The 72089-nt window shown below is 36.0% G+C and overlaps 1 pseudogene; it reads right to left on the bottom strand.

The window, feature by feature from the left end:
* Positions 1 to 12498: 12498 nt before the first annotated feature.
* Positions 12499 to 39562, bottom strand: LOC122144797 (annotated as a pseudogene).
* Positions 39563 to 72089: the final 32527 nt, after the last annotated feature.

The raw sequence follows: 72089 nt of genomic DNA on the forward strand, positions 1-72089 counted from the left end.
CCACACAATAAATGTACGATCGCCTTAAGTGCTGCTCTGAGGAATTTTGTGGACGAAATCCAGCCATCTTCATCTGCATGTTTGGGAATTTCATGCGTGAGTTAAAAAGTTCTCCATGCAGATTTCACTCATGTCCAGTTGGTCATGCAAATTCGCCTCACTGACCAAAAAAAACTGCTTGGTGTGAAAGTGACTTGTGTGATCTGTGCATCATACATCGCTAAATGAAAATTCGCTGAAATATGACTGATGTATGGAAGCTTGTTTTCCCCTCAGAACTGACAGTTTATATCTTTACATTTCACAATTTTGACTTATTTCCCCACGAGTTTGTTTTGCAATTCTCGTGGAATTGTAAGGGGAAAAGAGTCAGAATTGTGAGATAATAAGTAGCAATTACCTTTTTTCATTTATTTGGAAACAAGCGTTCATACTAATGTTAAGACAGCAATTGTAAAATGTTGATCTCAAAAAATGTCAAAAAGCAAGTGGTTCACACACAGCCTATAGTACTATAATATTTCTGGTTTTCTGAAAGCTAATGATTGTTTTGTGTGAAGAACAGATCAAATTTATGTCGTTGTCATACGTCATTCACGTATGATGACATTTCACTCTCAAAAAGGCCTATCAAGTGTTTTGTTTTCAATAAAAAAAATGCCGCTATCATTCATGTTTTGTTTTCAATTTTAAAAATGCTGCTTTTAAATGTGCTCTACAAAGGTGAATTTCAAACGCATTTCTACAGGAAGGGATGCTACAAAGTGTTGTAAGCAAGCATAAACCTTTAGAAACAATCCTTCTACACAGCCAATAGCGATTTTACCTGTATGTGCCATGGTCACTGAGGGTGAACATGATTTCACCAAGTAGGCCTACAACATGTTCCTGGATCAACATCCTTGTCGATCCTGGAACAACATTCCAGTCAACCAATCAGAATTGAGGCATACGTTTAAAAAAAGAAAAAAAAAAGTCAGTTTTAGGCTTACAATCACGATTAGATGCTTCTACACCCTTGTTATTCACCTATCATTTCCTCTGATTTAAAATTATGGATAGGGTTAGGTTTAGGGGTAGGGATTGGGTTAGGTCTATATTTTTGGACAATAATGTTGATCCAGGATCAACAAAAGATATTGATCCAGGAGCATGTCTTACTTTGCAAAATCACTGCGACTGATCACTGAGAAGGTGTACGTCAGGGATCCTCAAATCTGGCCCACGAGATCCACTTTCCTGCAGAGTTTAGCTGTAACCCTAATCAAACACACCTGAGCATGCTAATCAGTGTCTTCAGGATCATTAGAAAATCATGGGTAGGTGAGTTTGATCAGGGTTGGAGCTAAACACTGCAGTGCATTGGCCCTCCAGGGTAAGATTTGAGGATCCCTGGTGAACGTCATAATCACATGATCCTGAGTGGCACATCCTTGAGATTCTTTGAGAACACTGAGGTAGTTTGCAAGTTAGCTAAACCCAACGTACAATATTTTATTTACACATTTTTATTTTAACTAAATGCCAAGTATCATTGTAATAAAATGTAATTAAAGGGGTCATATGATGCGATTTCAATTTTTCCTTTCTCTTTGAAGTGTTACAAGCTCTTGGTGGATAAAGAAGATCTGTAAAGTTGCAAAGACTAAAGTCTCAAATCCAAAGAGATATTCTTTATAAAAGTTAAGAGTCAATCACTCCTACCTAAAACGGCTTGTTCTAACACGCTCCCACATGTCTACGTCACGATGTGGGAAGATTTGCATAACGCCACCCAGATGTTCACGCAAAGAAAGAAGGCGTAACTTTTATTCTCGCTGTTGCAGCTGTCATCATGTTGTGGAGACGTTGTGTTTCATTGTGAAATGAAACTACATTGTTTGGCCTTCCAAAAGAAGACACAACTACAAATCAGTGGTTAAATTGTATTTACAACACTGTTCCGGAACAGTTCAACCCAAATATTCAGATGTGTGCAGTGCATTTTACGGAGGACGAAGACTGTTTCCTGGAAGAGTAGCCTACAATGCCGGTGTCTGTTTCTATAAAGTTGGGCAGTTTCAACTGCAAGGACAGTCTGGCCCTTCTGACTCACAGTCTGTAAGTACTTTTCATATTTAAATAATTTGCCACTGATGATTTAAACACAAGTTTTGAGCAGTGTAGAGTAGCGCTTGTTGTTTGTCATTTCTCCAATCACAAATGCAGACATGGTTTTATATTTAAGCAGCACGATACACAATGCAACATGTAAAAAGACAGTATAAGTCATTATAATCAGTAATTATGTCCCCACTGGATGCAACAAATGCATCGTTTAAAATGTGTTTTATTGTTTTTGTCTTGTTGAGCCGGGACGCACGGCATCATAGTATGGTTAGGGGTGTAACATTTCCGTCACACACTTGAGGCATTTCGGCCAATCACAACACACCTGATAGCTGGCCAATCAGCTTACACCTCGCTTTTTACACGTTTCAGAAAGGCGGGGAATAGAGGAGAAACAATAATGTACATTATGTGGAAAATAATGTGTTTTTTAACCTTAAACTGCATAAACATTGCATTACACCAAATACACAAAATAATGTTCTTTTTAGCAACATCATATGACCCAATTAAACACACAAATAGGCTATATTTAACACAAAACTTTTATTAAATACACCTTTCTGCTTTCAACCTTCTATCTTTAATAATCTTAACAGTTACAATTTCTTAAAAGTATTAATTTTACAAGTTTTTTTCAAAAAGCATTTAGCTTCTTCTCTTGGTATTATAGCTGACACTTAGTTTAAAAAGGTAATTAAAAAAAAAACCTGACCATTTTTGTGATTAACTCACAACCATGTTTTTTAAATCTTTTCTCAAGGCATGCACTTGCAGAACATATCCAGCAGATGTAGGTATTACAGCTACACGTCATTCTAATCACATTTTGACCAATGTGTCTGTGGCACAGCCATCTTAAATTGTACACAACTGTGTCCAAACAAAGTTTGGACTGTGAACCAGATGAACAAAGTATTAAATTACCACAATCAGTGACAGTTGAGAATAAATCAATGTTTGAATGAATGTCTGTTAGTGTCTGAGTGACTTGACCATATGAACAACAGTCAGTTCTAAAGCTTGCGACAGTAAAAAATGGATATCGTCAGATTTATTGAGTATACAAAACCATATATTATTGCTGAACTTCTAAGACTCTGGCGAGTCACCCTATTTAGCCTCATTTTGGTTGTATGTTTGCAGTTCCTCTCCGGATTTCAGTAATATTTAGTTTTTAGGATCACATGAAAGTTTACTGTTGATTTGTGGTCTAGTAGAATGAACTGGTCTCCAGAACTCTGACACAAATGCATTATATCATTTTTATTAGGACAAAGTGGAAGAAACATAAATCCAGGTTTTTCTTGGAGAAACAAAATATCAGGTTTTTCCTCACAATCGTAATGAAGTTGCCATGTGACTGACATGCAGTGGGATTTGATGGAGATTGTTGATCTGACAGGCACACGCCTGTGGCTTCGGTAGAAAGCTGACGACCTAACCAGAGGGATTTCTGGCTCTGCAGAGCTCCAGTCTGGCAGACGAACTGGACATCAAAGCGGAGCAGTAGGGTTTAGTACGAGCCCTGTCATACGGATCTGCTCCAGATCCACAAACACAGAGAAATCGGATACTTTTGGGGTTATTCTACAAATTGGGTGACATTTGTATTTCTTATATTCACTGAATGGCTAATCCCAGCTTCTACCATGTCTTTTTTTTTTTTTTTTTTGTAAAAACAAAAACGATTATATGTTACATTTTATGTATTTCATTTGTATTATTTGTTAAAGTAAAAGTATAGGCTATGTAAAAACAATCAATGAATAGCTACTTTTTGACCCCCCCCCCCACACACACGCACACGCACACACACACACAATCTCATAAAAAAACACACACACACACACACACACACACATACACGTATATATACACACATACATACATACATAGATACACAAAGAGATGTGTTCAGACATTTGAAGCTTTATTATTCAACTTTTAAAATATTTGACATTTTTATAAATATTGATATTTTAAATTTTGATGTCAAATTAAATAATACAACTGTTATAATTGCTACATTTCTAAAGCCATAATTATATCCTACAATGCATTTTATAAACAAACTGTAAAAATGGTAACCTGCAATCATTAAAGAGTTATTTTTCCAGATTTAACCCATAAAAATTTGTTTTGTTTGCATAAATGGCTGTATTTAGTTTGATTCAGTGAGACTAAATAACATTTTTGATTTCAATAATATCAGTTACCTTTCCTTTTTTTACTGTACCTAAACATTATTCATATTGTATGATTTCTTTCCAACTGCTTACATTTTCAGAAATGTACACACAAATCCAAGAATTGCACAGATAAAATGCAAAATGCCTCACATCTCTTGCAAAATGAAGCCCTGCATTCAAAAATTACAAATATCTCAAAAGCAAACATTTGCAAGCACCTTTGCCATAATATTAATTCCTGTTAGATTTGGGTTACATATAGAGAGCATGTGTTGTGTTTTCCTGTGGCTCAGTGGTAGAGCATTGCATTTGCATTGCAAAAGGTCATGGGTTCAATTCCCAAGGAACACACATACTGTACTGGTAAAAAATGTATAGCCCGAATGCACTGTAAGTTGCTTTGGATAAAAGCGTCTGCTGAATGTTAAATGCGTTTTGCAAAAACTGAGTAAAAGGCCAAGAATTAGCATATTGCTTTGAAGATTTGGTGTGTGGTTCTGCTGTTTGAGTGTCACGTAGCAGAAATTGTTGGTAAAGATTTTGTGTGTAAGCAGTTGAAAAAAAAACTTTACTTTACTTTAAAAGCTTTAAAAACTTTAAAAATTCTACAGAATCTTACTTTATTTACTTTATCTTATCTTACTTAATATTATAAACTGAAAGAAGCACCTTTATTCAATGAATGACCTTATGTCGGTGCAGAGAATGCACAGATTTGTTTTTCTTGTGTGGGACATTTATTACTTAGCTATATTTCATTTTGAATAATGGAGCCCGCTGTATTATTATTTTCCTCAAAAGTGATTGATCAAAGCCAGAGCTGTAGAAGAGATTTTCTTCATTAGCTTTTAACATGGAATCATATGGTGAGCAGAAAGGGTGATTACAGCCTCAGTAAAAACAGATTGTCATTTCAGTTTTTCATTCAAGTATGGAAATGTTGCTTTTCCTGTAGTGGCAGGATGTGGCTGCATGCGGAGACAGTTGCGCCTGAGAGGACCCTAATTCATTTAGGACATGACTTGGTGCCTGCGTACGAAACCGGGACAGCTGAGTTTCCTTCTCGGTGCTCCATCATACAATATATCTCTCCACATAAGAGCACAATCTGCTGTTCCTGAGCCCGGCTTTACCCACAGAAGCTCTCGCAAGTCCTCGGCTGTCAAGAAAATTCGTTTTATCATTCAGCCATATAAATCATCGCAAGCTCCACAGGAAATCGAGAAAGTTTGACTTTCCAGTCATAAACCATAAAATCTGTCATTAATATAATAACATGCATTGGGATATTTGGAGACAGGGCTAAATGAGTACCAGACCTGGGCATCGATAAAATGGTTTGGCTTGCAACATTGGGCAGGATTGCGCCTCGTTTTCCAAACTACAGTATCAGATATAATAGGTATAATGTCACCGGGACTATATGTCACTCATCGTGGGGGCTCTCTGGAAACATGATTTGACCGGTTTGCATTACCAGTTCATTAGTTCTCAATTAACACTCAGTCACCTCAAAAGGTTTATAGGGCCGTTTCTTTGACGAGAAACATGTCTTTGCTCCTCTGCGACTGGCTGAGGCTCAAGGTGGAGTTTCTTTCCAAATATTTCACATTTTAGTGTTTGGCTCAATCCTATGGAAAAAGGCTGTTTTGCATGAATATTTGGCATGCTGCTGAACTCTGTCCATCATGTGCAAGTCGATCTTCACTGAGACGCTCACTTGTATTGAGCGGCCTTTGACAGGTTAGATGGAAGATAACTCGAGTCTCCTGGCACAAACCTATAGATTTAACAATGAGATCTATTGTTCATCTGGTAGCTGTCCATGGTACTGATATCAGAGCAGTTCAGTCAACAACAACCTTGATTACCATCTGGTGGATTTGAATGTAATTTGACCAAAACTGCTCTGAAGTTTCTTAACTTACAGTATTGGCAAAAAAAAAAAATTCATACACTGCTCAATTTTGGCCTTTTTAGCATTTCATAATGTATTGTTTCAGACTAGTGGAAAGAAAACATCCAAATAGACTTGCAAATGTGTATATTTTATTGCACTTTATCTTGCATCTGTATTTCAAATATATCACGTATATCAAATATATCAAAATTAGTTTTTTTCTCATGTACTGAGCCAGAAATTGCATCTTCCATATAGCACTTACTAAACTTTTCAGTTATATTCCTATCTATATTCTTAAGGTTTTTACAAAGGAGTTTGTTTATATATAATTTATGATGAAATTGTTTCTTCTTCTTCTTTTTCTGGCTGTTGACATTTTCTGATATATATTGAGTGATGAAAAATATATCTAAAATCTCCAAACCTTCAATTCTAATATGTCAAAGAATTTGGGCTTATCCAATGTTTAGATTTCTATTCTGGAAATTTATGCAAATTGTAGTGCATATTTATTTGAATTTTTAAACATTTCAGAGAACTTCTTACACAATTTTTTATACTCTGTTTATATGATTATATGAATAGGTATTTGTAAGAACCGCTCAGAACTCATGTTGAGTAATGGGTCAATCTCTCCAAAAGACAAAATTGAAACACAGTAATGATATTAAAGCACTAGATGGCGCAGCTGAGCTAATGTGACTGCATCTGGAACTCCTCATGGTGTTAAATCCAATTAAAAAATAATACTGAGATGACTTTGTTTACCAGTTGCTTTATAGATGGGTAGAATTTGTTTCATAGTTGATGAACTTAGTAATATTGACACTATCACTTGAAATTAAAGTAATTGTATGTTGTTGTTTTTTTTTTTTTTAATCAACTATGTTGAGTAAATGATAATCATATTTTAATTTTGGGGCGGACTGTTCATTTGAATTAATATCTTCATTAGATTTTTTTATTTTGTTTTAAGCATAAACCTCACTAAATTGAGCTATTTTTGTTCTTAAACTATTAATACTATTTGTTAATGGCATGTAGGAAAAACAAAAACAGGTATGTATTTTGTTTTAAACATGTTAACATTTTGCATGGATTCATTTATTTTTTGCAGTACTGGTGGCCACATTGGTAGTATGGCTCGTCTTTGGTGCCCTACCCTTACGAAAAAAAAACTTATTCAAGTGTGCTATTAGTATAATTCATTTAAACTAAAAAAATAGGAATAGGAAAGAATAGAAAAGTATGCTTTTAGTTTACTTTTTATGTACTTCTTAAAAATGGGCTTTATGTACTCCTCAGAAATATACTTGACTTATACTCACAAAAAGTCGAAATATATTTGAGCTATACTTGTGCTCCTAGAATCCGTGTTTTCATTGTTATACGGTAGAGGGCACTAGTACACATCTTCTGCACAGAATTTCCAAAAAAACACAAGTGAAGAAGAAAAAGAAACAACCAATACTAACACATGTAACATGATCATCTGACATAAAACAGCATCAAAACTGTAACATTATGGAATACAATGTCGACCAATGAAGAGGTAATAATTACAGTCAAGCTTGGGGTGTTGATCGACTCCATCTACATTTTGATTATCATTCTAAATCCAATTCATAGTCTTTTTTTCAGCTTTTTGTTCAATATGTTATTTCTTTATTTTTAATGAAACTTACCCGCATTAAAGTGTTTAAAAAAAGAATGCATGATACTAACATAAAATGTTTTTTATTTACAAGCAGATACCCTGTTCTTTCTCTTTGGATGTTTTGTATGTTTCAGATATTCATATAACAAAATATATACAAATTAAAACCTAAATAGGGACATAGTAGTATACTTAAAGTATGATGTAAAGTTTACTTAAAGAAAACTTATGAGTATACTTGCAGTATAAAACTACTAAACTAGTAGTTTACTTAGACTATACTTCAAAGTGTACATAGTATTTAATTAGTAAACTATCAGTATACCTATAAGTTCACTTTTAGTATAACTGCAGTACAAACTACAAACATAGAGGTAAACTAGTTTTGTACTCAAAGCTTGCTACAGGTTATATTTAAAGTGTACTTAAAAGTATACTTTTATATACTAGAAAGTGGGCCAATTTAGTCCAAAGGAGTATTGAAGTATACTACTTGAACACTGATATTTGTATACTTGCTACATAAAGTATACTTAAAAATATACTTGAACTTCACTTAAGTATACTTAATAAAATAAACTTGAGGTATACTACTTTTTGGTAAGGGTAACACAGACTGTCTGCAGAGTTAAGTTTGTCTTGGGTTGTTTGACAAAGAGGTGCTGACTGGTTTGTGGGTGGACTGTCTCTGTTCTTGTTTTTCACTTGGTAAGACAGTAATTGAAAGATTGATGTTAAAGGGAAAATCTGGGGGAGTTTTTCTTGACCAAGAACAATACAGTATCAGGTACAGCACTCCCTCAAACACTCAACATTACTTCAGATTTCACTCCACTGTATTTAATAATACACAGTGGGGTCTAAAAGTCTGAGAGCACACTGAAAACCTTGGATTTAAAATCTAATTTAAACTTGGACATACACAGAACAGATTTTTGATGTATTTAAAACAAAGAAACATTCTGAACAATGTCTTTGTTATGCATCCAGATTAAAGGAATACTTCACTCAAAAATAAAAATGTGCCAAGAATTTACTAACCCTGAGGCCATTCAAGATGTACATGAGTTTGCTTCTTTATCAAAACAACATCATTTGCTCACCAATGGATCCTCTGCAGTGAATGGGTGCCGTCAGAATGAGAGTCCAAACAGCTGATAAAAATGTCACAATACTCCACAAGTAATCCGCATGACAGTCCATCAATTCTCTCCTGATTCAGACAGGAACACTTTTTCACTGGGGGGAAAAAAATGGATAGAGGACCCGTATTTTTGCCGAAATGTTTTTAAGTGAAAAACATCTTAACTAACATAATGTATCAATGTATTTATTTATTACAAACATTCAGCTTTTTGCTTCACAATGCAATAACTGATGGACTGGTGTGGATTATAGTGATGATTTTATCAGCTGTTTAGACTCTCATTCTGACGGCACCCATTTCACTGCCAGATCATCCATTGTGAGCAAGTGATGTAATGCTACATTTTTCTTCCAATCCATTATGATGAAGAAACAAACTCATCTACATCTTGGATGGCATGAGGGTGAACACATTTTAAGCAAATTTTCAGTTTTGGGTGAATTATTCCTTTAAGAACCTTGTCGTCGCTGGCTCATTAATTGCTGGATGCAGATCGGAACATCTAAAGTGTGAACCTAAAACTTGCTTTTCCCACTCAGTTCATATTCATTGAAATCCCAGAAAGGCTCCTGGTTTAAATGGAGATGGATCACACTCTGATTATGCCTGTTATGTCTTCAAGTAGTGTGTAACAGTCCCAATTTAACAGACATCAGTACCAGAGACACAAACGCAGCACTGAGGCCAGCCATGCACTTCCAGGACCATCCAAAGCAAATGTTGATCCAGACTTCAGTCCAAGTCAGTGCGTTCTACAGTAGTGCACAATCCTTGAGCTGCTTCCTAGCTTTCATCTCTGGCCAGGTATCTCCAAGGTTCATTGATAAGGCAATGAAACTGTATGTAAATGGAACAACCCGGCGCATGGACATTTTTGGCCATTAGTCTTCCCTAAAGTCCCAATGTGACTTTTAATCAACGTCAAACAGGGGAAAAGAGACAGAGGAGAAAGTTTAATGATGGAGATGATATATTTAAAGAGGAACAAAGTAATGCCGGGAAACTATGATAGAATACGATTTTCGAGACAGACGAGATCATTGCAAAAAAATTCTTTTTATTACTCTTACAAAGAAAAAACTATTGTAACAACATACAACAATCAAAAAAGCCAATTCTTTCACTGTTGTCATGATAATTTCCCTTAAACCCTTTTCTATATCCGTGGATAAAAGAGAACAGGCTTCACAGGGAAGAAAAGCGAGATAATTTAAACACAGATGTGCAAAGGAAATAAAGCATGCAAGAACCAGAGACAAAATTTGCTACAAGTTAACCTTTCAGATAAATACTAATTTACAAAAGAAGAAATGAGATAATAATTCAACAAAACTAGGGTGGTGTGTATTTACCTCCTGTAATATACAACATGGTCTCTGAACGTTGTAAACATTTCGTACACACTCACAGCTATTTCAATCTATAGGTAGACGCCCTGATTTGAAGCCGTTTGCCGTCAGGATGGGATAACCGGGAATGCTGACCTGGATCCTGTGATTAATTCAAGCCACGGCCCTGATTAGAAGCAGCCCAAAGGAACCATGACTAGTCCTGCCAGAAATGCAATACTGGACCAATGTTAAGGTAAAGAAGGTCAGAAACACATCCAACTCAAGCTAAGAGCTTTGGTTTATTTTAATTTAATTGCTTAAATTATGGCTTTACAAGCCGTATAAAAAGCACTGCTTCAAGGAAAGCTTTCGGTTGTTTGGTGAGGTCTGTATAGTTCCAACTGTAAGGCACTCAATAAATATAACTCTGTTAGATGATTGTAATTGGGTAAATCAATCTGTCAGTTACTGGAAGATTTTCATTAGCATAACTCACAATGTACCACCACATCAATGGAATAAAATGTAGCTACACAACTGGTCAAAAGTTTGGACTCAGTAAGATTTTTTTAATGTTTTTGGATTTTTTTTTATGCTGCATTTATTTGATCAAAATAGAGTAAAATAGTAATGTTGTGAAATATCACTATAATTGATTTTTTTTTCTATCTGAATAAATTTTAAAATTGCTATTTATTTATGTGATGCAAAGCTGTATTTGCAGCATCATTACTTCAGTCTTCAGTGTCACATCATGATCCTTCAGAAATCATTCTAATATGTTGATTTTTCTTGCTCAAAAACATGTATTATTATTACTATTAATGTTTCTAACATTTATAATAATTGAAAACAGTTTGACATTTTGAAAAACATTTTCCTATGTTTTGTGGACAGTGATACATTTCTCTTTCAAGGATTCTTTGAAGAATAAAAAAACGACAGCATTTATTTAAAATAGATTTTTTTTTTGTATCCATGTAAATGTCTCTACTGTCATTTTTGATCAATTTAATGCATCTTTGCAGAATATTAATTTCCTAAAAAAATATTACTGACCCCAAACTTTGAATGTTTAAATACTATTAAATACAACTCAAAAAAAAAAAAAAAAAAAAGAAAAAAAAAAAGGAATTTACTCCAGCTGCATTGTTGCAATGGGTAATATAGTGCCATAAACTGAGTGTATTACCCCTCTTTTTTTAAGGATCATGAATTGCTCCAGTTATCAGGAAAAGAATATCCGTGTACGATACATCCAGAACAAACTTCAATGTCCCCCACTGGAAACCTTTCCCAAGCCACATTTAATTAAGCAACATAAAAGCTAAATAAATTATCCCAGCACATGCACGCTCCTCAAAGAAAGCTTGATCTAGTACATTGGCAAACACTTTTGGGCATCCGTGGCCGTTTCTTTGGTTTAAAGCTTTAAAACAGTGAAAAAGGCACTTAGCATCAAGCAATATTAACTGCTTTACAAAATGTAGTGTACTTAGGACAACAGAGACCTATTTCGTTTCTAAAAATGCACATTCGATTCGACTTAAAACATACAGCTCTGTGTGTCATTTAAGGCACAGATTTTAAATTACCCTAATGTAGTTGCATTAACTTGAACCTAGATGCTTTGACAAAATATTTCCCTCTATGACTCAAAGTTCCAAGATACATTAATTAATCTATGGCTTTATAAAGTTACTTTTTATCAAATACGTCCATAATACTAAATGCTTAAGTTAAAAAAGCCACAAAAAGAGATATTTGATCACAAACTGTCACATGGAGATGTATTTTTTCAGTGCTTTACAATGATATATTAAAAACATGCCAAGGACATAGTATAAATAATAACATAATGCTAATGGAAATACTCGATCCATCTCTATTCCTTCAATTTCAAATAATCCCACCTATGACAATGAATAGCCAGAGGTCAGAAAAGTGTCTCTAGTCACAGATTGAAATGTATTACAACAAAACAAAGTCCAATGTAAAAAAATACCTTCCCTTTCAACAGGCTCATAAATACTCCATGTTCAGCGAGGGAAAGTAGTCTCAGTCGAGACAGAGGATGAACATCACCTAGTAATGGTTTTGTGCTTTAAAAACCGATGCTGTTGTTGTTGTGAAGGTTCCAGCTTTATGTAATTGTCTGTTCAATATGGCCGCCACACACCTTCGGTCCATTCTACCAGAATGGATTGAGAAGAGTGGGGGAGTTGCTATGACTTGCCATCCCCTCCCACCCCCCCCACCTCCATCGGCCTGGAACGTGGAGGTGGGGTTGACCAGGCTGGTTCCCGTGGATGCGCTAGCTACAAGGCTTGGCATCATCCGGGGTGGGCGATCGGTCTCCTCTGGAACCATAGAGAATGGTAGGAGCCCGAAGGAGGCGACGTAGTAGAGATAAGGTGTGCTGCTGATGCTCTGATAAGGGTCTCGCTTTGGCTATTGGGTGGAGCCGGGGTACGAGCGGGGGAAGGGTAGGTGGTAGTGAGCGCTGGCCAAGATGACGATGCTCGGTGGTGACGGGGCCAGTGGTCGTGGTACGTGAAGTGGGCTATGGTAGTGTACATTCTGGGACTGGAAAATCGGCTCTCGGTGAGTGGGAGGAGACAGCAGGAAAGAACTGTACGGCTCAAACTGTGGCCAGGAAAAGGACTCAGATTCTGTCGAACCTACAGAAACAAGGGTGGAGGTTACTTTTTATAGAAGTATGGAAGACTATAAATAAAAAAACAGAAATTTCCATCAATTAACACATCATGACAACAACCCACTTCATTTAACTACATCCCTGTTTAACTAAGTGCACAAAATATTCCCACTATGTTGTTAAAACTAATGATTAAGAGCTGATCTGACCAACTACGAAGTCATGGGGTAAACTTTTTGGAATGCAAAATTAAGACCAATCTACCGTTGATAACTGAAATTTAAAGAGTTATGATTCAGTCTTGAAGAAAAAAAAATATAATACATGAATAACTTTTTAAGAATGGACCTAACACAGTTTATTGCACCAGCCCCAGGAGTTAAAGGAGTTTAACAGAAGTATAAATGAGTTTTTTTGTCTTATCATAGTGACAAATTTTTTTATTAGATAAAAACCCAATAAAAACTGATATATTTTATTACATTTTAAATAACTGTTTTCTATTTGAATATAATTTAAAATGTAATTTTATTCCTGTGAATGTAATGCCAGATAATTTTCATTCATCATTTACTCCAAGTCTTTAGTGTCACATGATCCTTCAGAAATCCTTTTAGTGCTGATTTTCTTGATGAGTTTTTTTTTTTTATATTACCTCACATCGAAAATAAAACAGTCTGCTTCTCCATAATTTTTGTGGGAACACATGCTAGCATTATGTTTTTCAGGACACACTCATAAGTGAAATTTCAAAATAAACAGCATTTATTGCACATATAAATTTTTTTATAACATTATAAAATGTTATATACTAGCTTTTTTGATCAATTTAGCTATCCCGTTCCCTGAACCAAGGTATTAAGTTCCTATAAACATATGTATAAAATATAAAATGTGTTTTACAAACATCCAGCTGCATTTTAAAACTACAGGAAAAAAAAAAAGACAAAAAAAAAAAAAACACAAAGAAAAAGAAGCAATTTAAATGACAAGAATGTAACTCTTAAAAAAAACACCAGTAACTTTAAATTAGAGACATGCAGAGGAGGACAGTTTATCGATGTAGTTGGCTTCCCCTTCATTGTGGTTTTTCCTCTTTGTCACAGACAAGTCCATGTGTATGTGTATTCATGTGGTGCGGTTTTTATGTCCTCAGTTTCATTTGTGTCTCCGGGGTATTTATATGCCTTTCTGTATGCTGGTGCATGTTTAACTGTTTCCTGTTGCCATACAAAAGTGTGTGTGTGCATCTGTGTATTGGTTGCCGCACATAAAAACACCAACTAGGATGCATAATCGGTCACACATTTGGAAACGTTTAGAGGGCGCAAAGCAGCATTTGTAGACGAGAGAGACAGACGTCTGCACTTGTGTGGGCTCCGGTATTCTTTCAGCATTAAACACAGGCAAAAACTGTCCATCTGCCCTTCTGTTCCTTAACATATTCTTTATTTCCCTCCAAAAAAAGCAGAAACCGCTAATGGTCTTGTACGCTAGCGCTAGTGCCAGGGTAGAGGAAACAAAAAAACAAAAATGAAAAACAGCCTCGGCCTCCCTGGCGCGGAGGCAGGTTTTCATAAATCACACGGCGTTCTTTCTTGTCACCATGTCTGCGTCCTGTGGGCATTCCGCCTGGGTGGCATGCGTTAAATGTGGGTGATTTGTTGGAGGCACGGCTAGTCGCTAACGCTAGTCGTGTCTCCTTTTCCCCTCTACACCCACCCCCCTTTCTTTTGATATTCAAAATCTTTGGTTTGAGAGCAGCTGACGATAATGGTTCTCCTTGCCCCCGGGCTATACAGAGCTGCCTGTGCTCTGAATAAGAGACTGAATGATAAAAAGCAAAAAAGTATTTACATACATTCTCTCCTAGTCACCAAACAGCCTTAGACGAGATGGCGCTGGTCTTGAGAACAGGATGCTCTAGTCTGTAAAACTAATGATGTTTTTGACAAGAATGATTCGTTTACAGTGAAACCAAACATATTATGGTATTATTAACACGTTTAAGTCATGTCTGACATGAGGAATGCTGATAGTCACCATACAACACAATGCAGTCAGTATTTTACTCTTCTTTGCTACAATGCTAAACGCCTAAACCTAATAACTTTCTAAATTTGACAGGCAAATACATAAACACATATGCTTCAAGCTCCGATTTCACTTTTCTCGTGTGTTTTTTTTCGTGAAATGAAATCAGACCTATAATTAATATTGCAACCAGTATTGCTAAAGCTAATACTATTTTTAAAAATAGTAACTACAAACAATAATAAAATAATAAAAATTTAGAAATAAAAAAATTACATATATTTAGAATTATTTAGATTTTTACAATTACCTATTTAATTACTTATTTATTAGAACTATTATTAGAAACTATTATTAGAAACTTTTATTAGATTAGACACTATTATTATTATTATTAGAACTATTTAGAATATTTTCCAAACAAACAAATTAAATAAAATGACGCCCAGCAAATTATACAACACAAACAAACAAAAAATCAGTAAAAGTCAATATAAAGTATAAAATATATAATGTGGAAATGATAAAAATACAACAAATTAATTCAAAATATAAATTTTAAACAACCTATGACAATACATAAGACTAAAATAACACTGTAAAGCAAAACGTTTTTGTTTGGTGTCAAGTGCTGCCTAAAGTACACTTCAGCATAATCTGTTGTCATTTACCAGATAGTTTTTTTTCTCCTTTCAGGTATGAGACTGTTATGGCAGAGGCAGAAGTTTGAAGAAAATAAAAAAAAAGCTTGGTAAAGGTGAAGTGTTATATTTTTTTTCAGTGCTAAAATATACAAGACATTGTAGAATGATTTCTAATATCAAATAACTTAAATTCTACAGATTCCTGAAAAAAAAAAACTGCTGGTTGATCTAACAGCAGTTTTTTTCAGAAAATCTGTGAATTAAGTATTTGCAATTTGCTTGCTCACAAAAAAAATACAAACTTTACCTTTAAAGCTGACATGATTGAATAACAATACACCCAAAAGTTTTTTAATAGCACAAACATTGAGGTAAATCCATCGCCCCCTTGAGTACGGAAGGATATTACAAATATACAACAATGCTGCAAAGACTAAATCGGATTGACTTTGGTATTGCAATAGACAACAACAATGCATATTGCTTGACTTTACAGTAAGTTGCAGGAGGGAGACAGTCAAAGAGCAGTTGTCCTTATCCTCACACCTCTTATAACAAAAGCTCATGGCTTTAGCATCAAATGAACTCGATGATATACCTAAAACTAATTAAACCGGACAGGCAGGTGGAAGGCGTCCATAAGCTGGCAGCAAGCGCTCAGGTGAGGGAGCTTCTTGTGTAATCACTTTAAGCCTCTCCGGGTGTCTCAGGAAATGGATGAGAGTGTAGGTATGGCAGTAAATGAGAGAGAATGAGAACACTTCACCTGGCACCAGATCAAACGGGTGTTTGGAAATGAAAAATAGTTTGTCCTAACAGTACATTTTATTCTTAAAAGGGGACACTTTCTGGGTGTTGCAGGGCACATAAGGACAAATAGGCTTATGGGGTGCAAGTCGGGCACCGAGTGGCCTTCCATTCCTTAAGGCTCTCTGGGAAGCGTAATGACGCTATAAAGCGGCTTTATTTGCCCGCCACTGGCCTGTTATTATGTCTTGGTCTGTTATTAACAATATACTACGCAGGATCAAAGCCATGGAAAGAGGAGCAAAGGAAACCTTTTTTCTCTCCCCCCCGAGTTTTAAAAATACTCTCATGGTGCAGTCAATTTTACAGTCCGTCTCCGTTTACAGCTATACACAGCACTAGTAGCTAATAAAGGCCGAGAGCGAATTGGCGTGTGGTTTCTAATGGAATTATGGCCTGTGAAATTTAATGCTATGGTTTGTTAGAAATATGACTGACAAACCATTACAGAAAAAATGAGCAGTTCAAGAAAAATAGCCCTCCCAAACAATCTTTCATTGTCGTTTTTCATGAATTCTGATTGAAAGTCATTCCACCACATTAAGGGAGTAAATTCCCCAAAAGATTTGCAGCACTTTTTGTGCACATGTTAGTGCAAAAAAAACTGCATGTATTTCACCTAACCATCCATACTACAGTTAACAACAAGTTCCTAGAGTTTAAATGAAAGTAAAATTATGTATAAATATAGAAAAAATACATAAATGCACACTACAAAAAAAAAAAAATAAATCAAAAAAATTATTAAAGACTAGTTAAAAAAAATAATCAAAACCCTAAAAAAGCATATAAATAATACAAAAAATATTACTGTATGCAACAAGTTTTTTTTTTTTTGCTTTATATGCAATGTGTCAAGAGCTCCTATAGAATAACTTAGCATAATCTATTTATCATTTATGGCAGCATTTAAATGAAAAAAACAGTTGGTTAAAGGTAAAGTGTGCATTTTTTTTAATGCTGTTAAATTAAATAGCAGTTTTTCAGAAACCTGCTTGGGAATTTTGTTATTATTTTTGCAATTCTGCTTGGTTGTTTGTTGAAAAAATTTGTTGAGAAATGGTGCTGCACCATGTGATTCTTTTGCGCACCAAATCTACTTTTTTTTCTGCAAATGAGGTTCAAATTCAGCTCAATCACCAAATTTAGTGCCATTTAAATGATAAAATGTGTTAGAAATTGTCATTTCAGGGAGACGTTTTAAAAATGAGATTTGCACATTTTAAATTTAAAAAAACTGTAAATATCTTTTAAAATGTTTAGGATTTGTAAGAGTAAATTCACTTTAATTTCAAATATCTTTTCAAAAGGGTTGTAATAAATGAAGCGAGCTGCATATTCACACAAATCCCCATCTTTCTAAATGTTGCCACAAACCACCATAAAACATGTGACCTCCCCGCTGCCCACTGCAGTGTTTGACGCGAGGGGTAGGGGGCGCACCTGCCTGTAGGGCTGAGGCTGGAGGTTACCTGGGAGGCGTCTGGGCACATCGCTGATGGAGGCAGCCCCGGGGCCCGCTGGACGAGAGCGGGTGGTGGAGTGCACAGTGGGAGGCCATGGGCCCTCGGGAAACGACGGTACTCTGTCATATGACCAGGGTGGGGAAGACGAGCCTGGCGTGGATTAAAAGTAAAAAAAAAAAAAATTAAAGAAAGCAATGTAGTTAAAGGCATAGTCCACCCAAATGAAAACTCTGTCACCATTTACTTGCAGGGTTGATTCAAAATTTTATGATTAACTTTCTTTCTTTGGAACACACAAATTAAACATTTTCGGTTCCCTTTGACTTCTATTGTTTGGACAAAAAATACAATGGAATCAAGGGAAATGAAGTTGTTTGTTGTCAGCTTCTTCAGAAATCTTCTATTGTGTGTTGCAAGGAAAGAAATGCATAGGTTTGAAAAGACTGAGGTACTGTAAATATACAGTACGCATAAATCTGGGGTTTTCCTCCACCAAAATTTTTTATATGTGACCCTGGACCACAAAACCAGTTTTAAAGTCGCTGGAATATATTTGTAGCAATGCCAAAAATACTTGTATGGGTTAAAATTATATATTTTTCTTTTATGCAAAAATCATTAGGATATTATGTAAAGATTTTATTCCATGAAAATATTTTGTAATTTCCTACTGTAAATATTAAATTTAAAATTTTTTTGATAAGTCATATGCATTGCTAAGAACTTAATCTGGACAACTTTAAAGGCGATTTTCTCAATATTTAGATTTTTTTGCATCTTTAGATTCCAGATTTCAAATTTTTGTATTGTATTTTGGTATATTATACCAAATATTTTCCTATCCTAACAACCATACATCATTAAAAAACTTATTCATTCGGGCTTTCAGATGATGTATAAATCTCATTTTGAAAAAAACTGACCCTTATGACGGGTTTTTGTGGTCCGGGGTCACACATGTTAATTAATCAGTATAACCTGTCTTTAACAAAATTAAAACTGACAATTCAACTGTTATATTTATATTTGTATGTCTCATATAGAGCTTTGTGTGGTAAGCAAATACAATGAAACCCCCTTGGGCAAAGCTTTAAATGAAGGCATTCTCAAATGTTTTCTGAGATGACATTTTTTCACGCCTCATAATTCAAGCTTTCTGTCATGCCAAGTATCAATTTTAAAGCGGGAAAATAATCGCTAAAGTCAACAAATACGATGCATTCCTTCTCAGTTTCAGTCACTTGGCTTGCCCACGGTACAGTAACAGACCCGAGTAGAGGACATGTGCTCTCAGAGCAGTAATTAATGACAGGTGATATCCTGTTCTGTCACAGTGACACAACGCACTGCCCTAGGCTGTCCACACCGGTTTCCACTTGTCCATCATGTTGCAGTGTGCGATTTCAGCTCAGATAAACCACCTTTTGCTGAACGAATAGACTTTACTGTAACAGTGACAGACACCAGATATGCTGAAATGTTTGGGGAGGATGAGTAAACATATCGCTGTTCCTAAAAAAAACAAAAATTCGACTGACGGGTTTTAGCGGCGACTTAAAGGATCTTTATTTCATTCATGTGGTTTTGTGTGCAAATGATATCAGTAAAACAAGAACATAAGAAATGGGGCACATTAGTAAATTAACATTGCCTGGAAAACTGATTAATTACAACAACATCAAGAAGTTAAAATATTGTGTATATAGAGAGTGTGAGGAGTTGTGGCTGCAAAGAGATCCATCAATTCTTAAATCCACTTGTTTTTTTTTCTATCTATCTTTGTCTTTGAAAATACTTATAAGCAAGGTTATCAATCTACAGAAATCTATGAAATCTCATACCTGTAATTTGAGTCTGCCCCTGAGGTGTGAAGGAGTTGGGGCTGCAAAGCGAAGGCCGTGGCGTTGCTTTTGGCACGTAACCCGCATGGTGGTCTGCCGATACGCTCCAGTTCACTCAGAGGGTCAGAGACGTCCAGCCTTCGGCGATCATCCAACTTTGGCCTGTGCCCTGCAATCAACATACTGCCTTTAATAAAAAATTCTCAAAAAAATCCAACCAAACATATTTCTAACATGACGGATATAAAAGCAATGTTACTCTCACGTCTGCTTCTCAAGGGCTCCATGTAAAACAAGCAACAGTATGTGATTCATTAAAACAAATGATTCTTATGAACCAGTTCTTTTGAATATTCAAAAAGACTCATAACTACGGGTTTTAGGTAAATGTGTGCCAAATACATAAACCCTAAATAGTTAATATGATATACATCTATCCATTCCCCAAAACCCCCTCTGTCCCTTTCTAGGGTTGTTTGGATTCTGAAGCTTCCCAGTGTAATTTAAAATATGATATATTTTTTATATCATACCGCATTTTGCACACTAAATGTATTCTGGACAACAGTAATTTTAAATATATTATGTAAGTGTTAAATGTAAAAAATTTTAAATACAAACTTATATTATTAGAAAGTATATCTATCGGACAACATTATATTAATTTTTATACAGTACATAACCCCCCCCCCCCCACCACACACATTACCACACAAAATTTACTGTAAAAAGTTTTTTAGTGGGTCTTAAAATTGATTATATCTCCTAGCATGAAAATGTAAGCCATCTATGATGTGTATGTATGGCATAGGTTTGACTATGAACGGGGTTTTTCCATTTCCCCTCTTTACAAGAGCTTTCATTATGCCCCATGGCATTTGAGTTTTTCCCAAGCCACAATCTACTGTGACTTTGCATAGGGAATCAAACCGAATCTAATTTCCATTTCCATAAAAAAAGTTTTAAATATACATATTCCATATCCCTTAAAATATCTATTAATCTGTCCCATCAGGGCAGGGATTTGGCCTTGACAATGAAGTGCTATGCTTGGCATATAATAACATTTGTTGGGACACATTGAACACTCCCTTCCCAGACAAGACAAACCCATATAATACAGGGCCGATATGCCACCTCTTTGGAAAGCAATGAGACACTGGGCCAGCACCTTTCGGAACGCTAACAGAGCGTTAAGACCATGCCCAAGTCTATCTCGGCAAATTAGAGGAGGATAAGCCAGTGCGGCCCAAAACACAAATAGCCCCTTTTTCCACATTAAAAGGGCCAGTCTCCCTAGACTGCAGCACTTTTTTCTGGAAGGCTGGGAAAGTAATAAACAGGAAAAGAGAAACTCCTGCGGATTGGCAGCGCTCCAGTGGCACGAGAACAAAGTTAACTCTATATCTTGACCCAACCGCCTTTCGCCAGAGAACAAAGAAGCAGCAAAACTCAAAAAATTTTTTAATCAAAATCGTTAAAGCACTTAGATGCTAGAATATGAACACTGATGAATCCGTATTAAGGTTCATTTTTTAGTATCTAATATGTAAGACAGCTATAAGTAAACTAGTGCTGCTAACTCCCTTAGAGAAGGGCCCCTTCTCGCCCCCCCAAAAATCTGGCTTAACTTCAGCCCTTTACAAATCTGGATTTGTGATTTTTTAAAAGTTCAGTGTCTGCGTGAGTTTCTGAGGTTATTTCCACTCTCAATTCTTCACAAAAAGGAAAAAAAAAGAAAAAAAAAGTACTTTGTATTTTTAGTTTTGGTTTCCATTACATTTTTTTTTTTTTTTTTTTAAATCAAGGCATTTACTTAAAGCGATAGCTCACCCAAAATTTGACATTGACTTTTGTCATCATTTACTCCCCCTTAGTTTTTCCACACCTTTTGAATTTCTTCTTTTTGGGAAAAAAAAAAGGTAAATTTTAAAAACATGGTTTCTGAACAGTTTATATCTTGAATTCTATGGTTGGAAAAATCTTAATAATTTTTTTTTTTTCAAATTTTCTTTTGTTTTAACAGAATTTAAGATTGAACATTTTATTGTTGTAATTGAAAATTTAATTTTTTTGGTACTAATGTCTGAAAAAAATTAAATTGTTACTTAATTCTAAAAAGTTTCATCAAAAAAACACGAAAAAATTGTCAGTTGTAAAAAAAAATTTATTTTGGGTTTTCCCCTTTTTGAATTAATCTTTGTATCATACGAATTGGTTGTTGCTGTTGTTTAAAAAAAACTCATTTACTTTGAAGAATTTTCGAAAAACATTTATCTTCATAGACGTTAATTTGAATGACTGGAGTCTGGGTTATTTGTGGATTTTCTGAGGTTTTATCAGCTGTTTGGACACTGAAAGGCACCCATTCACTAAAAGAGGATCCACTGTGAGCGAGTGGTTGTAATGCTACATTTCTGCAAATTGTTCCATGAAAAACAAACTCTCTAAATCACAGTGGACTAAAAGTGAGTACCCTTTTTACAGACAATCCTTTAATATTCCCTTTAATCACCTTCGCTTCTCAAATAAATGCGTTTTAATTTAAAAATGTTAGATATTGTACTGAAAAACAAGACAAAAATGTAAGCAAGAACTCACATTTTCCGCATACTGTATTTTCTGAAATTTAACCGTGGGAGAAGGTGTTAAGAAACCGTTTAACAACATTCATTATTTTTCCCTTTGGGCCCAAATCTTTCAGAAATGACACACTTCCTCTTTACATCATGCATGTCTTCTGTAGATCATGAGAAAGTACACAGACAAATAATTAGTATTCATCACAATGAAAAACTTTACAGCTAATTGAAAAATCATTAGCTTGCCCTCAGAGTGTAATTTTCGGACATTGTTGCAGTGCACTCTAAAACCTTTGAACTGCGTGAGCAATGTGACATATATAAAAGCTAAAAGCAGCCATAACTCAACCTCTTAGGAAGTGCAAGCACTTGAGCAAACCATACCTTTTCACACAAGGCCAATTTATCTACGCTATAAAAAGGCGAAACTATTACTTTTTGTGACAATCTGAATCCAGACAGAGTGATACTAACGCCATCATTAGCAGGGGAAATAAGAATGGACAAAGATGTGGCTTTGATAGGACGTAATTTTATGGTGATTTCATAATAAAACATAATGTTCTGTGTAACTCAGTGGAGACCGCGGACTCTGATCTGAAAATGGGGTTAGAGTCTTCCATGTAGCATATGTAACTGATCCAGCCTCCCTAGACAGATTTGCGAGGGTGATATTTACATTTTTCTGGGAGTGTTGAGAATCACTGGAGCAGAAATTTTTACAATAATACCACATACAGGTAATATGAACACCAGAGATGAATTGCGCCACTCAATGGGAATTTTGCAGCAAGAGTTCGGGAATGTATAAGTTGGCTTGGTTTGTGTTGCCTGTCTGTGAGGAAATATGTAGCCACCTCAGTTTGTATAATGTGTCCGGTTACATTTGCTCGCCCAAGAAGTATCTCTTGGGGGGGATGGCAGCCAAGTGGTTAACAATCTGGGCTGCCTAACACAAAGGTTTTAGGTTCAATCCAAATGGTGTGGATAAAAATCCAACCAGTAGATTCGGTGCTAGAAAGATCACAAGCACCTTTTGTACTGTTGAGCTCGACAGGTTTGGCCCAGGGACAGCTGTCACGGGACCTTGGTCTGTGAATGAAGAACCTCTGACTCAAATACAGTTAACGACCTAAATGATGGTCTCTCCCACACTGTGACAATTATGTAATGTATACAATAGTCTTTTCTGTATGCTTTTGGGAAACAAAAAAATCAAATGTTGGCTGGAGCTGGTGGCCTAGTGGTTTTGTGTACTGATTTGGCAATATTTTCTTGCATTTGATTTGTCCACATCTATATATAGCTTCTATATATATATATAAAACGAGGGATAAAACACAAAAAGACAAAGTCGACATATAAACAAAAGAAACCACTTCAGTTTGAGACATTAACAGTTTATGGTATGATGGAAAAGTAGTGACATTATGATACGTAATAAATTTCATACATGTTTGGGAACAACTTGAGATGGAAAGCTAAATGTGACAATTTGAATTTTCGTGGGAACTATCCTATTAAAAATTATTTTTTTCTGCCAGGGTGGCTTCAGCATTTAACCTTACAGAATCATTAACTTACGATATATTGTAATGATATTGTGTATTTAGGAAGTTTTAGTGCCCCGCTTAAATAACTTTTTTTATTTTTTTTTGCAATTCCGTCAAAATTGATTACTTACTAGAACCCTGCTGACATGCAGGCTTCATGACTTTAAGGGTTTAAAATATCCTAGTGACAGAGAGTAAAGGAATGAGCACACGGACTCACACTTTAGGCGGAGAGGTATTTAATAGAGTGCCAGAAACCAGATGATTAACTGCTGGAGGTGAAAGGCCCAAAATTCCTGTTCTCCTCCCCAGCCCAGTGGAGTGGGATGTTCGTTAGCATAGCACTTCCCATGTCCCTAAAAAAAACCACTCACAGAGCGGAAGCGCTACACATTCATGCCCGATGTTTAAGATGGCCATGTGGGATGTGGACCACCTCCATCTGACACAGATCTTTATCTACTCGGTTTGAGAATCAACAGAGCTAAGAGAATTTTCATGGAAGGTAATTCCTGTTTTTCAGGCTTCCTTGAATGATGGGGTTAGTGAGTCAGGTCTGGCCACACCACCCAACTGATCCCAAACAAATCAAATAATAAAAAAAAAATTAACCAGATGTGGACATATACTGACTGAGCTTTCTTGCTGAATATTAGACGTACAGCATGAGAAGCTGTTTGGGCAAGGGAACTCAAAAAACAAAACACGTACACGACCAAGAATGAATTAACCTGATAGGCGATGAGAAATACACACAGAAATCTGATGATTTTAAGAGCCACAGTCAGTGTCTGTGCCAACTGTGGTGTCCGAGTGTCACATGCGTTCTTTGAGGCAATCACTTTGAAATATGTTTAATGGTTAATGTTGATGAGATTGTAATAATCTTTCAACAGTATTACGGGCTTTTGGTCAAATAAATGCAGCTTTTGTTGAACACTAAGACCTCTTTCAAAACACATAAAAAAAATCTTAAAGGGCTTAGTGTTCAACACCAAAATGAAAATGCGGTCCTTTTATTACCTCATCCTCATTAGGGTTGGGCCGATAGACGATGTCATCGTCCCATCTCCGATCGGTGATTAGAGATCATGATTGTGTGCCGGCATCGTGATACCCCCCCACCCCCCGCCCCCTTTTGAATGCATGCCGGTCGCTTTTTTAGTTTCACTATCACTTTCGAGATTCAATGATTCGCACGTACTCTTTTTATACTCATGGAGCGGCAGTACTTACCAACAGATTTTACAAGACTTATATGTTTGTCAGTGGTACTGAGGATCTGCAAACTATTCGCCATCGTCCTCATGAATCTCTATGATATAATCAGTGGTTCTATAGTATTTTGTCACACCGCATCAAGTTTTTGAGACAAATTTCATGATTCGATTCTATTCTTATTCACAAGCTTTCGATTCGATTCACCAATTTGATTCCATTCAATTCAATTATCGATTATTTTTGGATATACTGTATATCTCAGGTACAGTCACATGGCAAATTTTCTAAGGAAAAAAATTCTCTCAACTAATGCTGTAAAATATACATGACAGTCAGTTGGTACTACAATTACTATAAATATTAAAGGTTAAATTTGACTGATTTGTTAAATTACACCCTAATGAAGTTTTTAAAAATAATAAAGTTACACATTACATATAATTTCTACTTCAATTCATTTTTTTTAAATATAAACATAATGGTGGCTGTCATAAAAACTTGATGGATTTCTTCAGACGTAAGTTAAACATTGAAGAACAGTAAAATTTATAATTTAATATTTTATATGGTGCATAGATTTAGCAAAATGCCCCTCTCTCTATCTCAGTTATTTTTCTAGCTGAATAATGGAGTTTTAGGGTCCCGATATTTTTTTTTTTCTGAGAGTAAAATGTGACGTTACATGACATTTGTTTACAAGCCGTTATATGGACGGTCTTTGTGCGACTGAAACACTGCTTGAGCAATTACATTAGACAGGATATGGATTGTAAAGTTCTACTCTTTCTCTAACTTACCTTCGGATGTTTAGGTCATGTTTATTTTGTGCTGAAGCTGGTATTAATGTGGGAGGAGATGATTAGTTCATGTGCACCACACGCTGCTGCGCTCTGTTGATCTGGAGGCACCCGCGCTACAGCAGCAAGTGATCTGTCATTCCACATTAAACAGCCTAAAACGGCATTTATTGTTTGAATACTACCCCCCCGCAATACAATGGACAGAATTTGAAATCTGAGACTTTGTTAAAAGTACCAAAGCACATTTTGCACAATGCTTATTGCGATATATTGGATGGGAGGTGCCCTTAATGTTCCATCCATTAACTGAAAACAGGCTAGGACTATTCGATTCTTAGGATTTAAGAATCGAATCCGGTTCACAACAAACCTGCCCACCTACTACTAAAACTAGCCCGAATCATGTTTAGAGGGGGGCCCCCCGATAAAAATTTTGTGTTCCGGAGATAAAATACACATCTTTTTGTGGGTTGCCCTGGTAAAAATTTGCCCCACTTCAGGGGGCTAAATAATTATGTTATTGGGGTCCGTTATCAACCCGACATGAAAAACAGTTCCCCACGCAAGTGAGCCCAATGTCCATGGACTTGGCAACATTGGTAATCAATATCGTTTCCGTAAAAATGATATTGATTATTTTTTACCCAGCCCCTAATAAACACAATATGCTGTTCTGTTTCAGCAGCACAGTATGGGGATACACTCGTTATGTTGGTTACATTTTTGATCTGAATTTAAAAAGCATATTCACATTCATAACGTTTGCATATACTTCTGTTTGCGTATGTGATACTCTTCAAAATGGCGCTACAGGGTGACACGGAGGAGGACGAATTGTTGAATAAATGTCATTATTTTTGGTTTTCTTTTGCGCAGCAAAAAAAATTCTCGTAGCTAGCTTCGTAAAATTACGTGTTGCCTACCCACTGATGTCACATGGATTATTTTAAAACGATGTCGTGAGTTGTACTACGTTTCTGAGCCTCGATCCTGTTAGGATCCTTGCTGTCTATGGAAGATCTGAAGCTCTCAGATTGCATCAAATGAGTTATATTAAAAATTTGTCTTTGAGTCTTTCCAAGCTGTTTTAAAAAATCCCAATCAGGCGGGTGTTTGCATGCATCAGTCCTCCAAAAGAAATTAAATAAAAAGTGCCCATCCATTAGAGATAAGAGTAAAAAAGTGTCTCACCACAGCTCCGGAGTCGAACAAAGGCCTCGCGCTGTAGCAAATCAATGCCTTTTTGTTAGTAAAATATCCATATTCATAACGCATCAATAATCAATTTAATCTAGCTTTATTGGCTCCTGTTGTAAACGGAAACTTATGGAGGTCGGCTTGCACAGGTGTGCCATTCAGAAGTGACAATGTGGAAACGTGGGGGAGAGATTCAAACAAAACAACGATCTTGGGGAATTAGAAGTATAAACTAGGATTTGTAAAGAAGAATGTCCAGAGGACTTTCGATATAAGCCAAGAGGACAACTGGTCTTTTCCCTTGATAAAGAAATGGCAACTTTGCTTCCTTTGGTCCAGTTAACAAACTTTGGTTTTCAAAAGACTCCCAGCGCATGCACAGCGCTAACCTCATAAGTCATCACCCGAGGGGGCTGCAACTGTTGAACGCACGCTACATTAAAGAGATTATTAGGCTTTGAATATGGATATGTTTTCTTACAAAAAAACGCATCGATTTGCTACAGAAGGCCTTTGTTCACAGCCCCTGGACTGTGTGAGACACTTTTTTTAGGGATGGGATTTTTTTTATTTCACTTCTTTTTGACTGAAGGACTGCAACACCCGCTGACTGCCATGAAACAGCTTGAAGATCAAAGACAATTTTTAATATAACTCCAACTGGATTCGTCTGAAAGAAGAAAGTCATATACACCTATGATGCCTTGAGGGTAAGTAATTTATGGGCTAATTTTTATTTTTGGGTGAACTAACCCTTTAACAAGTGCTTTCCATGTCAACTCCAATATTTTAATAGAAAACGCATTTTAGAGAAAGCTAATATAACCCAAAATATCTTCACTATCTGTCTCCATCAATGATGGTGTTTCAACTCAAACAAACATTGGTATAAGACATAACTACCTGTGGGTGAGCCTACTGTAAATGTCACAAAACAGCTCTGCTGAATGTCAATTCTAACATGCTGACAGGGAATATTTTAGAGACATCTTGCAGATCTTTCACATCGAATAGACGTCCGGGGCGACGCACATACGGCAGCCCGGAAATTATGGAAATTCATCACCGGCCATCATCAACAAGGGTTTTTGAGAAAGTCAGCCGGAAGAACGGAATAAACTGGAAAAGAAAATCAGAGAAAAAGAGAGAGGGGGGAAGGAGAAAAAGGAAAGTGGGAGGAAAAAGCCAGGCTGTTGTGGAGTACTGCCAGGTGTCTGTGTGGTCTTTACATTTCAGCATTTAGGAGGCAAGCCAAGCGGAGAAGGGGTACAGAGACACACACACACCAATGCAAAAGGCCCTCGGCCCTTTTCATACCGCAGGCACACTTCTTCATCACCTCCACACGGATATGAATGCAGTGCGACTCGAAACCGGGCGCCATTGGTATTTCTCAACTTCTAATGATGCAGCACCAATGTATGCAGCAACTATCCAAACCAGACGCAAACACACAGCCTGAGCCCGCGACCTCGGCGGTTGGCACCTTCACACGCAGCCTGAACGGATCGAGCCTGCGGTTCTGTTTTTCTCTCCTTCTCCTCTCTTGTTTTGGTTGGTTTTATGTGAGCAGGTTCCCATTGTAAACTTAACTCTCCCCAAAGTGACGCCTCTGCTAAGCGAACCCACTTCTTTTTACTTCATTCATTGTAAGCTTCAATCAAATGCCTATCAGTCTTGTGTGGTCTGTTTGAAAGGAGCGCCCCACGACGCGCCAAAGCTGCTTGTTTTTTACTGTAATATCAGCCACTGTTATTGCTAAGGCTAAATTATCATCCCCTTTCAACTTGTTGATGTGTGAGATTGTCAAAACAATGAGACTCATGTGTCAGATTTGGGATTTTAGCTTCAAGCAAATCTGCTTGAAAGGGGATTTCGAGCAGATTTACAGTACTTGCGGTCTCTGCAACTTCTAACAGTCGTGCCGTTCGACTGCTGTGATTGAGCTGCGAAGAGACAAAGATGCATAGAGCGTTTCCTAAAGGTGTTACGCAGAGTGACAGTCTACCACTGAATTCATAATTACACAGGGCCCCCGGTGCAGGTATGTTAGTTTTAAACCAACCCCACCCCGACTATTAGATCAAATGACGCTTAATGAGCGCTATTAAGACACAGACACACACACATAGACACACACAGTCTTCATGGAAAGCAGCAGCAAACCACAAGCAGGCATCTATTGTTTACATTGGACAGGCATACAAAAAAAAAGCAACATACAAGTCATATTATTAAATGATTACAAATCATTTAATTCACTTTCTTACCACTGACACTAAACTGTTGGAATTAATAATGCACAGATTAAAGTAACCAACAAAATGCTTGTTTTAAGTCACATGACGTGAGCACTTTTTTGTCATCTGTATGAGGAAGACACATGCTGAAGTGCTCCTGATATTGTGCTATTTCTGTACATTTTTGTAATAAGAAATGTTATTCAAAGACCATAAAAAAGCATCAAAGTATAAAACTGGCATCAAGAATATTATTGCATTTTATTTTTTTAAATTTAAATGTTTCATCTGTTTATGAGATGGAACACATGTTCTAACCTTTTAGCATGACATTAAAAGGTAAATTTTTGATATTTATGTAATTAAATTGAATCCACAGTTTCCAATGTATAATAACAATATCAGTTGATGAAACAGAAATTACTTTAATCAAATTAAATAAAGTAAAGACAAAAGGTGTCCAGTAAATTAATAAATGCAGGAACATTCATATTGCATCTTAAAAACAGTACAGTTCATTGTGATTATAAGTCTCAAAAATATAAATACAGCATTGTTAACTTCATTCAGATGTTTGTCAGCTTACGGAAAGGCAGCCGTTCAGCAACAAGTAGCTACAACATATCCATGACTTTCCTCTTGCAATAACCTTTACACTAACAAAAAACTCTCTCCATAATTCAATTCAAATGTTAAGACAGCAGTCCTGCACTGTTATGATACAACTTCAATAAAAAACAGGTGTGTGCACTTGCTGAGCACTTCTGGCTACCAGAACGAGCCATGTGTGAGCCATCAAGAAGAAACTCACTGAGAGACGTCTGTCACATTCAAAGACTAGCGCTTTCCTGGCCCTATTGTTCACAGTTCATATGGCACCCATCAAGATCTATTAAATACACAAACACATTATACACTTCCTGCACTGGATATCAACCTCAGAATGAGGCCTGTGTGGTGGATGAGGAAAAAACACCACCCAAATGAACAGTACAGCCACCCGTACTGGACATAATGAGGATATTTTGACTGAAATACTCAGAATTTTATGTACAAAAACACGTTAACACTCATTTCTATGATTCTCCAAATATATAAATGCATAGAGATGTTCCATCAGGTGTTTGGCTGACAGCACACTATAAGCATTGTCTGAACGTGCAAGACGGGCCTCTTCCCTAATTACTTTCTCATTAACACCAATTTGAGGTCTAATGAGGCAGAATTGTAAATGAAGCGTTCTTCGATAAAATCAGGGTGAAAAAATGTGAAATTATTAAGAGGGCACCTGTGATTACTCCCCATAACGATCAGTGTCAGCGAACGCATGGACATCTGTACATGCTCAGAGCGCAGGTGATGTTTGACCAGGTTCATTTATTTTTGGATTTATTTATTTCTCCCCTGCCTTTGCTTAATTGATGCCATGCTTTGTGACTTGTTTTAACTGCCATGGGTGTTCAGAATGAATGTTCCTCTAGTTGCTTCAAGACTGTAATATAACCTATTACTGTATATTTGAGAAAAGAAAGTACAAAATTTCATTTCACAGCTAGATTGTTCTCATGTGATGTCACTATGCTGGTCACATGACCCCATCATGTTGCACGTTCAATTCAGGAAAGGGATGCCAGTTAGCAGTTATGTTAACAATAGTGGTTTGGAAAGGGAAGGTCTAGATCAGTGGATTGCATTATGGGACACAATATTTCACACAATATTTCCTTTTCTGGTAAATGTAGTAGGTATTCATAAAGTTATCCTATGGTTCATTAAAATAAACATTAAGTGAAATAAAATGAAATACAAAAACCTCAAACTTATTTACACTAGCTGCCAAGGCATCAATTCTCATTTTATTTAAATTAAACTCTAAGCATTACAATAACTATAGGAAATATATAGATATTCTTAAAAAAAAAAAAAACTATTACTGCAATTTAATACAATTTATAATGAAAATGCAAAATAAAAATTTTACCAACTAGTAACAGTGTAGTTATATTGCAGCAATAGTAATAGTAGGTTGTATGTTAGTATGCAATTTCAGTCTGCAGCCATAACGCACTGCACTGAATACTGAATCCCACAATGCAATGCCCTTAAACTTTCCAGTGTGATGACTTTGAACTTTTAAACCACAGTCTTTAACATGCCAAGACATTTTTACACAAAGCTGGATTAAAAATAAGTTTTTTTTTTTATAAACAAATCAAATCAACTTGAATTCAAAATAAATTTGTTTTGTGCATATTAATGGTCTAGTTGTGCACAATTAATTGCGCAATATTAATAATAATAAATAATAATTATTTCAATATGACTTAATGCTTAAATAATAAATGAAACATTATTAATAATATAAAATGTTTAAACATTTTCAAAGAAAATAATACAAACTGCCTGTTTAATATAGTGCATATTAAAATATTGATAACTGGAGATCACATACTGAATTTACGTTCAATAAAATAAGGTCATGTGATGGTGATACAGTACAGTGTTTGAAACATTGTAATTGCAAACTGAATACATTTTCTTCTTTTAAAAAATAGTAAAGCATTACTACGCCAATACACAGCCAACATTACCCAATATATGCAGTAATCATTTAGTGTATCACAGGCTACTGTACGTTTACATGCACACTTTTTGGTTCAATCGGACTGAATTCATTACGACTGATGAATCTGATTGTAGTGTTTACATGAACGCTTAATAAAGTGATCGGGTTGATGTGCGCGTTTATATGTCACAAGCTTCAAATCGGAATAGATTTTTTTTGACATACGCACACTGCTCAAATAGTGAAAGTGAAAGTGAAACGTGAATATCGAGTTTCTCAATGTTTGCACATAATAACCACTCTCCCACACGATTTCTTTATTTGTTTTTAACAGCAGAATTAATATGTACCCGTTTATGGATAAATATACATATAAACCGCTTCACAGTTGCCGAGTAAAAGGAGAGTTTTATAATGACAAGACACGCATTTATTCAACACTTCATTCAAAAGGAAGAGCCGCTCTTCGTGCGTCGTACGTCATTATGTTATTTCTGCGTCATTGCATGTGCGCAGTTCTTTCAGTTTCGTGGTTCAATCCGATCGAGTGTTTACATGCACGCTCAATCATATTAGAAGAGGAATAAACCACCCCCTTCAATCTGATCGAAATTTCATTCCGACCGAGCTCAATCGGATCCATTAAGGTGTTTATATCTTTCAATCCGATTGAGCCGTCAATCCGATTACAAACAGATTATTTGGGTGCATGTAAACGTAGCCACAGATACAGATGGCATTCTTAATCGCAATCTGACAGCTTATTAAAAGCAGAAGAAAGTTTAAGACACAGCTGAGACAGGAGCTTTACAATATCAAATCAGCAGTTCAAAAAAGCCCTCCATAAAAGACCTCTGGTACGTTGACCCTTTCATCTGTTCCTACGCACAATAACACGACCTGCAAGCCTTTCAAAACTTCACTTATAGATAAGCAGGAATAGAGGAAGTCTTCAACATCAAAGACGAGGCCTGTAGTTGCTAGAGGCCATTGTAATACAATCAAGAATCAAGACCATACACAGCCGTTGTGTCTAAGTGCCTCTAAATACTAGTACCATATGTGTTCATTGAGAATAGTCTAAAAGTCAGAGAGAATAAGAGAGGCAGAAATGTTGTTAGGGATGTGATAGGCTTGATTTCTACGCCAAGACGAAAGTATATATTTTTTCATAATAAAGTAAAACAGCTGCTCGCCAGACCAGTTGGCACTGAGAGATGTAGTCGATTTTTTTTTTTCGCTCTTTTACAAGTGCCATTAAAACAAGCTGATGCAAGCACAATGTTACCTTATGTAGAACCTCTGTGTAGACACTAAGCTAACGCCCAGACAGACAGCTTGTAAAGATAACACTGACAGACCGGCCGGCTACCATGAAACATCCTGGAAAAGTGTCAGTTCTCTATAGTTAAATTGAAGTCATAATGAACTCTATTTATTTTGTCAGTGCACATTCATGGTGTTGTGCACAATTCAAAGCAGGATTTTGTTTTTGCAGTGGGCCACTCCTAAATTATGAAATCTTATGTTTAAAAAATATAATTATGTGCATAATATAAAAATTAAAAAGCTACAATTGAATAAAATACTGTACAGAAAATATTTTTAAAAAATGTAATTTTTTTTATTATAATAATGCTTACTAATATTATTAATTAATATTATTATTATACTACTACAATTATTTATTCTACTACTATTACTTACTGACATATTACTTAAATATTAATAAGAATCTAAAATGTGTAAATAATATAAAATATTGTCTATTGAATCTTTAATACTGTATTTAGAGAACTATCGGAATGACACACACTGATGAATCATTCATAATATAAAATATTAATACCTCTAAAATATGGTCAATTTTGATTCATGTTGACTTTAAAACTTTGTTTATCAAGACAAAACTGTTGTGTATATGTATCTTTAACTAAAGGGCACAAGTCACATGAACACAGTCAGAACAGATTGATTACCGTTTCCCAAACCTTACAAATTTGTAATTTGTAATGTTGCCTTCTAAGTCACATCACAGTAATGGCTCTTGACTCATTTTACACAGGACACGATAACCTGCAGGTCAGTGAGCGAGTCAGATGAACGATTCAGTGAGGAAGTGAGTCGTCTGATTGATTCAGTATTATGACTCCAGCATTTGATTAAGAATCATTCAGCAAATGGTTCAACTGATTCATTAAAAAGAAAAGAAACCAGTGATTCGTTCATGAATTGGAGAGCACATGCTAAATGAAGTTTTTCCCCTCTCGTCACATACAAGATCACAACTTTCCAAAAATATTCAATGATTCCACTGAATATCCCATTTCACTCAAAAATTATAGTATATATATCCAATCAATTCCGCATTAGTCATGGAAGGGATTGTGGAACTTTTATCTGTATTTTTAAACATAAAACTGAAAAATTATTGCTATACTTATATTTCTATACGGTAACAGCAATCCCGAAACCTCCAATCTGTTCAAAGTCATCAATCTGCCAACCCAGAGAGAATTACTTCTGGCAATGATTTCATGACATCAGATTGAGGCAGAAATCAAAAAATAAATAAATCAATCACTAGCACATGCACCGAATGACCGCAAGCCTTTGATGAGGTGCGATTGCGGCCCAACAGAGAGGTGAACGTGATGACAGGCCTCATGGATGTGGTTAGTCACAGCAGTATGTAATATAAGGTGTACTCACTCCTGGGCTCCCGCGGTCCGTCCACCGTGACCTTAATGGCTCTGTGGTAAGTGGCCACTTGCGGTGGGTTTGTGAATACTGTAATCGTCAGGGTGAAGCTCTTCCCTGTGCAAACACAAAAACATTAAAGGGCTTTACTCACTGTCAAAGCAAGACTGAGCACTTTGAGCTTATAATTCAGGGGACATTTAAAGATTGCAGTATTAGCCATAATGATTTCAGCATACTTTTTGTACTAGTATTTTGTTTAATTTTAATCTTCTCAGAATGAAGATCAGTGCGCTGCTGGGAAATTTGGCATCAGCAATCTAGACAGCTCACTTCCCCAAACACCGTTTCCAGACAATTTGTGCTCTCTGGTGGTTTAACACAGGGGAACAAGGGATTAACATGACGCTCCAATGGTTCCTACTCATGAATGCCCCTGGTTTGCTGGAGACAGGAAGTAGTGGGTGGAAACAGCTGGCAAGACGGGTGGAATCTCAGCACATCTGCTGACACTGATTTTATAAAGACTTGGGATCATAAAATATAATTAAATACGACCAAATGGCTCTCATAATGTAAAATAATTTGCACATATAGGAAATTCAATATATAGCATGTCATTGTGACCTGGAATCTTCTGAAAATCAAAGAAACCTCAAGTGTCAAAACTCATAAAGCTTTACGAATCAAAGAACCAAAAGATTCCCGTTGCTATTTCACCTTTGTATGGAGTGTACAAGCTTTAAACAACATTTTTTAACTAAATGTAAAGGTGAAGTTTGTAAACCTTTATATGTTAAAATATTTTCCCCCATAAAGAGACAACAATATGCATCTGGCTGCATCCAATATTACATACTCTGTGAGTAGGTACTTCTTTCGAATAAGTAATTCATTAAAGTAATTCAAATATATATGTGTGTGTGTGTGTGTGTGTGTGTGTGTGTGTGTGTGTGTGTTTGAAAATTGTTTGAAAGTAATATTTTTACATCAGATGCGCACTTATTTTTTTTTATCAAACCATTATAATTTACAGAACAAAAGCAGCAGATGTGATGAATGAAAATGCAAATTCACTCTCTGACAGTAGGTGGCTCTTTTGGACAAGCAGAAATACAGCAGTTACCATATTACCCCAGTGCTATGCAAATAAACACAATTTTATTAAGCATTTTATGGCTATAACATGAAAAAACATCAGCGAAACATTTCTGAAGAAAGTCAGTTCCCCTTCATTCACAACGTTTCCCCCTTTAAAATGGTAAAATCACTCCCACACCTTGTTCTTCTTCTTCCTAGCGGATATTTCTCTGAGCCTATTTTCAGATACTGTTTTTTTGCCTACAAAATAATAAGGTAGCATCAGATTTCGAATGCAGCCTGTGACTCTCAATTTGGCTCAACCAATGGTGGGAGTGTGGAGGTGTGGCCATCTGTTTGATTGGCCAATTGCAGACAGGTAAAGTGTTCAGGAAGCATCATTACTTTTACAATTTTGTGCAGTGATTCTAAAGGCACAAAATGTAACACTTCAAAATTAAAAAAAATAATAATACGCAAACTTATATAACACACTGTAAAGACTGTTACGCAGACAGCTTTCCGTCAATGGTTTGAGAAACCTTAGTACAGAACACACAGAGACCTGTAATTTAATGAGTGCATTCTTACCGGCAATGTGGTGATGTGGTTTCACAACGTGTTTGGCTCGTAACTGATAGCTCAGTATACAGACTGACTATAATTATTCTAAGAATGTCATGTGTCCCTGTGTGACCGCGTGCCTCTGCTACCAAATCTCCCTGGAGGATTTCTCCACATGACATTGTGCAAGTGTAGATAAACACAAAATGATTAAGCCTAATAGAAAAACGCATGGTGTGATAATACAGTCTATAATAGGGTAAGCCTGTGTAAACACACATAAACTGGCATGAAGTGTATTGTTAGTGGCACTAGCAGTCAAAAAGTTTGGGCATGCTTGAATGAATTTTTTTTACAGGATTAAAAAAATAATAATAACTATAATGTAAATGATAAAGTATTTTAAAATCATTTTGTAGGTAAATATTAATTATTTCTACATATCATTCGTGTATTGTATTCAATTAAATTGGGACACATTTAGCCATTGAGATGACTGGGAAAAAATGGCCCAATTATTTGGAATTCTACCTAATTAAGCATTTTAATTTAAAAAATAATTAAATAAATTTGTAAAGGCTGAGACTAGATAGTGATTGAAAAGCATCATATAGAGTCCAGCATCCATGTGAACTCCTTCAATACTGTTTAAAAGCATCCCAGGATAATATGTTTAACATGCATGATACCCATATTTCCATTTTTGGGTTATTTCATTGTTTGGTAGCTGCTAATTTTCTAAAATGAAATCAGTAATAATAAAAAAGGTGTGGCCAAATGTTTGATTGGATTTCACGACCAAGCGTAAACAAGCAATGAACATGCAATAACCTGCATGTTAAGGGATTTAAAACTGAAACTGAAAACTGACAAAATATGGACTCACCCTCTTCCGCTTCGGCCCACAAAGCGCAGGTCATTGAAGCGGGCCACCTGGTTCTTCATAACACCTGAGGCATTTCTGAGCTCAGCTGAATAATTCTCATCATTCCCAGCCATTACTGTGACCACTGTCCCATCAGAAACCTCTCCCCAGGGCCACCACCTGCGGAGAGAACAATGATGCAATGTTTTACACTGTGCATGTGCACATATGCAAGACGCTCTTTTCAGCAGCTTCCTCAGACAGTTCTTGTGAGTTCAACTTATTATTAGTAAGATTTATGCAAATAACTGCATAAACGTGCATATTTATGCAGATTTAATGTGGAAAGAAATATATGAATGAATTATAATCATTAATAATATTATATGTTACTACTATTAAAATATTATTATCATTTCTTAAACTATGTATTAAACTTTAAAAGGCAAAATTGATTGAAGCAGTCTAAAAAGGTGCTGGTGTGAGTGCCTAGAAAAATAATGAAAAATTATTAATTTATTAAATAAATCTAGATTTAGATTTTTATTGCATGTTTACTCTGTGTGCATGTATATCTATCATTATCCTTATTAAACATTAATAAGGTTTAAAAAATGTAGGTTACATCAGATTTATTACTACATTCGGTACATCAGTCACATGCATATTGCACCTAAGGCGATGTGTTTGCATATGCAATTTTATTTCATCATTACTAATCTAGCTACTAATCTGGCAAATTACCTAACAGCTAACCACACCTGCAGAGGCCTGACCATAAACACAAGATTGTCTGCCACAGGCCAGAATTACACATCAAAAAGTGAATAATGCCAGAGCAATTTCATTATTTCTTTTTAAATGAAACTCTGTTCCAGTAAAGTCTAGTGTTATTAAGAAAAAAAAAAATTCTGTTCACACACTCTTCTAAGAGTATAAATAGTACAAAGGCTCAATTCAGTCACACATTCAACAAAACTGACTAAAATTCATGAAATTACATGAGGTACTTTTTTGCATCATTTAAAACTGATGGGTCGCTATGGATAGATATTTTACTTTAAATAATCATAATGGCAATAAAAATATTCAATCTAAATCCCCTGAACATATTACACTTAAAATGTAAGCAACACTTTGCATATTTTGCTAAATGATATATTATCATTAATGATGTTTAAATGTGTTTAGAATATTATAGTGTAGGCTACTTCAGTATTTGTCAGTGCTGTCAGCAGTGTGTTAAAACGGCCTGACCTGACCTGCACAAGCTTCATATTTTTCACTGGATAAAGTTATGCTGATATAAAAACTAACACACAACAATCGTTTAAACACTTTTCGTTTAGTGTAAATGTTACACATTTTACTTTAACAAATGACTGTATTCATAAAGACTAACGCGTTTTCCAAATGCCAATTTAAAAACAAGCTCTCACCTTAAACGCAACCGGCAGCGTTTTTATTACACCGCCAATGAGAAGGCAAAACCGAGCAGAGAAAGTTCGGACTGTCGGTCCGGACCAGTTCGGCGGGGTGGTCGGCGATGATCTCGGCCATGGAGCGGTTCTCTTGCGCGCGGAGTCTTGGCACCACTGCGCTGTCCTGCTGCTGCTGCTGTCCTGCGCTCGGGTTCACATCAGTCATCTTCACCGACACCGGCGGACTGAACCTCCGGCCGGCGCTGGGATCTACGGGAATGCGCATCACAACAGTAGAAATTAGCCAAAGACTAGCGTATGTCCTCTGTTTGGGTGTACGGAGCGCCGTCAGTCCCTCTCCGTGCGCTCAGCGCTGCAGTCTGATGAGTTTGGGAAGTGCTGCGGGTTACACACACTCAAGCAGACTTCAATTGGCGCTTTGCGCGCAGTCGTCATTAACTACGTTTCCTGTATTAAAAGGCGCTTAATTCACCGCCACATGGAGATTTTGTACAGTTCGGTCAGCTCTCCGAAAAGATTTTATTGATATATCATATCATAGCAGATCAGACAAACCGTCTAAAAAAAATTTCACAAAACGTAGGTGTTTCCAGCGGCTCTAGAGCGCGCTGGCACACAATCGCTTCCAGTCCGGATAAAGACTTACAGTCGGTCGGATTTCATTACATATAAACAATACGTTATCGCTGCTAATAAATATAAGGATATTTTGTCTCTGGTGTGTAGGTTCAATTAAGTCTTCCGTAATCGGGATCAAATTAGGCTTTAAAGGATGAAAAGATCGCAGGAGGCGAAATGTTTGTTGCTTCAAATGTGTTTGCTCTTTGAAGACAGGGATTTCTCTTTTTTTGTGGTTCATATAGTTCCAGCATCATGCTGTCAATACACTGATGCCACTCAAACACGTGAACTAAAGTCATCCTGCAGTTACAGTACAGTGGGCATTTACATCTTTAGTCTTTAACTTTGCCTGTGAACGTTTTAAAACTGCATGGCTGTTATCACTTATAATATATGAATGGAAACAGGATAAATTGCCTATTGTGGTCCTGAATAGATTAAATTACTGCATTATGAGAAAATATATCATTTTTAAGTTTTCCTTGAAATCGGTCACAGAAAGGACATTATTAAATTAGTCTAGGCACTTTTCTCTATGCACAATGGCAATGGAATATGCATGCACAGATATTAAACCACACAGTAATTACAACGTGAACTACACAATATTGTGTGTGTGTGTGTGTGTGTGGTTTCGAATACCAAAAATTTTCAAATGCAGATAAATGCTAAAATACACATTTTAATATTTCTACATACATTTCTGTACAGGCACATACTTTACCTTAAAGTGTTGACTACAAAAAAGGAACATTTGAACATTTCACTATTATAGAACAAGATTTTTTTTCTTTTTTTTTTTTTCAACAGCTGGGGATATGTTGTCACACTATAAGGGGTAAGGTGTCAAATTATTATTATACGATTTTTATTACAATATTTTCAAATATATATATTTTTAGATTTATTAGATTTATCTATTAGATTTATTACAGTAAGAATACATGTAAAACTTTCCCAACAATTTATATAAAAATACCCTCTTATATGGAATGTCTTTCATTTGAAGAAACGTAAGTGGAGTTTAACTGAAAACTGCTCATATCTCTGTCTGAGAAAGTGTGACTCACAGAGCAACATGCTGGGATAATTTGAGTGAGCCATAATGACAGAATATTTTTCAGAATCATGTTATACTACGCACACCTCTACCCCATAAAGCACTGAGTAAACAGGCTGCTGTTTTAATACTCTTCGTGCAAAGTTTCTTTTGACTCTCTGAACGGAGTATCCATACACTGCCTTCAATGTACTGGCAGTGCAACTAAAGCACGTGTCATTTAACTCTAACTCTACATCTCTCAGTGATACTGTAGATGGCAATCTTTCCCTCTGACTCAACAGACTCACGGATAGTGATTAACCCAAGTCATAAGTGTTGCAATATGTTTCACACATTTAAAAAATGATGATCCGAATAATAGGACCATAATTTTGATGGGAGCACAGACACAGCCAATAAACCAAATAGGATATAAAACAAAGCGTCTAATTATTCTTGGCGGAACCATGCAAGAAACTTGTTTAATCAGTGACAACAGTCAATCAAAATTGTGCCAAATGTTTGATCTGGGACCAACTTCAGCTTTAACATATATCTCAACATTTCAGTAGCAGGGAAAAGCATAAGCATTAAACATGTTCTTGAAGAACAGAGAAGTGAAAATGTGAAAGAACAAAGTAAAAGCATGATATTCACAACTGACACCATTAGATATTTGCCATTTTCGCAATGAAAAACAATCCAATCAAATCAAACAAAAGCAACTGCAGAACTAACAAAATAACAATAACTGCTTGTTCAGGAATACAGATTCATAACTTCAACTGAAAAACAGGCTAAAGTAGCTTGGTATTGCTCACATATATTGTATGAAAGTCTTGCAGGGTGGCATGAGTGGGGGTGGTGGTGGTCTCATGGGTAAGTTTTGAGTATTTTGTATGTGGGAGGGATAGAAAAAGCTTCAGGAAGCACTGACATGCATCTGGCACATTGTTAGGAGAGAGAAAAAATAGTTTGAGTTATACAAGTTGCGATTGAATTACATTCCATCTCCATTTGCCCCGAGAACCGAAAATGTGTTCAAGATTGGCCAATGTTATTAAAGATCAATTTCCAATTCAATAAAAAAGATAAATCAGAGTTACAACGATATTAAAAAGACCATGTGTGCTATTCCAACAGTTTCTCCTGATTTTGCTCAATCACTGATTTGTTTGGACAATAATATAAACCTAATGCAAAAAGAGATGATTTATGCTAATAATTCCTCACAGATTCTTCTGCTCAATCAGATGCACGCGAGATTCACGGCTATCTGTGATGCAAATAAAATTTAATAAGAGAAATAAAGTGACTGTCGACATGTCCAAACAGAGAGGCGTGTTAAATCATGTGCACAATGAGATATCAAAGGGGATTTGTCACATCTGAATCCACTTTGCGGTACAGTATGGCCGCCATCTGCCAGCAATATCAGCATGGAGCAAGCGAACGCATGTGATTCGAGTGGCTCACTGTGCCTCGAGAGCTCTGCCCACTTCTTTTTTGGGCGTCTCGTTTGATCTCCTAATGAGCCAAGAGGAGCCCACACAGCTGGCTATGATGTGCTACAAAGATGAGGGGTTAGAAGCCGTCCACCAAACAAGAACCCTGGATTACCATGCGCTATTCTGAGCGGTTTGTCACCAGACACTCGCGCTGGATTTCCAACCAGCTCAAACGCTGATGATGTGATAAGCCGAACGTAACCAAACCCTTATCTGCTGATGGCGTGATAGGCCGAGCTCCTAACGAGGTTGACAGCGTAATCCAGTGTGGAGAGCTCGTCAAAAACTGCCAGTGTATTGAAAAAGGCCAGTTACAACACAACCAGACAAGTAGTCGCGCAAAAAAATGAGCCAGCAACACTTTTCCCCCCTCACGGCGAATTATAAGTGATGACACGGGACAAAGAAACCATTGTTGACTGGTAATGTAAACACGAAGAGACACTGAGCTCCAGGGCTTTAATGATATCCAAATGACTCCAATTCAGATTCATACAGCCCTGGGATTATGTAACGTGCTACATGAGTGTTTTTTCTCCGCTTCTTTCTCGTCCCGCATTCTTTCGACGGTTGAGAGGAAAAGTACAGCCACTTAAGTCCCTGGATCAGGGCTCCATTTCACAGTGGTGCATTTTTTGAGACACTTAATTATGGCTTTATGTGGGGAGCAATTTGATGGGGCTATGGAGGCTTCCAATTTTTAAATAGTTACTTTCCATCCTTGGCACGCTTCAGGAGAACATGCGCACGAGCGAGCGGGATTGTGATGATTCGTACGCAGAATTCATAGCCTTACCTCATCAGGAAGACCTTCTCAACATCCTTTCAACCCCCAGATTTAATCTGAGCCCATAATTGCCATTTTGTCATTGACTGGTTAGTGACATCATCACTGCAGACGAGACCTTCAGGACTTTGGGTTGCCAGAGAGGCACAAGAACTGGCTCGGAGAGCAAATTGGACCCATGTTATGGTCACAAATTTCAGGAACACGATGGTTTTTTTTTTTGGAAGCGTGCTGGCGTTCGTTATGGAAAGTGGAGTGGGGGGCCTGTGGTGGTGGTGGTTGATGGAGATGTGGGGGCTGGTTTTGGGGGGGGTGGTGGTGGTGGCAGGCTACAAAGACAATTTCCTTTTTGCTCTCATTGGCATGACTGTCTGCCGCCTCTAGCCTTCATGGAGGTCCTTAATTGATTGAGATCACTTGTACATAAAAATAGGAACAGAAAAGGAACTTTTGCGGCTTGTGAGGGGGAAAAGGGGAATAAAAAGACTGGTAATATGTGACAAAGGCTCCCATTAAAATACCCTTAACATTGAAGTCAAGTATAGGAGATGGAGGGCCGTCGCCATGGTGATGGTTTGGAAATTTATCGTTTTCTTGACTTTCAAGTACTGTGTTAGTGTGCGACTAGTTCTGTATCAGTTTCACTTGCCCCGCATGAATTGTGTGCGTTGAAAAAGTGTCACTAATATTTTGACGAGGCTACTTTATAACCAGCATTTGGCAGTGGATAGAAATAATATATATATATATATTATTTTATAAATATAAAGGAAATGATAAATAGCATTTATATATGAACTGAGTTATATATATTTTTACCTACTGCTTGCAAACTTCTTTGCATAATGAGGTAACCATAGCAAAAGTAAGCTGTCCAATCATGTTACGAAAACATATCGACAAAAAACATACCCACTATCATTGATACAGTTTACATCACAAAATATACATTTATTAAAGATTTATATTTTTTAAAAAAAGTATTTCATATATTTAGGGCCAGATTCACTAAACATGGGCAAGTTAACATTAGAGGGCAATTCCATAAAAGCACCGGAGGGAGGGGAAAAATTCTGCGGGTGATTTACTAACAATGCGCACACTAAAGAACACAGGCAGCCAGATAATTTTCATAATGACCAATCTACCAAGAGCAGCACAAATTACCGCCTGCTTTAAGACATGTTTTTTGGGGTGTTGTTAAATAATAGCGCAAATACCAGTAATTTGACAAGCGCAAACTTTAGTAAATCCCATTATGTGATTCATTTTAATACTCTCCTCCCATAAATTTTGAAAGCTCCTACAAATGTGTATTCAATAAGATCAGGCACCAAAAACACCACATTTTTCTGTGCTAATTCTTCACTGCACATCTTTAGTAAATCCTGACAGTACTATTTCAACACCAAAAGTTTGTAAATAAGTTTGATAACGCCTGTTAGTAAATCTGACCCTAAGCTTACTGGTCTAGAGACGCCAGCAGATTTTTTATTTTATTTTTTTGTGAATCTTTCTGCCTTTTTCATAGTTTTTACATAGTCTTTGTCACTTTATGAGTCATCAAATCATTGAATAGATTCATTCAAAACACTGAATGATTTAATGGTTTGCTCAAAGACTGTCAGTAGTTTTGTTTCTGAATAAATCAGTGTTTTAAATGAAGCAGTTGATCAAATGATTTAGTGGCTTACTCATAAAGATGTTCTATAGTTTTAAAACTGAATGAATCAGTAGCTTGAATTAATCGATTGACTGAATGATTCAACAGCTCACTTATAAAGATGCTCACTAGTTGTGCTCCTGAATGAATCAGTGTTTTGAACAAATTGGTCAATCCAATGATCCAATGGGTCCACTCATAAAAACTGTCACTAGTTTTGCTACTGAATGAATGAGTGTTTGTAAATGAATCGAATGATTGAATTATTCACTTTTTATACCGATGCACCGAGCTAATCTGTGAATCTTCCCATCCCTAATTTGGACTAGGGCTCATGATTAGCGGTAAATCCCCATCACCTGCTTTCAAATGGAGCTGCAGTTAATACACAGAGCCGTAGTTCACTGAGAAGCTACGCTATGTAGAGTTCATTATTGAAGATGAATCGCCTTTGATAATGAACTCGATATAGCGTAGCTTCTCAGTGAACTACGGCTCTGTGTATTAACTGCAGCTCCATTTGAAAGCAGGTGATGGGGATTTACCGCTAATCATGGAACCGGCTTTACTGACGAGATGCGCATGATCATATCGTTCGATATATTGTCCAGCCCTTATTCAGTGGCTCACTCATAAAGACAGTCACTAGTTTTGTTTCTGAATGAATCAATGTTTTGAACAAATCAGTGAATCGAATGATTCATTGGCTCATTAATAAAAATGGTAACTAATTATGTTACTGAATGAACCAGTGTTTTGAACGAACCAGTTGGTCAAATGATTCAACAGTTCACTCATAAAGACGGTCAATAGTTCATTCACCGATTCCCTGAATGAATCAAAACACTGGTTTCATTCAGCAATGCCATAACTGTGTGTTGCTCAGACAGGCACAGTGGTTAATTCTACTTGGAATACAATTAAAAATAAAATAAAATAAAAAATTAACTGTGTAATGCAAGTTACTCAATACTAACATCTTGTTTATTAAACTCAAAGTATTATTGCTTAACAGGTAAAATAGTGCCATTTGAGCACAGTTTCTATTGTTTTATCATCCAAAACCTCACAATACATTCACATTCACCCTACAAAAGGGGTCTTTTCCCTTTACATGCATAGATTAGGGGTTGCATTTCCAACTGATATCTGCTGTGTAATTGAGCGAGTGTGGATTAGTGATTTATTCAGCAGAGTCTGAGGTATAATCAAGGGATCAGTCTATAGCAGACCCTCACACCAGGCACTCTTGGACGAGGGTCGGGTATCACTTCTGTACAAGAGCGTGCTTATTTTGGACCAGATTAACCTTGAGAATTCCACTTCACACTTTCCCCTTCCGCTGTGGATTGCACGGCTCTACTTCCTCTCTGAAACGGCCCGGTTAGTTGAAAAATATTTATAGTTATTACGCCGTTCTCATGTATCCACAGTCAGTTAGTTCTATTTTGTGTAAGGTAAAACTAATAGCAGATTTATGTGGGGGGATTTCACCTCATCCCGGAGTAAATTGAGGATGATTTATTGGATGTATAATATGGACTACTGATGGTTTAAGTAACTGGAGGACAACCCAAACAGGCAGGTATCCAGAAAGCAACTCGCAAGGGGAACTATCACCTATCACCTCGCTGCTGTACAGCTCTGGCTTTATTTCGCTGTTTGGATGCAGGAGGGCACATGCTCAGGTGTTTAAAATAGAAAAAGTCTGGCTGAAAGGAAAAAAAGAGCAGCTGCAAAGAGTTGCTTTCTCTTGAACGTAAACCTTAGGAAAGCGGTAAAATATAACCTGGCCATATGTGCACAGCAATGAATTAAATGAATTATTCCAGAACGTCAAATGTCTGTGGAACCAGGTGATTTGCTTGGCTACTGGTCTGATATTTCTTTTGCATAAAAAATAAGGCTGCCATTGTTTGCTCAAAATCAAATCATTCTCATGGGGAGCAAACCTGTCCAGCTTTCTATTCTTTCAAGACATTTCAACTAGAGTTGGTCGTTCCCGGTGCTTAAGGGAAAATGGTAACGCAACCCAAAAACCTAAGTAAAAAAAAAAAAAAAGTTTAGTCTTCCCAGTCTCCGACTCTCATGGTTACTGCAACAAGCGAAATGTGATAGCAGGGAGGTAATTGAGAGAAAATGCTACTGCAAGTATAGGGTAATGATGCTGCCGCAATGACTTAAAGGTTTGGGAATATTTTCTTTCGGAACCGACTCCAGCCTGCAAAGATTATATTCATCCTCAGCACTGGAAGTTGACTGAATGTGTTTAAATGGCCAAAAAAGTAATAGGTTCTCAACACGCAGACATCTCTTTTTATATCCACAGCAAGATAAAAAGTTCTTGTGTCACTTTGGATCAGTTTAATGTGTCCTTGCTGAATAAAAGTATTCATTTAAAAATAAAGTGCCCCTATTATGGATTTTTGAAAATTACCTTTCATGCGGTGCGTAACACATCTCTAATTGAATGAAAAACATCCAGTTTTAAAACTGAAAGTTCACCGTGTATAAAGTTATTGTCTCTCAAAAGAAAGAGTAGACTCTGAATCATTGAAACAGTTAGTTTTTAAAAGCTGTTTTAATGTTGATGTCAACATGAAACATAAGCATATTGGTCACATTGGTCAAATGAAAATGCAAATTTACTCTTTGCCACTAGGTGCCACTTTTGGAGCGGTAAAAATATGTAGCTGTTTCCCCAGTAAGGCTGTACACATAGCAGCACTGTGCTTACAAACGCCGCTTTATCAGGCATTACAGGCTCATGATAAAATGAAAATTAGACCTATCACCGCAGATTAGCCTCACACAAAGGAGAGGTTTAGAAAAATGTGTCATTGAGCGAATCGTTTGGGAGTCGTTGAGCAAGTAAGGTAAAAATAAATGCAATTAATAAGACAATGAAAGAGTTTTTTTTTTTTTTTACCTTGCATGCATGCCATCATGTTATTGGGGACTCCCAAAACCAAAAATTGATTGCATGATGTCATGTTATTGGGGACTCCCAAAACCAAAATAAGTATTTTGTGTATCAGTTTTACAGTTCAAATCAACTTTTTCATATTCAGAGCTAGCATGGGATTGGTTTTTTACTGATGGCTTCACTAAAATATTATTTCTCTGTCTGCACAAAAATGACATGCGGATATTCTCGAGGCACCCCTGAATATGATACACAAGTGAACGTGTTCCAATAGATTGAAATGTTTAATGACTTTTGCAGCTCTTTTCATGCAGCTACACTGAAACTACAGTAAAAGCAAAAGTCTTTGCTTCATGCAAAAGTTGGAGCAATTTTTTTTCTGCAGCAGCCCAAAATGCGCACCACATTTTTGAAATCCAAATGATATCTAATTTAGGGTGTTGAACCAAACTCAGAAGAAATTCAGTTCCTGAAGGAACATTTGACTGACTTCCCGAATCCCATTGGGAGAATTTATATTATTGATAATCGCTGCACTTTAGGAGAGATATGCCTGTGGTTTTGCCTGCGACATACCAGTGCAATCTAGACATTTTCAGAACTGAACAAAAATGACTCTTTGGCATTTAACTGCAGGGATCTCAGATGTCTCAAATTCACTGCGCGTTGTGTTCCTCTTTTTATTTAACTCCTAAACTAGAGGGGTTAAACAACAATAAAACGTCTGAATTAAAAAAGCCTTACAGCATGCAAAATTGTGACTTTTTGAAATGCAGTATTTATTCTCTACACCTAATGATAATTTTATTAGCATTATTAATAAAAAATGATAACATTTTATATTTTTATATAGGGTATTTAATAAATAAATCATGAAATAACAAAACTTTCTAGTAAAACTTACTCCAATAATCTTTTTTTTTCTCTCCATAAGATACTGTGACTGGGGGAAAGATGTAATAATCCTTGTGAAGAGCTCCTCTAGACATCAAGATCTTGATCTAAATGTGCAACACATCTAAGTCTAATTAAATCAACATAAGTTACTTTGCTGATTAAAAACCCCGGAGGCCATCCAATTACACTAATTATACATGTTTATTGTCTAACTGGCTTCAGGGCCAGACTGTCAGATCTTTATAAAACACCAATTTCACCAATCGAATGGAAATAAATCACACAAAACCGAATACGGGGAAAACTTTCTGTACTTTAAAAACAGTAGCCCTCCTATGAACTTCCCCTCGAGGAACTATAAATCAATGCTTCTCAACCCAACATGTGCAAGTCTGTTCTGATTGGTTTGGAGACATAGAGATAACAGCAAAAACAAAACACTAAATGCAAATGATATGCAAATGTGAATTTTCCTATTCAGTATGTTAGTTTTTTTTATTTCTTTTTTCTTTTCTTTTTTTGCATATTTGATAACATTAGCTAAATGTTGTGAAAAAAAGAGAAATACATACTTTCCTACACGTTAGGTTCTGAAATAAAACCAGTTTGAGAACCACTACTCTAAATAATGTCTAAGCCTGAAAAACAACAAAAACAAAAAAAAACTTTTTTGGTCCCAATTCTGAGGAAAAAACTGTGAGATGCAATGTCAGAATCACAAAGATATAAGTTCAAAATTCTTATTTTTTTTCTAGCAATTATGAGTTTACATCTCTCAATTCTGCCTATTTTATTTTTAGAATTCGAAGTTTTACATCTCACAATTCTGGTTTTTTTTGTTTGTCAAAATAAAAAGGTAACTTTTTTTATCTCAGTGACTTTTTTTTTTTATCTCAGAACACTTTTTTCTTGCAATTGGGAATTTATATTTCACATTTACGATTTTTCTTCTCAGAATTGTGAGTTTTATGTTGAAATTGCAAGTTATAAATGTACAAATTGCTTTGTTATAAATTTGCAAGTTGCGAGTTAAAATGTAGGAATGGACTTTTTCAAAATGATGTATAATCTGTTTTATGTTTTCACCACAGAATAAAAAATAAAAAAGGTAAATATGACCTTATCACACAGCACCTTTTTTATGTCACAATTCAGTTTTTCTTCTCAAAAAATGCAAGTTTATATCTCACAATTTGTGACTTACAAGCTTGCAATTAGTTAAACCTCACAATTCTGAAAAAAAGTCAGAATTGTGATTTGGGAGATATAAAAAGTCAGAGTTTACATATTTTTTAATCCTATGCCAGAAACAACATTTCCATAGCACATAGACCCAAACACAAAAAGAATGCACACACTTAGCATGATGACACGTCACCTAGACTTGGGTTAACCGTACTGTAATTCTGAAGCCCTGAGGGTGTCCCATTGGCCATTTGGTTGCTGTTTACCAATGAGATAAATTCCACTGTCCTTGAAGGGGAAGGTCATCGGGCAGCATGTGGGCTGAGTGTGTATACCGGTGGTCAAGTGTAGGTTGGTATGAACATGTGGCTAGAGCGTTGTCACATATATGTGGGATTGTTTTAAGGTCTATTTGAATACAGATGAGAACAGGCTGCTTTGTTTCCACACAGGGTCTTCCGGCCGTTTGTTTCTTAATTCATTGTGATTAAAAGAAAAATTGTGAAATTGCAAAGCAACATGGTGCCAGTGAGCCAAACAATAAGATCAAAGGCATCTTTATAAGCTACAATATTTGGTGAGATCTTCATATTTTCACACTCTTTGACAGTTTCTTTCTTATTTTAATTTTTTTTTGTAATAACAACAATTACCACTTTAAATACGCTGTTCCCACAGTTTATTGCTTTTTAAGTTGTGATTAATTTAAACTTTAGCAAATAACGAACGACAGACCAAAAAATATGACTAAAGAAAGCGCATTTATGTACGTCAAGTATAATCATTCCCAGACAAAATTGCCTTTCTTCTAAAGAAAAAAAAATGACATTAAGAAGAAAAAACACTGGCCTGAGTATTCTGCTGTCAGTTAAATCCCATCATTCTTTCTTTGAAGTGCATTTTCTCACAGAGAGTTTCTGTTGTCACTAAGACAATAGCCGGGTTTTCCATCCACATATTTATGTGCAATTTTGGGATACTGCATAAAAATCTTGCTAAAAACACCAAGACATCAAAACAATTTTTTCTACGATGGAAACATTTTACCCAAATGTTGCATGCTGCTCTGTTCACAAATTGTTTTTGCAATATTAACATTTTTTTTCAAGAAAATATATCCGCAAGTTACTGTATTTGGTGTGAGAGTGAGAGCACATCCCATAAAATAATTTTCCAGAAAAATATTAAGCAGCACAACTGCTACACAAATGTTCCTTTGAGCCGCAAATTAGCATATCATAATGATTTCTGAGAGAATCATGTGACACTGAAGAGTAATGATGCTGAAAATTCAGCTATGCATCACAAGAATATATTACATTTAAAAATCTATTCAAATAGAAAACAGTTCGTTTAAATGGTAATACCCTTTTTTCACAATATTTACAGTTTTTTTACTGTATTTTGATCAAATAAATGCAGCCTTGGTGAGCATATGTGACTTCTTTCAAACAAAAACATAAAAAAAAATCTAACCGGCCCCAAACTTTTGAATGGCATCCTATGAGTTTCTATCACAGAAACTCATTACAAATAAGCCCACTTGTAAAGTTCCATGCTTAGGATGCCCTCTTAGTAGCCAGTTGACAGCAGCTCACTAGCTTTTGGAAAAGAGCTGATGTGAAAAAACAAAACAAAAAAACTTACACTATGCTTTAAATCCTCTGGGAAGATTCTTGTTAAATCAGTGTTTTTGCCATTCTCTCTCGCCTAAGAGAGCAGACATTCCATTTCCCACATACACATCAAACAACACAGAGACATGCACGCCACAACCAACAAATCAACTAATGTGCTGTAATTACATGTTACAGCTTTGACGTGCCTAGTATTTGCTGCCCATGCATATTTACTCTTACTATTCAAGAACATTCAAGAGCATCTAAAATAAAACTCAGGAGGACATGCTGGAGTTTAACGCCTGTCCTGTTTGACTGAAGTTCAAAGTGCTGATTTGAAGGCTTTAAAGGGTTTTCTCTCTTTATCCCGTCTGAATATGTGTTGAGTAAAAGTGAATTGAGAGCTGAAAAGAAGAACCCTGCCCCATGCGTGGATTTCCCAGGACACTGTTAACGCAACATCAAAGGCAATTACCCAACGCAGTGCCAAGGTGTGCGCTCTCCTTCCCTCTCTCTGGGCTTTGTGCCGCGTGCATATTTTCATTTCAGGCTTTGTGAAAGTGTGTGTGGGCCGCTGTAGGCGGGGACGCCTCCCAGAAACCTTTGTGTCCGGTGCGGGACACAGCGCAGGGTGGCATGTCAGTGATTCGAGGGGGGTTTTTACAACAGATAGGGGCCTTTTGTGCCGAGTGTGATTGAGCTATCGCGTTTAAACACGTGTGGAGGAAACAAGACGAGGGCGATGAAGACGACACAAAGGCCTCCACCAAAGCAGATGGGTAGTGTCTTGATCTGGCTGTTTGTCTCCTGTGACATACTACTGCGCCAGCTTTGAGGCGCAAGGTGATCCTTTTTTACTTCTTCCTGTTCGTGTCACTGGGCCACTCAGATTACAGCATTAGGCTTGTGTGGGTGTCCACAGCCAGGGCTGGAGTCCCAGTGCCAACAAACTACTCTTCAGGTGTGCAACTGATCCATTTAACACCTCTACGCTTAAGGGGGTGTGTGGGATGGTAATTGACCCAAATTAAGAGATGGTACCTGTTGCATCGTGACGCTATATGTCCAGCTATTGTCATTTTCCGGCACTCAGTCTGTGCATATGCTGAGACCATGACAAAAAGAGATCGGTTTCATGCTTCTCAGCTGTATGACTAAGTGCATTAATCAAATTACTCTTCCTTTTCTCATTCATCAGTTCGTACCAGGCTTCATCTGGAAGATCAAAGGCTGGTGGTCCGACACTATAATGCATTCCCACCCATGTTAATCAAATTTAACAGCCCGTTAATTTATTATTTATCTATCTAATTCATTATTTATTAACCTATTTGTCTCATGAAATCTTACGTTTTGGACACATACAATCATTTCAGTGGTGTTGTAAAGTCGAAGTCAAACTTATGAAAGTGCTATACACAAATTGATTATATACAGTAGTGTATTTCATAATATGTGATCGTTTTCCCAAAGTGTGGTTTGGACTTCTGAAATGGAAAAGTAATGTTACATTTGCATCTGATGTGATTTCATCACTCACCATTTTATCTAAGCAGCCAATGCTATAACAATTTTGGGTGAAAATTCCGTTCAAAGTCATTTTACTCACACTCAAGTCACTTTTCAAACCTGTATGAACGTTACTTAAAAACAGGAAAAGAAAACTTTTGAGTAACAATGCTGGTGTCCAAACAACATCAGACCCCATTGATTTTCATTGTCACAGAATAAAAATAAATGTGTAGTCTTCCTTTATGTTCCAAAGAAGAAAGTAAGTTATACAGGTTTGGAACGACAGTGAGTTAATATTGACAGAATGAATTAAAATTTTGGGGGTGAACCACTCACTTTCACATCTTTTTTATAAAACCAAGTCACATTAAAAACTCAGTTTCTAAATTTAAACATTTTTAAATGCTTTTTTATTTCAAAAATGATCAAAGAACATTATATGCAACATTTCTGCCAATATATGAGTCATCATAAAAGATTAAAAGAACATAGACTGCAATTATAACATTGATATGGTTGTCAGCCAATGTTGAGGCAGCGGGTGCTTCCTGTCATGTTGACTTTTCTCTTTTTCCACTTTTCAGTTCAAACTGCACACAAACCAATTAAAAGAAAAGACTGGCTGTACTTGTGAAGCATATTGTATCGGGTATAGGGATTATCCCCAGGGTAGAAGTTATTATTTATTGAGAAATGGGATAGGATGGATGGATTGATAGATAGATCTAGCCTCACTTTCACTAATTTTAAATTATATATTTGTTACTGATTTTTTAATTGATGTTATTTTGGTTAAAGAATTAATCACAGTGATTAAGGAGATTTGTAACCTCAAAGTCCTTTCATAAAAGATTGGTAATTTAGACACAAAGCTCTACCTGACTATTAATACAAGAATCCACCCAAAACGACCATTCAATATCTAAAATTGCTGTTAAAATATCACGTTTTTTGCTCGCCCAGCTACAATTAGATAGCACTACAATGAATATGGCTTTGATGATATTTTTAGATGGTCAGAGATTTTTTCCCCTCAATTACCTATTGATGAGAGGGCTTCCCTGCTCTGGCAGTGCTTTGGAAAAAGTCCAGTCGTTTTGCTTTTAAGATGTATACTGGAATAATGGCGGGCAGTGGGATCTGAGCAGACGACGCATGCAACAGAAGCTGCCTTTAAATACTTGTCTGATGTTGCTCCCAAACTTATTTGGGATTCTTGGATTCTCTGGGAATGCTTTGCACTTTGAGTCCTAAGAGTCTCTAAACCGTCCTTCTTTTCTTTCATCAGTCTTAGCTTTTTTTATTTTTAATGTCTCCCTTACATTCTCGCTAATGATAATTGCTACCATGGGATAATTGTCAATACTGTATAGCTCGGTTTTGATAATGAGCAACACAAATATGCCCTGGAGAAACCTAGCGAGTCTGTCTCATGCCCAACATGTAGACAATTACTCCACACCCATCTGCCATTAGGCCCGTTACAGAGAATGTTTTCTACTTAATTAAATCCAAATCTCTCAATAGTGGATCCTGAATGAAATATAATGTGTCTGTTTGGGTCTGTTGCTTTTCTGACTCCTTCTTCTGTACTGTTCGTGATATCCATCCACACACTAAATGAAAAGTTTAAAATAATCTCTCATTTTAGAGTTAGTTAAAATATATCAAATGTATTAATTAATATAATGCATGGAGCTGTTGAATGCATTGAGTCAAACTGAATCAAAATGTGTATAACACCACAATATAAACTTTACAGAGTAACCCTTAATAAATGGCTATATGTTTAAATTACTATTAGGAACTTTAAAATTTAGCCTTTTATTTTCATCATATGTTTCTAATATGTTTTTTTCCTCTGACCTGATCGAAATCTATCAAGCAGGTAAGATAAAATAAGTTTTAAATTCAATATTAACAAAGTCTCATTAAATTAATATCAACTCATCTCAACGTGAATTATAATAAATAAAAATTGACGTCATTAAAAACATACTGTAGAAAAATACTATAAAATAACTTTCTTACATGTTACTACATTTTCGCCGGTTTTGTTCTGCTACCGTCACATCCTAGTCTCTTTAAAAACACACATAGAAGTTAAATTCTTTCATGAAAGACAAGATAAAGCAAGTTATGAAGGTGAACATTTTTTTTTTTTTTTGTGAGCTATAAACAGGACTGGTTGTCTCTGATATCCGAAAGCCAAAAAGATCATGAGGGTTAAACAGATCTGGAACCAGAATGCAATTATCCAACCAAATATAATCAGGATGCTTTAAATTAAAACAACGTGGCTATTGTTAAAACGCTCTGACATAAAAAAAAGAAAATATTGCAAAATCATTGAGAATTTAAGCCAAGCAGCTACTGCACCTCTCGTAATAAAACCACACAGAACTTAACAAAGAGATGGTCTCAGGTGGTCTTTTTTACTATGCATCTGCACATACAGTATCTGCACAAACCACAATCAAGACAGTGCTTGCCCTACAGCAGGCGCTAAGCTTTCCCCGTCCCATTCTCACCCCTGGGAGCATGCCGAGGGTCGGAGGTTAACATGCTATAGAAGGCACTGATTGCTGCAAGTGCTCTCGGGTTTGTGTACAGCTGAGAACAGCACGCGTGCTGAGGGAACAGGCCTCGCACAGCTGTGTTTGGAAAGCAGACTTTCAGACTTGAAAACGGCTTTACACAACATTCCTCTTGAGGATTCGGCAAAACCCATGCATTCAGAATGAATGGCTCTCTTACTTTTCCTTCATAACATGAAAAGTCATATTTTTATGGACAGTATGGATTTGTGCTTGCCTGTTATTAGTTTTTATAAAATTTTCAGACCATCATATATATATATAAATAATATATATATATATAGATATATATTCACCGATACTGTACATATAGTACTTTTCTGCTCAGAAGGTGAGGTGTCAACAAACATTAAATTCGTAAAAGAATTTTAAAAGTAAAAAAAAATAGATATACAATATATATATATAGTCCTGAGAAAGGATGCATAGAAAAAGAATGTGCACACTGTATTCTGAATTAAATACATTGTGCAAAGAATATCTAGTACATTTCTGCAACTTTTGAAGATTTTATCGTGGCTTTCTCAAACTGTAACCCTTCTGGCTTTCAGCTTGTTACACACTCACTAACCAAAGTTCATGTCAAACATTCACTTAATTGCTTTATATTAGCATGTTCACGATTCACCCCCCTGCATTTTTGGACGCACATCCCAAAAAGCAATGCTATTACACAGTGAAAATGACACTCCACCAGCCCCCGATCTTCCCTACATCGGTTACCCTGTCACACAGTCAGGCTTTTCCGTCGGCTGGCCTAGCCCCGAATGTTGTTAAACAGCAACACGTGAGTGTTGCCTTTACAACGCAGTTCCTTTATTATACGCTGTACCGCATGGTCAAAAACAAGGTGAAAAACCTGCGGCACTACCTCCAGAAGAAGTTCTGTGCTGTGGCTGAGCATGGGGTCACAAGAACGGAAGAAGTAGTGGCTGTTGGAATGCCATGGTCGGTCGCCAAATTTCGTGGTTCTCTGCTGTTTGGTTCGGTGCGCCCTGACGCCTCTTAGTGGTTTGAAAGTCGTGCGGCGTGCCAGGAGAAGATGCAAAAAAAGGAAAAAACATCCAAAGCAAATTGCGTTTTTGTAGCAACTATTTTCATGGACCACAAGTAATGACCAGTTCTGTTTTAGTAAAAATGCAAAAATCTGTCCGCCTTTATTGGACAGCAACGGAGCCAAGCTCGCTGCCAAGGATCGAAGCGTACTTACTGGTTGGTGCGGTCCTCAATCCTGAAGTGACCGCGACACTTAACCATTTACGTGCCGCTCTGTTCAAAATCCTGAGCGACTTTTCTGCGTTTCTGTGGATTTCTCAGGATGAGCGTGGAGCCTTCACAAACCCAAGAGGCACAAGCCTTATTACAATCTTTTTTCTTTTCCCTCAGAACACTGTCACTGGAGAAGGCAGGGTCAAATGCTCGTGACATCACTGGATCGTGTGGCGCCACTCTTTTTGCACTTCCTCTGTTTATCCTTCTTCTGGAGACGCGTGGTTCGCCGGCTCTTCCTGTCACTAGAGGGAAGGTGGTGTTATGCGGCTTACTGCTCACCCCTCGTGAGTCCATGGAGGCTTCAGAGAGTGGCGGGAATGCAGAGCGTCCTGCCTCTCTCGGAACATATACGCGCGCTTGTGCTACTCTCCCCTCCTGCTCTCTTTTCTACCTCCTCCATCCGTCTCGGTCGGTCGGCCGTGCCTGCAGACCTGTCTCCGCTGACCCTGATGTGATTGTGAGGAGAGTGTGCTATCGCACAACCTGCGGAGGTGTGCGTCTCTTCTTTAAGTTTCCTAACTCATACAAGCTTCCGCATATGCCTGGCACTGTGCATCCATCCACGGTATGTGTGTGCCGTTAATGCGAATGAGTCGGCCTCTCTGTTCTCCAAATGAGGGATTCCTGTAAGAGCGCAATACATTATTCCGGTACCTGACAGCCGGGTGTTGTGAAGAATAGCATGTGACCCACCACTATGCCGCGCTCTCTGTGACTCAACACACTGGTTTCACCGCGGCACAAGGCGTTTGCCACAGCGAGTAGCTCTGTGCCTCGTGTGATCCTTATCTTGTAGGACTTTTGCTTTAAACAGATCAAGCATGCTTGTAGATTAGAATGTTATCAAAAAGTCTGGAATGTATAGGAATGGGTCAGATATTTAAAGTTAACCTCGTTGCACAAAATGATTTTCTTGTTTTCCAGTACAATATCTGAACATTCTTAAATCAAGATACATATTTAAGATATATTGAAAAATGTATCTAAATGAAGTGAGTTTATACTTAAAAGGCGAAAAAAATAAGCCAGTGGGTCAGAAAAATAAACTGAATTACATAAGTTCTTACACCACTGGCAGATATTTAAAGTCTGTAAGTAAAGTAAGTAAATCTTTCTTCTTTTAAAAATGTTTTGTTATTTCAAAGAAAATCAGTTTTTGAAGTGTACAGTACCAGTATGGGGAGCTAAACTTACAGCATAACAATAGCTCAGTTTGTTCAAAAGAGTGTAGTTTTTCCACTAACACATAGTGGTGTAACGTAACAAAATGAGACATTGCTGGTTTATGCGTCACATTGTTTTTGTGCATGCAGCTCAGTGAAGCAGTTCAAAAAAAGATTCACAAACTCCCTGTGCGGCATTGCACTTTAACTTTTGAAATAAAATAATTACAGTAGGTAATTTATAGTTCAGGTTTAATGCAGTATATACAGATATGTCAGTACCCTTGCAGTGTAGCAAACTACTTTAAAAAGGTATTATCTGGAGTTTAAGCTTGTAGCTTGGCAAGGTACAGATACAAAGTTACATGATACACATATAAGGAAAGCTCATAAACAATGGTATTGATTGCTTGCATAAAATGATGTGACATATGTGACAAACCTTTTTATTATCACAAAACCTAAAAAAGAATATTTAAATTCTTCAAAAAAAAAATTTTCCATTTGAATAATTTTTTAATTTTTTTTTTTGAGGAAAGAATTTTTACCACATCCCCCCAAAAGTCTTTAAATTCTTTGAAAATTTTTTCCTTATCCCCCCCAAATCCCTGCTTAAAAAATTTTAAAATTTTAAATTTTTTTCAAAATTTTTTTTTTTTTTTGTTTTACTTTTTTACAAAAATTTTTTGATATTCAAAATTTCGAAAAAAAAAGCTTCTTAAAAATTTTGGGAAATTTTTTTTTTAAATTCTAAATGCTTTTTTTAAAAATAAAAAAATAATTTTAAAAATTTTTAAAATTTAAAATTTAAATTTTTTCCATTGTAATTTTTTTTTTTTTTTTTAAACCTTTTTTCCACCATTTTTTTAGGCCTGTTTTAATTTTAATGGTTTTTTTAAAAATATTTTAAATTTTGAAAACACTTTTAATTTTTGGGAAAACCAATTTTTTAGCGGGATTTTTTTAAAATAAAATTTGGAACAACAAATAAAATCTTTTTTACAACAAAAAAAAGCTTTTTTTAAAAAATAACCCTTTTCCCCTTTTACAAAAAAACAAAAATTTTTTAAAAGTAATTTTTTTTTTTTTTTAAATTACCCCCAAAGCAGGCTGTTAATTTTGGAAAAAAATTTTAAAATCTTTTAACCCAAAAAAACCTTTTCAGCAGTTTTTTCAAATTTAAAAATTTTTACAAAAGACATTAAACATCCACTAGATTCCGAATCCCCCCTTACCAAAAAGAACGCGTAATTTTGTTCGGCCTCGGAAATCCGGCGGACAGGGCCGCCCGAAAACCATAGGAAAAAAATTTCAAAGGGGGGGGGTAAAAAAAATTTGAGAGGGTTCGGATTCTTTAAAATTTGAATTTTGAAAAATTGGTCTTTTCCCCCTCTAAATCCATCCAGCCAAGGCCTTTCTTGTGGTTTTTCCCGATTTTTTTATTAATTGAGGAATTTTCGGTTGGCGTGGGGTTTTTGCAAAAAGGATTTTTTTTTCCGAATGGGGCACTCTTCCAGTACCAGGCCTTTCTTGGGGGTTTTCATTTTTGGAAAAAGGAAGGGAAAAAAAATCGCCCAGAAAAAATGGGCAAGGGGATTTTTATTGTGGCACCTTCAATAAAAGCATTTAAAAAAACTCCGGGGTTTAATCAAAATTTGTTGAAAAAAGAGAAAAAAAAGTCAAAACGCAAAACCTTTTTTTAAAAGAAATTTTATTTTTCCTTTCCCGAAAACCCAAATTTTACTTGTTTTAAAAAATTAGGATAAAAAAAAAAAAAAAAAAAAAAAAAAAAAAAAAAAAAAATTTTTTAAAAAATTTTACATAGTCTTTCATACATCATTTTCCTTTTTCGGTTTATGAGGGCTTACTGTCCACTAAGGGCTAAAGACTTTCCAAACCTCAAACAAAAAATTGAAAAAGAATCAAATCTTACATACATACTGCTAATTGTAAATTACCCTTAAAATAAAGTGCTTCACGTGCAAGAAAAACCTTTTGCTAAAGGTTCCAAAAAGATTTTACCATCGAAGAACCTTTTTTTTTCACAAAAAGGTTCATTTGGGCGAAAAAGGGTTCTTCAATTAAATGGGGAAAAAAAATTTCTTGGCCATCGTTGTGAAAAACCTTTTAAAGTTTATTTTTTTAAAGAGGGGAATTATTATAAAAGGGTTTAAAACAAAGGGGCGGGGGAAACCTATTAAAAAAATTATATTACAAAAAAAAGAAAAAAGGGGTTTCCCAAGGGGGAAAAATTACACACACAGCATTTTTAACATCTAAAAATCAGTAATAGGAAAAATTAACAATTTTTTTTTATCAAAAATGCTACCCGGGATGAAAAGCTGAATTTTTATGCACTTACCCAGTTTTTGCCCAGACCTCAAAAACATTATTTTTTTAAAGGTTAAAAACATTTTTTTTTTAAATATACTTTTTTTTCAGTTTTCTTTGAGGTAACAGATGGGAAACATTTTTAAAATTAAATCTTTTTCACTAAAAAAGTCTTTCCTGCATATTTGTCTTTTAAGGTAGACGACTCATTAATCAAATTGATCAGTTAAGGGCAAACAAAAAAACTCTAATCTCTTTTGCAAAAGCAAAGTTTTTTTCATAAAAAACTTTAACCTCAGCCAACGCAACTCCTAATAATTGCCACTTTGCAGGAAACAGCCTTATGTCCGGGGCCACGTCAAAAACATGTGAACAAAACACTTTTTGCTCAAAACCCCTTTTGGGTGAACGAGAAGAGGGCCTTTTCCACTGGCTGCTTAATGAGGGGAAATAAACATCCCCCATAACGGGGGAAGCTCCCCATCCCCCTTTTAAATTTTTTTAGTTTGGTTCATCGACTCAGAGGGATCGAGTTGGGGGGAACGCCGCAATCCGGGTTTGTATAATTTTTGGTTTTTGGTTTCAATTTTTAAACCCTTTTCCCTTTTTGGCCGTTTAAACTAAACCTAAACGAACAAGAACAATTCGACAACAGAGGTTATAAAAAAAAAAAGCTTGCTCAACAAAAAAATGTAACATTGAATAGATTTTAAAATCCCATCTAAAAAAGTTCACCGGGAATGCAGCCAGAACTGGAACTATGAAATTCTGCACCTAAAATTACAGATATTTTTGATAAAAATTTAAGTTAGACCACTTCATGAAACGCTGATGAAGAAACGGTTTTTGGGGGTCGGGGGAAAACTTTCTTTTTCAAATTCTTGTGTACATGACAAAAATTTACAGAAATCCTTTGCACAAATATTTTAAAAAAAGTTAGCAATATTGACCAAAAAAAAAAAAAATGTCTCAGGGGATTTTATAACAAAAAAAAAAAAAAAAAAAAACCTTTAAAATTTTCATTTAACTAAAAATATTGTGCTACACAAAAAAAAAATACAAAAGAGGGTCGTTCGCCATGATAAAAAATAAACAGGTCTTTTTTTTCTCCTTTACTTTTTTCTCAGACTGAGAGAAAAAACTCCATTCTGAATTTTCTTTCGAATTGCAAAATTGTATCTCGCAATTCTGACTATATAAAATCCCCAATTTTGACTTTATAAATTGGGAAATTTCCCAGAAAAAAAAAAGTCAATTGGTGATATAGTAAATTCGAAATTTTTGATTTATATTGAATTGCGAATTTATTAAAACTTCTGACTTTTTTTTTTTTTTAAACTCCAAATTTATTTGTTTGAATTTTGACTTTTTTTTTTTCCCCGATTGCCCTTATAAAAGTCGAAATTGTGAATAAAATCCCATTCCAAAAAAAAAAGCAAATTTCGAGTTTTTTTTTTCTTAAACTTGCAATTTTCAAAAATTTATCACACAATTTTTTTTCTTTTTAATTGCAAATTCGGGTTTTTTTGAATTTTGACTTTCTTTTTTTTTCCCGAATTTTTCTCAGTTTTTTCTGCTTGATATTGCAATTATTTTTTAGTTTTTATTTTTTAGTCTTATTTGATTTTTTCTAATGAAAAAACACTGGTTTGAGCGCAAATATTTAAGGCCGTTTTCTGAATTGGGGCAAATTATTTTGGTCAATTCCTAAAAACGCAGATGGGAGGGGAAAATTCGAGGGTGATTTACTAAAAAAAGCACAATTAAAGAACACAGACAATAAATTTCCCTAAAACCACGCAATCTACTGCCTGCTTTCAGACATCATTTTTTTTTGGGGGTTTAAAAATACCAAAAACCATTTTTTGAAAGCGCAAAATAGTAAATCCATTTCGTGATTCTTTTAAAAATTTTCCCCCCCATACATTTTTGTGTCTGAAAGGAAAAAATTTCCCTTTTCCTTCACTTTTAGTTTTTAAAATTTTGCACGGGAACTCTTATAAATCCTGACATACATTTTAAATTTAAGGACACAAACCTTTGTAAATTCTGGCCTTTTCCGTTTACTCCTTTTGTTATTTTTCAGTTATTTTCTTTTAAGGGGGTAATGATGAAACTCCACAAAAAAAACTTCCGCTAAGGGGAAAAATTTTTCCATTTTCTCAAAGTTTTAAATAAAATTTTTTGGGCAAGTGTGAAATAAAGCTTTGCGCTATTTGTCTAGGGGAAGAGGAACACCACCCTCTTCACCTCGCAAACCCCTTCTTTTACAAAAATAGCCCTTTGCCTGATTGGTTTTTACCCCGGTCCAAAACGGCCAGCTTTATTTTTATTTCGGGTTTTTCCCCGGGACGCAGACGCGAATTCTGTGATGATCAGTGGCTATCTGAAAGCCCCTATTTAGTCTTTTGCCGTAGTGGGTTTTGGCCCAAACCCGAGCGTACCTTCATAAGTATACCAAATTTTCTTCTGCTATATTAGAGGGAACCAACAAGATGATTAACGGGCTCCCAAAGTCTGCCTCGTGCCAAAAACCCCATTCTGGGGGTCTGTTTTAATCCCAAGGGGCAGATCTAAAGGACTGTTTATCGCCCTTAAAATCATATTCAACAGTAACCCGCACCCCTTCACTAGGGGTTTGGGTTGGGGTAAAAGAAGGGAGCCTGGGATAGACCTATGATAAATTTCAGACGCTTGATTTTTTATTTTAAGTACTAATTCATTGGAACTTTTTTAATTAACTTGGGTTCATTTTTGGGGGATTATTTAATGTTAATTTTTTAAAAAATGGATTAGTATTTGGCTATTTTGTTATGACCTTCACGATTTTAAAAAAGCTCTTTTTGGGTCGAACTGAAAGCTTTTAAAGGGGGATCCAACATATATTTTGCTTGACTGTTTGCTACCCTTCCTCAAACTCACCCTGTAGAAATATGCAAGACGTTTAAAAACCCTTTGGGAAGTTTTTTTTTTCCCCTTTTCCCCCAAAAGCTTCTTTAACCCCCAAATTTAAATTTTTAAAACAAATACAGGATTTTTTTCCCCATCTTGACATTTAAAAGCTGATGAAGAAAAAAAAACCGTTTTTTTTTTGGCATGCAAAAAGTCCCAGGGCTGCAAAATAACTCAGGGAATTTTTTGGTTTTGGGTTTGCTTCGCCTTTACCTCAAATAAATTTTTTTAAACTGACCCCTCATTCTCACAAAATATTTATTCCTGTAATAAAACCCCTTTTTAAGAGTTTTTCAGTTTCACCATATTAACCTTTCTGTTAGTATTTCAAGGCTCATTGTAGGGGAAAAAAGGGTAAGACTTTTTCCAAATTTAGACAGAATGTCCCGCAACCAAAATGTTTTAATAAAATTTCTTTTGGTTTCAATCTGGTACAGTCCCTGCACAAAGTTTTAGAATTTCCCCAACCACGGCTGTAAAATAAAAATAAGCTTTTCTATTCGATTTAAAAAGCATTTAATCTGATTTCTCTTCATGCATCATAGTTAGTTTCAGGCTCTTCAGAATTTCACAACAAACATTATCTACTGTAAAATGAAAATAATACATTTACATTATGATATTATTATTATAAGCAAGTCTGATTTCTCTTTGTTTTCTTCACACATTATGTCTCATAGTTCATTTAAAGCCCTTCAATGTATTCACGACATTGCATTTTGGTTTGAAATCCAGTCTACAAAAAAAAATGTAATTCTAATTATAAATTTAAAAATATATTTACATTTATGTACTTGACAGACACTTTCATCCAAAACAAAGTGTGTATGTTTGTAGCACACTGTATTTAGGTGATCTATATGTAATATGGATATTCTGATAAGATGGTAAAAAAGCACAGAAAAAAAACCTCCATACAACAGATGAATGATAGATATCCAGCCCCCTACTTCACTATGTGTTGAATTACCAATGCGATGAGTTAGTCTGAAGGATCTCACCAAAAACACAAAATCACCTTAAGACCTGACCAAACAAAAGATTTGTTTTTTTTAAGACTACACGTCCTGAACCGGAGCAACCTTGTTCCGGCTTTCCTGAAGTTGTGCCCTAATGTACACACATTTATATGTCGTGAAGGTTGGTTTTTTGTGATTTTTGTTTTTCGTGATTCTTTCTTGGTGGGAACGATTTGAGTTGGGATCTGATAATTCTCTGCGATTGCTTGCTTTGTCAAGTGACCACAAGACGCGCCAACCTTGGAGGGCCTGCACAGAGCCGGCTTTTTTGTTCTCCGGATACAGTGTTCAGTTCAAATATGAACATTCCATTATTGCCTAACACTTTCAAGAAAATGTTTTATTTGTACGTCTTTTAAATACTTCCCTGCTTTTACTATACAATCACGATGTGTGGTCAATAAGGACAGAACGCGTATGCCCCCCCTTCTGTGAAAATCCTTCAGATAAGGCCCATGGCGTAAGACGAAATTGACAACCATAGTGTCTTTAGGGTGAACCCAAGTCATAATGAGGGCGCATTTTGAGCTTTTAAATATAGTCTGGTTGACCATTGACAATTTATTACTTCAGCAGTTTTCCTTTTTGCTTTTAATTCTCCTGTCAGTAGTCGGCAGAATACTAATTTCCCCCATGATTGTATTACATGTCTCAGTCAAATTGGTCAATACTCAACAGACGTTATGATAGAAATTTATTAAGGGAGCAGTAACCCTGTGTACAGTTCTGCTATAAATTCTTCAGGCACTTCATTGCGATTGGTACTTGGCGATGTCTTGCAAAACAGCTTATTTGTTTACGTAATCTGTTTAACGCTGGAAATGGGTGCCATATTTGGGTGTTTCTTGCAATTATGAATATATTTTGGCCCTTTCAGAAAATAATTTTGTTAAACATTTCACTTTGCCTCACTAGTTAAAATTTGTTCATTAATGTCCAATGGTCCTGTATATACTCAAACTTACTGTACACAAAATTCAGTCATTAAAAAAAAAAAACCTTTTTCACCACATCTCAAATTCATATTATTGCTTTACGTAGCATTATGTGACGTTTTAAACATCTATGGGAATTAAAATAGCTAAGTGTTTTCCTCTTGCTAAGTCTTACAAAACTTATCTGTGCTTTTTACTAAAAATAAAACAAAATTAATGAATAAATAAAATATACACATAACAAAAAAATAAAGCAATAAATTAATGTGAAAAAAGTATAATAAAAAAAGTTTATCAACTGCACAAAAATCACCCATGTGCCCAAAGGTAAAGACAAACACATTTAGTTTCATAATTATTTTCCCTCACATATCACAAAAACCAAAAAAAAAAAAACTTCTACAAAAAGACTTTTGTATAATTTCAGTCTATTTTCTGGGAAAGAGCTGCACTCACACTATGAAGTACTTGTTTTGTTTAAGCAGTGCTAATGGGACTAGCGCAGCTAGCTCATTGCCAATCTAATCGAGGACGAATAAAAGCGAAATGAGACTCTCACTGCAAACTTGAGTGGCCCTAATAACATTTACGTGAATGTACAGATTTGTTGGTTGTTTTTGTGGCTAATCAAATCTCGACAATTCAGCAGTAAACACTCCGGGTAATGCGAGTTGCTAAGACTGAATTACAGATGATGGAGAGATTGAAAAGGAAACTGGAAGGAGGAAGCTTGTTTCCATCTCTGATCGATATATATGATGCTTTCTTTCAAGCTATAGTCCTGTCCAGCTACTCAACTCAAAAGGCTTACACAACCTGATATCCCCTCCATACAAACAAACAAGCAAAGCAGACTAGACTTTAGTCAGGAAAGATGGCACAATTAATTTGGACATACTGTACATGAAGTATGTGATGGAAGTACAGTCCTTTTAATATGCTTGTACAGGCAGATAATTGAGTATAAAACTGGCAGAACATTAAAAACTGCATCAACTGAAAGAGTAAAAAATCAACACATACAATTTCAAATATGTAACAGACTGTACTTTTTATACTCTCACAGCCTTGCGTTATTTGTTTGTATCGAAATTAATTATGGACCCTGTTCTACTCTCAGTTCCTCAAGAATGTATAAATTAATCAAAAAGAAAGTAAAAACAGTTATAATGTTGCAAAAGTTTGGTGCAGACCGTTTTTTTTAAAATAAATGTTGTTTTGAGATTTCCTATTGCATAAAAAGGCACATTCAGTTTTCAACATTAGATAAATTTGGAAATGCATTCTGAGCGGTTCACAAAACAGCACATACAGAATGATTTCTGAAGGATAATGTGAGCCTGAAGACTGGAGTAATGAGGAGTAATGAAATTCGCCTTAGCATCACAAAAATGCGCAAAAGGACATTCCGGTAACCTGCTGGACAACCAAAGCTGTTTACTTGTTCAATGAATAATACCAAGTTTCCAAATTTCAAATCAAGTTTGTTTCAATCACTTTCACAATAGATGCACATGCACACCTGCATATTATGGTTGTTCTTTCAATTTCAGATTCACTCTTTTTTTTCAGATCTCACTGCTGGGCACTTTACGTGTCAGTCGGGACAATCCTCATCCTGTCTCAAGTGGATGGTTTCGTGGTCAAATAAGCATGGCCTTTATACTGTCTCACTCTGAGTAGACTACCTAGACTCAATTCTAATGCTCGAGCAACACTGGTGATTCATCCATCAGTCCAGTCACACCCTGTCTACACCTTCCCTCACATATGGTTTGAATGATGTAGTCAGAAGTGAACTGAGAGCTGATGAGACGACGTGGTTATCTCGGTAAACCCAGAAAGTCATTGTAAATCTGAGTAATCAGGACCAGGGCGAACCCCTGGTCCATCCTCTACACGGCTTCAGACCGTACCTCAAAGATGGTCTCGCCATCATTGGCCGTAATTTACGGATGTGTGTTTAATGGCACAGACTAATAATATATCACTCAAGTTAAATACAGACGGTGTAATTAATGTTGGCGTGAGCCTAATGAAGAATTGCTGAATGGAGCACATTTGTACTATGAAAATACAGTGACGATAATACTCTACGGCCCAATTCTTCACTTCAGAGTCTCGAAAATGCTCATTTCAACATTTAGTCACAGTTTTCCTGTGCAGTTAATCACGTCTGTGAAATAAATCTACTGCAGCTTTTTTTTTATGAGTTACATAGACTGCTGGCTTACCGCTCGCTTGACTCTGTAATGGGTGTTGGGGAGACAGGAGTGAATGAAATACACACAGTTACTCCAATCAGAAATAAGCTGGACTGATGACACACACTGTACACATCCTGCCTCAATTAGGGTTCTGCTTCTGCTAGAGAAAGAGATGTGACTGTTACACCTGAGGGGAATTATACAAAAAAGTTATTTTCCCATAATAAAGTATTATGGACAGGATACTTTATTCTAGCATTTGTGCGGCGGAGTGGACTTTCAGCATTTTTTAGAGAGGATGGCAGCACTGTAAAGATACAATACAAACGTACACCAGAACGTATATCTGTTGCATCCTCCACAAATGACAAGTAGTAAATGATATTTTTTTTGATATCGGATTTGCAAAAATTAGTGTGAATCAATTGTTACAGTGCATAAAAAATTATATTTGACCTTTTTAAAAAAAAATACTATTTCAGTCTTTCTACTTCAAAAGTTTCATTAATTCGGTCTGTTACTTAGTTTCTGTGTTAATTGGTGTTAATAAATGTGTTAATAAATGTGTAAAAACAGTTTTCTACACCATTTTTTGTTCAGTGTTTTTTTTTTTTCAGTCATTTTTTCCCCCAAGAAGAGCTTTTTATTCAGCAAAGATGCATTAAAATTGGCCATAAAGTGAGAATAAGCGCTTTTAAATTGTTTAAAACTTTCTATTCATCAGAGTATCCTGAAAAATATCTATCACAGTTTCCACAAAAATATTAAGCATCACAACTTTTTTTTTTAACATTGACAATAATAATACGTTTGTTGAGCAGCATATCAGAATGATTTCTGAAGGACCAAGTGACACTGAAGGCTGGAGTAATAATGTTAAAAATGTAGCCACGCATCACAGGAATAAATTATGTATTTTTGAGCAAAGGAAAAAAACATTTCACACACATATATACTGTATTTACACATACATACTCACTGAGCAAAATGTAAGCATTTTTGACTTCTTTCAAAAAAAATATGGGTTGTTGTACATTTTTGTTTACAAATGAGTTTGAATACAACATAACAGAACTTCCAAACGGTAACTGTAAATTCAAAAGCTTCTACTATGGTCAGCCAGATCGGGGTAACTGTAACAAAAACAGTCTGGAGTTCTTGTTTGTTTTGTGTGTTGGCCACACTGGCAGCCATAAAGGCAGTGCCATCTCCGTGTGCCAAAAGGCGTAAACCAGGTTAAAAGACTTTGACAGTTGTTTAAATTAGGTTTTGAAAACAACATAAAACAGCATTCACAACATATTTAACTTAACTTTCTTGAGTGAAAGGGAATATTAACTGTAAAATGATTTTATCCATTTCATTTATCCTTGAACTACACTAAAGCCATCGAGTAAAATATCTTTGTAAACATGTTTTTTTTTTATATGCCATGTTTACACACACACACACACACACACACATATAGAGAGAGATAGATAGATAGATAGATAGATAGATAGATAGATAGATAGATAGATAGATAGATAGATAGATAGATAGATAGATAGATAGATAGATAGATAGATAGATAGATAGATAGATAGACAGACCAGTTCTGGTGACTTCTGGTTTATATGAAAACAGACACTCACCCATACTGGTCAGCAGAAAAGAAAAATAAGTCAGAAAATAAAGAATAAAAATAACAACTCCTATAATCATAGCCTTGCTTATACGTATTTACAAAAACATGACCCAAATTAAAAAAAAAATAATAAAAAAAAAAAATTCTAAGATACTTGGCCAATACTGGAGGAAAGACAAAACAAAAACAAACGAAACAAAAATGAATCAGAACACTGGCACAAAATGCCGTGTGAGTTTCTGCTTGGTTGCGAATGTCATTTGGGGTTCTCTTTGTCCTTAGAAGTTTTAAGTGGGTGGTTCGAAGACCAACTGTGGTGCAGATATATTTCTGATTTTGCTGTGGGTTAGACACTCCCAAGAACCTCAGCAGAAGTATGCAGATCAAGGCCGTGCTATAGAGCAGACGATTAACAGCATTAAACCACGACCTATTGAGGTCAGTCCTTTCCTCTTGCTTGGAAGTAATCTAATGGCGGAATTAATTGAGTTTCTCGTCGCTTGTAATAAGAACCTCTTCCTTTTTTAATCACATTTGTGTTCTGCTGAATGGGCTGGCATAGCTTGCTTGGCTAAACAGTAAACAAAGTTCAAATTCCAAAATGCCATTGGAAGTGGGCAGAAAAACATTAAAATGCCATTTAAGTGCATTTTATGCATTGCAAACCATGACCATATCCTGTTATTGAAGGGATGGCAGCTCTGCTGCTTTGTGACAGAGTAAACTCATATGGTACGTGCTGTCCTGTTGGAAACTGGCAATGCATGTTTAGTCATACTTAGGAAGAGGGATTTTTAAGTGCTATCTGATGCTTGTGGTAGTGTATGGTGGACACAGTGGGCTTTTTTAGGCATGCCTTAGAATGGACGCACAATTAATTTTACCATTTTACTGTGGTCGTGTGATGGTATATTGCCACTGTTATATTGGTATGGATTGTACCATTCTATTTTGGGGGTGGGCTTTACTCAAGAGTTGGGTTTTCAACTACTTATCTCTGCAGCTCATATCCAAGGCCCTCTTGAACTTCAACAAGTCCAGTGTAAAATATAAATCAAGCCGTTTACATTTTTGAAAGGAATTTTAAATACTTCTTTTTTGCTGTTTTTTTTTCTCCACATTTGCAGGCCTGCCAAAGAAAAACAGCATGCGTCCAGTGCTGATGTCTGTTTTTAATATTAACAGACATGAGTTTGATATTCTGAAACATAGCAAAATAAGCAGTATTTCTATATAACTGGAGCCGGCCGGCGAAGCGAACAAAATTACCGTTGACGTCCGCCACTTGGAGCTATCGGTGTTTATTTATCTAGACAGAGCATATCTATGGTATTTCAGCGTTAACTGACAAGCCTTCAAAATTTTAATGGAATGGCACCAAACGGGAGAAACTTCAAAAGGCCACTATACTAGTGGAGATTACTATTGTCAGGCTGTTAGCTTATATCAATCATATAAAATGAAAGAATTCTAGGAGAAAATTCATAAAATATTGCATGCAGTATTTTTACTGGAAATGCTCTGGATGATTATTCGGTATACATATTATCCCAAAGGTAAAATTTTTTTTTTTAATATAATAAAAAAAATTTTTAAAAAATAAAATAAAAAAAGATATTTTCTTGAAAAAACTTTTTTAGATTATATTTTAATAAGGTATTTATTGTTTTATATTAACAAAACAAAAACCAAAAAAAATAAATACTAAATAAAAAAATACTAAATAATATAAAATAAAACTACACTACAAAACAAAACAAAATATAATTAAATAAAACAATCATATCACACTGCATGGTGGAATAATAGAGTAAATGTTTCACATCATTGATCATCAAGTCAACATAAACATAAAATATTTAAATACCAAAATTAAATAATGATAGAGTACTAGGGCTGTGTAAATAATTTTTTTTGTTTTTTTTCGAATGTGATGTTCATGCGCATCTTGTCAGTTAAGCCAGTTCTGTGATTAGTAGTAAATCTCCATCACATGCTTTCAGATGGAGCGGAATTTACTACACAGAGCCATAGTTCACTGACAAGCTATGCAATATCCTGGGCATTATCTGCGATGAACCGCCTGCAATTATGAACGTGATACTGCGTAGCTTTTCAGTGAGCTACGGCTCTGTGTAGTACATGCTGCTCCATCTGAAAGTATGTGATGGAGATTTACTATTAATCACAGAACCAGCTTTACTGATGCGTATGCCCATCACATTCGATTATTTGTACAGCCCAATAATTTACTTTTTTTTAAATTGAAAAGTCATCATTATGGTGATCAGTGTTGTATTTGGCTAGGATCCTGCACCTTATTTACATGCTTAGCATAGTATTAACCAATGCAATAAAGTTTTAGTGGGCTGAGTGGTTGTTATCACTGTAAACTTGGCACAGGTTGAACATCGAAACCAATAACTACCTCAACAAATGAAACAAAAAAGCAGCAAGCAAGAGCAAGAGCAAAATGCCTGCAGTGAACGTAGCTTATTGAATTCATGTCTTTGGATTGTCTGAATTTGGAACAGGGTGAAAATAACAAATGAACATAAGGTGATGACACGCTTTGATTTGGACCATAGACATTTGCACAGGAAGCTTTTTAATGAGGTGAATCGTTCATACGCTGAAAACCCTATAATCACATTAGTCCATTAATAATAATGCGAAGTGAAAGCGCAGCGGTTCAAAGAGCCGTTGTCATTGCGGAGTCCGTTTGGCAGTCCTGTCGCTTTGTTTGTTGTGCTCGTTTTTCTGTCAAGTCAGTGGAAATACGGCATCAGCCAAACTGCTCGGCGTCTTGTTCGTACTGTGGCTGCAATACTGATCAGTGTCACTTTAATTGCAACTGAATCTATCTGGCTTCATGGAACTAATTTAAATGTGTATAATTTTGTATTTCTAAAAACTCTGTCATCCCAAATATGTAAATGTTTAAGAGGCAGCCGTCTCTGCTTGGCTCTGAGTAATATGGCTTCAATAAACTTAAGTGTCAAGTATGCTTGATTTATTTGAAGTGGAGGGGAAGACTTTAATATGAGACACAGACTTTTTCAATAGATAGCTGACGTTTGAACCGATAAATCACCAGCAAGATGTAGACGGCAATGCAGCAGGCAGCCAGTGATTTGTAAGTAATATAGGGCAGGCATGACAATACTCTACTTCAGATGATTCACATGCAATTTTTCCCGTCGTTGGTTTACAGTTTTAGACTGCATGCAATCCGGACAATAAATTATAGAGAGCACTGGATGTGAGATCCCTGGAGACCGCAAGCTTTTGTCTGATTATGATGGCGGAGGAACACTTTACACATAACCATAGCAGAGCAATAAGTGGTTTTCTACTCAACAAAACTTCCAATGCTTGCAGTCACTGCATTTATCATCGGCTGGATGAAAGGGGTCTTAAAATCAATTCAATATACTATATATATACTTCGCATACTATATATAATATATATTTAGGTCAGTATAATCACAGCATTGTACAAATGTATTATAACTTAGTTAATTAATTACTTATGTGAGCTGCAGGGTTCTTATAATCAAGTAAATCTAAAATCATAATAGCAACCATTTTAGTTATTTGAAATAAAAGTTAACTTAAATAAAATA

Source organism: Cyprinus carpio, unplaced genomic scaffold (assembly GCF_018340385.1).
Source record: "Cyprinus carpio isolate SPL01 unplaced genomic scaffold, ASM1834038v1 S000006759, whole genome shotgun sequence".
Taxonomy (NCBI): Eukaryota; Metazoa; Chordata; class Actinopteri; order Cypriniformes; family Cyprinidae; genus Cyprinus; species Cyprinus carpio.